The following is a 72,089-nucleotide window of genomic DNA, read 5'->3' on the forward strand; positions in this document are numbered from 1 at the left end:
TTCTCCGTTTCATATGTGCAATAAATTGTGCGTAAGATGACAGCCATGCTTAATTCTAACATAAAGGCACTTTCTACCGTGTTCATGAAATGAGTTATAGGTCTCTCCATGCGTGAAGCTGTAAAGTGCTAATAAGGCAAGCAGTTTCTCAGTTTATTAAGGGTGGGTTGGTAAATGCCTTGTCAGGAACATGAGCACCTTCTTCTCCTGCAGTTTTGCAATTTAAAATAAAATTGCTTTGATTTAGTCTTCAGGGAAAGAATATTCTGACATAATATAGATGGATTAACCCAAAACTCCTGGCTTGCTTCTTGGTGTTTTATCTGTCTTTGTCAGTTTCCATATGTTTGATAAAGCCATCAAAGTCACTTTGAATAAAATGCAGAAATGTACTACAAAAAATAAATAAGTGTTGTTGTGCAGTAAAAGGGGTTGGGAAAATGCTCTTCGTACAAAATATTTATTCACATTTTTAAGAAATTAGTTGATGGATGGTTCAGTGATGAGCAAAAAGTATTGTTATCAAAACATCCTTGATTAAAGTCCCCCTTTACATTGATGGTCGACAGGGTGTCAAAATCAAAATCATTTTGCAAGTTATTCTACAGTAACAGTGTTTGATACAGTTGACACACCACCAACTGTAAGTTGCTGTGGATAAAGTTAAATAATTTATGCATGCATACTATACAGTAAAGCAAAACACGTTTCTGTGAATGGAAATAACATACAGTACATATAATAACATACAGTACATATTGTACTGTATGTACTGTAAATACCGCAAAATGACACACAGTATTGTCCTGTAAACTCAATGAGTGAGAAATAAAATAAATAAAACAATTAACAAGTTCAAGTTCCAAAGACATTACAGAAAATCTTAAATTAACTAAGGTATTGTTGATGTGTCACACAAATGACACTCCTCCCTCCCTTGCCTTAACAAGGTATACATCATTATGAGTGAGAAACGCATTCTTCATCCATCTGTAGCTTCAGCTTTGCATTCTTGAGCTATGGGTCTTGTAATATTAAGAGAGAGATGATCTGACTCATCATTTTTGGAGAAAGGATGCTGGATGTCTTCATCTTCTATGGTAAAATAGAGAGGTAATGAGGATGATCTTCTTAACTTGAGACTCTAAATTGGGGAGCATAGGATCAATTAGCTGATAGAAACTGAAAGAGCAGAACAAAATGGCTTGCGGTCATTTGTGATCTTACATTCATAAAATAACTACAATAATAGTATCTTAATCAGAGGTTGGAAGTCTCAAAATTGTTAAGTCTTTTAACTGTTGAGTGTCTCAGCATTGTTTGTGAGTTTATGTACATGTGTGTATGTGCGATGGAGAGAGAGTGCCCATATCTGTCAACACCTAGGTATCTAGGTGCCCTTATCAATATCACTATGAATACCTAGCAATGTCTCACAATTACATTCACCCATCCACAGTCCAACATACTGTAGACACCTGATGTTTTTGGTCTTGTTTATGCAGCTGCTGAGCTTTGTTATAAATGGTAGTGACAAAGCAGAAACTAGTTGCAACTTCACATCTGTGAAAATTTACTCACAGAGCAAAACTAACCTTGAATTTTTCAATACCTATTGTTAGCTTACTTTATGCAAGATCTATAATGCTTTTAAAAACCTGAAATGGATCAAATGCACAGAGTAATTGCAAACTAAAACACAGAAATAGCAATGCACTGACAACCTGATATTTTCCCTGCAGAAACAGTTAGTGTGCCTATTGCTGAATATTGACCTTTGGTATTTTCAAGCCATTCTTTCATGTGTGCATGTTTCTGCCTGCAGTTGCCCATGGTTTTTGCTTATTGGTTTTCTTGGTACTAGCTGCTGTGAATATGTTTGAATTTTCATGTCCCCAGTAGGCTACCTCAGTCTCCCTGGGACTTTGTTCTTGGAATCTAGGCTGCAGAGGGGCGGAATTGTTTTTTTGATTGTTGTTCTCCAGGGTTTAGAAAGATCTTAAACTCTCTGTAGATTAGAACCCCATTTCTATATTTTGATTTTTACAAACTACCTGTTCGTTTCTCTCTCTCTCTCTGTATTTTGCTTTTACTCTTTTGCCTCTCTTGTCCCCCTGAAGAAGTTTCTGCAATTAAATTTTCACCCTGCAGGTGTCTCATTAAGACATAAGATGATTGCACATGTGGTTCATATCACCATTCACATGTTGCAAATAATGAAAAATAGAGACATTGGCAGAAATGTCAGCAAAGTCACTAAATTAATCTAAGAATGAGGGAGAAAGACACAGTTTAGCTAAAGAAAAATCTACAAAACAAGAAAAAAAAGGTTGACAGTCTTAAGAATACTCAGTCTCTTATCTTCCCTATGGGCAACCTGTGTGCTAATTGCGCATGTAATTGATTTATCCTGGAAAGGGCATTGGTCTTGGAGAGAAAATAAGGATGAAAGTCTTGTTGAGCCAGTACTATGAAAAGAGTCAATGTTGATAATGATACTTTTATCAACAGTGACATAAGGGGCCACCAAGCTTTATAACTCAGTATACTGGTCTTAATAAGAATTATTAAATTCAATAGACAGTATTATTTCTACTGGATGTACATATTATCTCTTCTTTACCTTCTTTGGTGGAAATAGTAACTTAAAAAATGGAATTTAGTATGAGGAATACAGAAACTTCTGTGAATATTATCACAGTTTAGTTTGCATTTTAGGATTGATTTGATGGTTTGACACATTCCTACTTGCTTATATAATGACATAGACTGTAGATTCTCTGGGAGGTGATTCTGTAAAGCAAGTGGATGATGCTCAGTGTTCAGAACACCCATCCTGAGAGCTCACGAGCCAATGGGAGAGAATGGAATGGAAAATGAAGAATGTTCTCTGTGCTTAAAGGAATGCATTGAGGAGGCTGTTTCATTTTTTTAAGCACCAGTGTCTTGCTTACAGTGTTGTTATTTAAAATTAATATTTCAGATTTTTAAATACTGTTTTGGTTAATTATTCGTCACAATACTGCACCTTGAGTGAACTTCCTCCCACATAGCAGACACTGTGAATACATGACATGACAAATTAAAAGAGCTTAATGAACTTTCAAACCAAGCCAGTGCTGGTCGGGTCATAGCCCTGAAGATGAGTACCTATAAATTCCACAACAGACTAGATGAATGCAGTAATTATTATAACGATCCTTACACTTATATAGAGCTTTTCTAGACACTCCCCTCCACCACCACCAATGTGCAGCATCCACCTGGATGATGACAGCCAGAGTGTGTCAGTACGCTCACCACACACCAGCTACCAGTGGGGAGGAGAACAGAATGATGAAGCCAATTCATAGATGCGGATTATTAAGAGGCAATGATGGGTAAAGACCAAAGGGAAATTTGGCCAGGATGACATCCTTTCCCCTTTTATAAAACTCCCTGGGATTTGTAATGACAACAGAGAGTCAGGACCTCAGTTTTACCTCTCAGTGTCCCAGTGTCGCTGTCACTATACTGGGGATTAGGACCCACACAGTTTGCAGGGTGAGTTCCTCCTACTGGCCCCACTATCACCTCCTCCAGAAGCCACCTAAGCTTTCCCAGGAGGGTCTCCCACCCAAGTACTGACCAGACTCACACTTGCTTAACTTCAGTGGGTTGCCAGTTGTGAGTTGCAGGGTAATATAGCTGCAGGCTGTGAATACAATCATTCTTTTGAAATTGTATTGAAGGCTTCACTGATTTTGAAGGCAAGAAACACACAAATTATACTAAGCTATAGTGCTTAGTAGTTGAGCTCAGTGGGTACCTGTTCTTGTGTTTAAGTAGGTCACTATAACCTAGATAATATCACCCTCAAGACCTGTTTCTTAATTAAAGCTCATACATTTCGGAACAACAGGATGAACTGCTCTCTAGACAGCAATAAAACCGAATGAATAGCAGCACTTTACATGTGAGAGCAAGGAGCGTGGAGTTACAGCTGCTCACCCTCTGATTAAATAGGCCACAGGTCTGTAGATGTGTCCATTCGGAACTCAGAGTAAAGCAATAGAAAGTGCTATTTTTTATAATTGCAGAACAGATAAAAGGAGAGAGAGAACCAGAGCAGAGGAAAGGTTAGTCGAAAAGGTGTGACATGGAGAGGAAAAGAGAAAGGGAGCCACACCTTTTCTTTGTTGGAGAACATAATTAAAGGAGACTCGATCATCATTGATCGTCATCTCACTAATTAAATACTTTAAACTTTAAAAACGAAAAAGGCAACACTCAGAGCTCCTCATCATTAGGGGTGGCAGCGAGGGTTCAAAATGTCAGGAACAGCCAGAGAGAGAAGTCAATGGTAGTCGATATCTCAGCCCACACAAACAAATCAACTCCTACACCAATTTCCAGCTAAGGCTTATTTACTGTATTCAGAGCAAGACTCTTAAAAGTAGTCTTAAAGGAGAGACTTATGTAGCTCTTTTCTCTCTTTTAAGTCTCCCCTTGATATTCCAGTTATGAAAATATTAAATGTTATTCTCCACTGTCATTCTGTCCTTTCAGTACATTTTTAAATCTCAATTGAATCCCAGTCCAACCGAAACCGAAAAATTGTGCATAAAGAAGTGTAGCAATTTGGAACTACAGTACACACATCGTAAAATTGGCTGGACACACAAGAAGGGGGTAATCTAACCTGTTGAATATCAAGCCTAATAAAGTAAGAAACACACAAAAGGCAACAAATATACCCTACTTATAAAGATAACAATGCCTTCTTGCAATCAGTACTGTATATTAGTGGCTGGACTAAATCAGTGCATTGTCTCTCATCATTGAACCACTTTTGGAATAATGAATGCTTTATGTAGAGCAATCTGATTGACATTAGTGAATGTGGTGCACATGTTGGGAATAATAAACTAATTTTGGTTATAAAAGGAAAATCTTGTAGAGGTGAAGGTCTGGGCAGGAGTGTCTATTCATTGCAGAACTCCACTTGTGATGAATGATCACAACTTGACTGCACATCGCTACATTGATCAAGTCCTACAGTAAGTTCATGCTCTTGTAATGCAGTTATGAAGTGTATGCCCTGCTTACAAGATTTGAGCCCCTTTGAGATTGGAATGTGCTTGAATGCTGTGTAGCATTTAAGAGACCAAGTGATGTTTTATAATGCTCAGTAAACATCTTGAGACGCTTCACTGCTGAGGGAGGCCAGCAGGTATTGTTATAGGGCTAACTATTAACTCCACTCTGGCCTGCAATGTTTTTTGTAAGTATCAGAACACAAGTAACATTTAGGGTCAGGCTAGATACTCATCAATAAGGTATCTCAATAATTCACACATTTGCATTAAAAAGTCACATTCCTTTATGGAAATATGCAATTTTGCTGTAAAGAAAAATATATTAAATTAACAAGGAAACTGGAATGTAGATGTTGAAGAGGAGGTAATATTTCTGAATGCTTTGGTTTATTTTTAATCAAACGTTGTATTCAAAATATATGAGAATTAAATTTAAACCAATAGTATTCACTCTTTTAAAAGTACACATTATAATCAAATCCAAGAGGAAAAAATACAGATACAGTATTTTGCAACACAGAGTTATTTATCAAATCAATAAGGTAAATAAGGGTTATTATTATAGTTATTTGAATTCTTCCATAAGGATAATAACAATCAATTTATTATGATAATACAACAGTCAATATGACAATATGACGATATGAAGAACAAAGTCTTGTCTTATGTGTATGCATTGCAACCACAGCCTGAATGTTATTTCAGTGATTCATCCTAAATGTAAGAAGAAAGAAAGAAAGAAGTCTTGTTTTTTGTTTTCTTTGGTGATTCCTCAATCTGAGTCCAATTTGAAACTTCACTCTGAAATGGCCCTGACAGTTTCACTCCATCTTCTCGACCTCGGGAACTTAACATTTTTTACTCACAGTGGGTGCCACATCATAGAATGTGCAGTGGTGTTAGCTGATGGCTACACCCTTATAGCTTGTAAGGGAGATTTCTCTCAATTAGAGGTAAGCTTTGAATGCATCTTGTGAAGATGTGAATGTGAACTATTTCCTCTGACCACTGGCTGCAAATGAGCTGGGAGAAGGTGAATTGTTTAAGTAGCACTGGACATCAGCAAATTATGCAGTCCTGTGGAGCTGATGCATGAGGATCATGATTTCAAAGGCACTTTTCCCACTTAATGCACAGAATCTTGTAAGAGGCATTATTAGAGGTGTTCCTCCAAACTCTTAAGGTAATGATATTCCCATTGTTTAATTAGAATCTTTGCTTTGATAAAGTTTAGATTGAAAGTTATCTTGGAGTGTACAAGAAGAGAACTGTCATCATGCTGAATGTCTATGATGAGTACTGTACCTTGGAGACTTTGAACCTCAGACAAAGATTACTTTGATTAAAGATCGCTTTATTCATTTTTTTAATTGAATGTCAGTTCTGATGGTCTTTGATGAGCAACAGAATGACTGTTAGAATGACAAAGAAGAGTATAGGAATGGTAATGCATCCTTTTTTTACCCAGGTCAGAACAATGAATATATAGAGATCTGTGACAGTCATCTTATTATGAACATTTGGGCCTTTACGGATTTTGTAGGGCAGCTATATGACAATTCTGTCATACAGCTGTCCTATATACCTATATATTTTATATACCGTAGATGTCAATTCTGCTATCTACTGTATATAAAAGATATGAGGAAGGATTATCTACTGTATGAATCCAAGGATTAGGAAATTTATGCACATTGACTTGTCTCCTTTGATGAAGGTGGTCATGAAATGATTGCGATGTTGGTTTAACTCAGGTGGAATCCTCTTATGTACAGTATAATAATTTCAGAAAATGAGTTCAGGAAGTTATAATACTATTTCCTCACCCCCAACAACATATGAGAATTAGATCTGATAGCATTTGTTGCATTTTTAATGTCTGTCAGTATATATAATAGTACCGTTCAAAGGTTTCATGGCTTTAAAGCTCACTGACTTTAACCAGATTTGAAAGACAATAAGTAATAAACCTGAATAAATCATAACACCATTAATTGACTACTTTGATATGTTTAATGATTGATTTCAGTGATATACACCATTTAAATACTGCATAAGGTAATGTCAAACATCATTTAAGTGCAACATAACACTTTCATGTTTTAAGACATAACAGGTACATAAGTATTAATTATAAACTTAACCATGCACAAAATTCTGATCCTGTCATGTGCTATGACCAATGCTATGATGAAATACTTTGCATGATAATACATACTTATGACTTTGTTTTGAAAAAATGTTTTAGTGAATGTTACTACAGTGCTCTATGTACCCTCTCTTAATGTGCTGCAGAACATAAAAATAATAATTTGCATTATAAAATGTTAAATATGAACAATACTCAATGAATACAAAGCTTACAAAACACTTAACAGTAATTACTAATCGTATATAATTAGCAATCAGGGGGATTGTGTTTGCTGAGTATTTTCAAGAACGATAACTTAAAAGTCACTCATAAATCAGAAGAAATGCTTGTGAAGATAATAATTTCTTTAATTTTGAGAACTATAACATAAAAAAGTATCCACGAAAAATTAATTATTCGCGGAATGTGTTTAGATTATTCAGAAGCTTTATGGAGAAAGTGAACTGACAAGAAACAAAAAAGTTGGAAAACTATCAAATATAAAGACCAATATACAGCATGAAGATGACACATACAGTATAAGAGACAGGAGGAATTTGAGTTTTACAAAGTCAAATAAATCAAATACATGGCACCACAATCCCTACACTTACAGTACAACTCCTTGCAGACTGAACTACAGTGTTTCTAAACAGACATAATATCTTAGACTTGCAAATGGAATATAGTGTTAGGAGTATGCACATCGATACTGTATATCTAGCTGGGTCAAATCCTCCATTCAGATGGCCGGATTAGCACTAGCAGAACGCAATACTTAGTCCACAGAGAAGTAGAGACAAACACCAATGTGTTTACATCCAACAGTGAAACACAGTAAAGGGTCATGATACTGGAAAATTGTATAAATAATAGGTGTCTTCAATAAGGAATAATACAAGCATATTTTCAAGCAATATGATGTACTATCTGGAAAGAGATTAATAGGTCACGGCTTCCTATTTCAGTAGGACAATCATCCCAAACACACTACTGCAATAAAAAAGTATTTATCACACAGAGAAAAAGAGGAAAATATTAAATTAAAGCCACGACCTCCACGGAGTACAGAACCCAATCCAGTTGAAGTAGTCACAACTCAGAGAAGGACAAGAGAAGTCATAGAAACATGAATAAACAAGAAATGTTCTTCAGGATATTTGAAAGTGCAATTAAATGTCAACTGCTAAAATATATAAACATTAAGAAAATATGTCAAAGATGTCAAAATAAGGCACACAAATAAATTATCAATCTAATCTCATTATAATAAAGAATAGCATTTCATTGTTATTAATGTTTTTTGTCTTTCAATTTTTTTTATAATGTATTTTCACTATATAAATAAATAAAACTGTAATCTGTAATTTTAAGCTATTTTGTGCTGGCAGGCTTTTGAACATGCTGTGCACAGTATGGATTACATACACTGTATATACAGTACATGTATAATTCTACTGGGGATCAGACACCATTGCTTTTTGATAATTAAATTGTATATCAAACTATCAAAATAGTTTCTAACCCCCAATGCAGTTATTCCAAGATGACAAAGTTTGCATCTCTATACCATGTATCAATGTTATTTGGTGGAAATGTGAGAGCAGGAAGCAAACATTGAAGGAACAACACTGATAAAAAGGGCTCATTTTGGGTTTTTGTCTTTGAAAGGGGTTCCAATTTACCTTAAAGGAAAAAGCAAACAAAGGAACATTGCAATAATAAGAAGAATAAGCATTCTGAACATATCTCATTGCTTGCAGTCCCTCTGGGTTTTGGGTGTTTATTCAGGTCACTACGGCTGGTAATTTGTTTCTCACAGGATAGCACAGTGAATATAATATGCTTTGTGATCATCTGAAAACTAACAGGCAGTGCTGAAGTCTGGAAATGATTATCTGATGCTCACTAAGGTATGACCATTTTGTAATGAAATGCTTTCTCCTGCCATTGTCCCTTAAATGGAGTTTTTAATGAAAGTTCGGGAGGAATGAAGGCAGCCGCGCTCATTCGACACAGCTGCCGCAATTCTCACTAATCCTGACGTAAGCAACCGGTCTCCATAAATATCAAACGTCACTCTCTCCTCTTCCTTGTTCGTTTTCTGCATGGTTTGTCTTCGCCTAGCTCGAATCCGTGCTCCCTTCTCATGGATCTACAAATCCGCCGCTCCGACGAAGACCTTTTTGCAGCGCAGGAGACTCTCCCACCCTTCTCGTCCAGTCCACCCCCCACAGCTCCCCTCACCTCCGTCTCATCGCCTCCTTCAGCCGCCGTGCCACATCAGCGCCGCTCATCTCCCAGCCAGTCCTCACAAGATCCAACTCCTCGCCGAAGACTGCGTTCCGCCGTCGTAGTCCCTCTCTCATTACAAACCCAGCCTCCCCGTTCCTCCACGGCAAAATCTCCAAATAACCCCCGCTTCTCTCGAGGATGTCCCTGCCGCCGCGCTTCACGCACATCGGTTCCCCCTTCTCCTGGATCATCCCTCGCGACTTCCAACCGGACCGTAGCAAGCCTCCAGAGGATACTTCGAAAACATGGCGTCCATTTTAAAAGAAACGCTTCCAAAAAAAAAAAAGCTTGTTTTCCCTGTACTTAACCGCAGTCTACATAAGGAAACATCAACTCCCCAGCTTCCCCCGGCGCCCTCTGATGACATCACCCGCGCTGCCGCCACTCATCCCAACGTGAGGACCCCGAGGCCGCCCGCGCCTCTGCCTGTCGCATCTTCTGTCTTGTCTTGTCTTGTCCTGATTATGTCCGTGTCTGTCTCTTCCCCCAAGCAATCCATCCCTCTGCTGAACAACTGCACCCAGCCTCCTGCCCTAATCTCCTTGCTGCCGAGTCTAAGGCCCCAGGCTCACGCCCCCCCCTTCTCCGCTTAATCTAATTTCTGCACTCTCCTCTGTCTCTACCTCCGGCGTCCAACATGGCTCAAGCTCCGCCAGCTTGGTGCCTTCGGCCCCGGTTTCTTTTCTTTCGGCCCCTGCTGCTGTCTCCACGGCCCGAAGGCCAGCTAGTAAACGACCCCCAGCTCAGCCAGCAGGCGGCCCTTACCCTCCCCCACCCCCTGGCGTCCAAGACGACTCGGCAGCCTCCTCAGTCCTTAACGCAGCCTTCGCCCCTGCTTCATTTCCTCAACAGTCTTCGGCTTCCATATCCCAAGCCACCGAGCTTCAGGCCCCAGATCCGTCAAACCCCTCCTACCACAATCTGCTTTCCGCTCTTCCTCCCTCCTCATCTTCTCCCTTCCCCGGTGTCCAACACGGCATCCGTCATCCCATGCCTTCGGCCCTGGATTCCAATCTCCCCTTTACTAAGGACTTTCCTCTCCGAACAGCCGTTCCTCTCCCAGCTCCTCCTAACGCACTAAAGTTTAGTCCTCCTCCCATTCCCTTTTCACTCCGGCAGCAAATTCTGAGGCGGACGTCAATCTAGCTCACCTTCTCTCTTCCTCCACTTGCAACTCCGATTCTAGAACAGTCGACCGCGGCTCGATTTCCGTTACTCTCAAATCTTCTGACCCTCACTCTGCTTCAGTCCTTCGAATTTTCGACTTCTGCTTGGCTTTCAGCATTTTCCACGACATCACGTGCTCCGCCTTTCCCCAACGTCGTCAGGAACTCGACGATTACACGCACAGCATCCCCGATCTATCTGTCCTCTTCAAGGGCTCCCTGTTCTACGATTACCATAAGCAGTTCTTGGCCGAGGCCGCTGCCCGCCTACTCCAATGGAACCAGCACACCTACTGGGGAGCCCTCGGCTTTACTGCCGCAGTTTCACCGGTGTCCAAGCTCTTTCCTGCGACCAAGACTTCCTCTTGGACACATTCATCAAATCTTTGCCCAGATACCGTCCGCAAGCCCAACCCTGACTCCGCCCCTTCTCCCCCACAGCATCTATTCTCCCGCCAGGTCTTCTTCAAACCTTCCCGGTCCAAAGATGTTCGCGGTCGCCCCATCGTGATGATCAGAGGCCAACAAATCTCCAACATCTTCAATTCCTCTACACGTACCTCCCCCCTTCGTCGCTTCCTTCACATTTCCAGCTTCTGCGGCGAAGCTAATGCTCGCTCTGCCTGCCCCCGCCGGCCCTTCCATGCTCGCTCCACCTTCAGCGTTCCCAAAAGACTACTGGCTTTTCCGTCTACCCCAATCGATATCCCCGCTCTTGCTTTCGGCCTGCTCCGTCACCCCGACCCCTCTTCCACCCACATCTTACTCGACGGCCTTTCCTTCGGATTCTCACCAGGCCCGTGCACACTTCCTTCTTCCTTCGTCTTTGCAAAAATTTGCAATCTGCCACCGCCGATCCCCCACTCCGTTGATTCCTTGCTAGCATCCAAAGTCGAGAACGGTTTCACGATTGGCCCACTTGACTCTTCCCCATTCCCTGCATACCACATCGATCCCAGTGGTATAGCGGTCCGTCCGGGCTCGCCAAGGCCAACATCTCCAGTGCCGTTAAAGTTATGCCTCCCGACCCAGACCTCTGGCACCTCTTCGGAGTTCATTGGCGGTTCATTCTTCGCAGTCCGCCTTACCTTCGGACGTAGGAGTAGCCCAAAACATTTTCGGTACCTTAGCTGAAGCTCTCGGCTGGATCCCCTCGAATAACTATGAGCTTCCTTTTCTCGTCCACCTTCTCAACAATTTCCTTACCATAGACTTTCCTCACACCCCACCTGCAAGAGCCTCCACCACACTTCTTTCCGGTTTTAGGAAACTAGGGGTACCCCTTGCCATGGACAAAACAACTGGCCCCTCTCATAATCCAATTCCTCGGGATCACCCTCAATTCCATCAATTTCTCCGCTTCCCTGCCTCGCGACAAAATCGACAAGATCCAGATGTATATCTCTATCTATTCTTCCGCCAAATTTCGCACAAAGAGGGAACTTCTCTCTCCGCTCGGCCACCTCAATTACGCCATGCGTATCATTTCTCAAGGACGGTCTACCTTCTCGACCTCGCCTCTTCCGTGCCCTCTCTTTACCACCACGTAAGCCCTTCAGCCAACTGCAAATCCGAGCTCAGGCTTTGGCAGCTTCTCTTGGCCAACTTGAATGGCATCTCTTTCCTTCGATGACCTCCTCTCTGACACTGAGGATATCCAGCTTTTCACAGACGCAGCCCCCTCAGTCGGTTTCGGAGGCTATTACAAAGGCCAATGGTTTGCGGCCCCTTGGCCTCCTGATTTCTCTCCAATCCCTCTCGCCAACCAGTCATCGGCCTTGTTAGAAATATTTCCAATTGTCGTTGCTGCTTCTCTTTGGGGCCACAATTGGAAACAAAAACCGTCCTCATCCATTCGGCCATCCATGCAGTAGTTCATATAATCAACAAAGGAAGGTCTTCATCCCAATTCATCATGAAATTCCTCTGCCGCCTTAAATGGATTTCTCTCACACATCAATTCATCCGCGTAGCTGCTCACATTCCAGGCCACCTTAATGAGATAGCTGACTCTCTCTCTCTCGCTTTCAATTCAGGAACTTGGCACCAGATGCAAGACTGAACCCGTGCACAGTACCTCCCTATTCGGAACTCACGTTCCTCTGAATCATCCTTTCCATCGCTATCTCCAGCTGGCCCAGCAAACTATCCTCTTAGGGATCGCCTCTCGAACTCTCAATTCTTACTGCAATGCCTGGAAGGGCTTCCAATCCTTCCACCTCTCCGCGAACAAGATTCCGTTCTTTTGACATTCTCACCGTATCATCCTTCGTTTGCTATCGTAGAAACTCACTCAAGGTACGAGCATCCACCGCCAAAGTATAGCTGTGCGGCATCCACTCCTTCTCGGCACGATCTGTCCATCCCTTATCCACCCTCAAATTACTCTCCTTAAAGGCTTTCAGTGGCTTGAAAAAACCACTTCCGAACCTACGCGCACCACTTACCTCAGACATCCTTGAATCCCGCATCTACGTCGTCAGGTCAGGTTACCACTCGCCCCGGGTCGACCGCCCTCTTGAATCTTTATTCTCGTTAGCCTTCTTTATCTTCCTAAGGTGCTCCGAAATTACCGCTAATTCCACATCCTTCGATCCTTCTTCTCAACCCTGCTTATCCAACATCTCCATCTTATCTTCCGAGACACTGACCTATCTCAAGAAAAGCAAAACCAACCAACTCGGATCCGCCACTCTCATCTATTATTTCAAACTCTGTTCCTACGTAAGCCCTTTCGAGCCTCTATCCCGTTACGCACATTTTCGCATCGCCGCCGGAGCTTCGCCTACTGTCCCTCTGTTCGCAAACGAGACGGGCCGTATCATGATACCCTCCTAAACAATTCTCTGGATCAGGGGCCGCATCCTCCGCCGCTCGCTAAGGCATACCCGAGTATCTCATCAAGCAACTCGGCCGTCGATCCTCTGAGGCTTACCATGCATACATTAAAACTAACCCCGGTATCCTCAAGCAGGCACTTTCTCTCCTCAGCTGAATTGGCCCAATAATCTTTTGTTTTGTTTTTCTGCACTGGTGACTGGGGGTCCCGCTTGGTTCTTTTGGGGGGTCCTATCCTCCCCGTCCGACGGCCGGGAGGTTGGCCCTCAGCCAAGCGGGTTACGCCAAATCTCCACATCACAATAAACGATTCTAATTTCTCCCAAGCTTTCGGCTGCTGTCATTCCTCGTGAAATGGAGTTTTTAATGAAAGTTCGGGAGGAATGAAGGCAGCCGCGCTCATTCGACACAGCTGCCGCAATTCTCACTAATCCTGACGTAAGCAACCGGTCTCCATAAATATCAAACGTCACTCTCTCCTCTTCCTTGTTCGTTTTCTGCATCCCTCCTCCACCCCCTCTCCACCTTTGCAGCTACCCCATTGGTCGCATGGGGGTCCTATCCTCCCCGTCCGACGGCCGGGAGGTTGGCCCTCAGCCAAGCGGGTTACGCCAAATCTCCACATCACAATAAACGATTCTAATTTCTCCCAAGCTTTCGGCTGCTGTCATTCCTCGTGAATTAGTACTGTTACTGCATTGCTGTTGAATTCAAATTATTTTGTTTTAACGCTCCATTACCAACCCACACTAGCTGTTTGCTTTTTAGCTGTCACTTTTCTTTAAATGTGACTGGGGTGTGATCTTTGGGGTGATCCCAAAGACCTAACTCCTTCAAAAAAGTCATAGATACCAGAGAAATTCAACAAAAGTAGTAATTCCCTCTCGCGATGTAGTCAAAAATGATTGCAGGTACAACTTCACAGCACAGGCCCTAATATGAAAAATGAGGGCCTCACAGTGAAAAGTGCTCACCAACTTTCAGAATGCCAAGCCCTTATTTTTCATATTGGACATCTAATGATAAAACAAATTAGGTTCTGACAGGAAGCTTGTGCTTGCCAAACAAAATCCTCTTCACACCTTGGCCCTTCATTCCAAAAAGGTTCGTGATTCGATATACCTTATCCATGGGCTTGTCATTGCATAAGCAGCACCTTATCAAACATTAATCTCCAGTGAATGAAACCCCTGAGTCTTCTGCTGCTGGCAAAGTACATTCATACTCCTTAGACTGCAGTGGCCATTCTCATTCAGTCATAGCTTGCCATCTATTGGCTGGCTTTAAAAATCTCCTTTTGAAAGACAGGATTTATTTTTGGGATGTTGATACATTTCAGTTGGTTGAGGGTGTCATAACACACCTAAGGTGTTTGCAATGTTTCTCAACAACCTGCACCCTGTAGGACCAGACTGTGTCATTTAAAAACCTTTTTTTTTTGTATGCAGTGCAAAATGACGAACACAGCCTATAATGGTCTGAACAGCTGTGGGACTAAACATCTATACCACTAAATCGTCTCTCTGCAGGGGCTCTTATGCATTTCATTAGACAGCGAAGGCACATACAGGGGCTGTTTTCTGTTGTTGTCTCCTAACCTTTTGATGGGGCCTTGATTTAAACAGACACTGGCTATATTTAGGCCCCTGCAGCTGTTGATATCATTAATATACCTCCAGATGCTACCTATTAATTAAAATAATCATTTACATTACCCAGTGTTATTCAACACTTGCATTCCTTTTTTTCTCTCCAAGGTGAAGCAAAACTAAGCAGCTGGCACAGGGTAGAAAGTTTTATTAAGTCCTATTAAAGACACGCTTGCAATGTGCTCTGTGACAGGTACTTTGCAGTACTTGTTCAGGTTCTATTCCTTTTTCAGCAAATTTACATTGTGTAACCATACATAGTACTGACAGTTAAAGCTGGAGCAAATTCATTTATCTAAAATATATTCTTTTATGAAACTTACAACCAGAGTTCTGGTTATATTATAATACAGTATAATAATATAATCTAGTTGAATCCTTTATATTTTTCCAAATATATTCATGCACAAACACAATATCTAATTTGTAGATTCATAGCCTATTGAAAACATACTTAATGTCATTTCATTTTAAAAAACAAGAACACAGGCTTATTGAATGTTTGAGTAGCAATGTTCCTTGCATGTTCCTTGAGATGTTGAAGGTGTATGAGTCAATACATATGTGAAATGTGCATTAATTGATATTTTAGTTGTTAAATTTGAATAGATTATTTCTAAAAAGTCTTTATAGACAGTCAAAAATAAATAACAACATTGTTAATAAATAGATAGTGATATGACCATACTCCACCTGAGTAATGAAAACCTCCAGGTTGCTATCAGCATGTTTGAAGGTGTCATGTCTTTAAAAATATTGACCAGAGAATAGAAAGCTTCACTTCAGCAACCAGCACACTAGGTCAGAAAAACCAAGAAACCAGCTCTGTGAGCCAAAAGACAGCCTTAGAAGACAATCATCACAGTAGCCTCGGACCATCACTATAATATATACTAATGTATCAGTATAGTGATCCATCAAAGTAACCTTATTGTCGACCAGGACCACATAATGATATAATACCACAACTTCAAAAATCTTTGACCAACTCACCAGTGCCACAACAGGTGACAACCATGTTGATTGCAGGAGAAACATTCAGGGAACTCATACCAGCTCTACCCCTTTTACATATTAAGCATCAAAAGAATCTTACTGTTAAAAGCTGCAACACATTCACAAAGTTATTATCAATAAAGTGTCAAAATATTTTCTTAAGAAGACATGATATAGACAAATGTCTTATGGTGACTAACAATCGTTAACAGGATTGTTAGGAGAGTCTGTGAAAGTCATCGACTAGTAGTATGGCTAATGATGGAAGCAGTACATGTTGTCCATCTACAATGCATGCTTTGCACTTGGTTGCATAAGCTGTCTTGTGGGATTCTCTCCTGTTCCTCTCAACCAGCATGTGCCTATTCTCTGATTTTTGAGCTCCAGATGCCACACATCATCCTATCATATCACATAGATTTTCACAAGGACTCAAGATTTCCCACCATAACTGTTATAATGTCATTTTACAACAAAGCCATTGTTACAGCATGAGGACATGAATTATGATGGACATGAAGGACTGATGTTATTTATTTAAGAATAAGCCCATATAAATAGAAACAGGTAAGGTCCCAGAACTTATTCAATGTAGTGTTTTGCTGTCAGGTGAACATCTATCTCTACATGTGGAGCTCTGTAGCAACTATCCTCTCCTCCCAGGTTCATCACTCTTAGACCTCCACTTTGATTGGTCTTTTTCATACCACATTTAGTAATGATTCTGTACCACAATCTGTGCCACACTTGATTATGTCCATCAGTGTGTTCCCCACAAAACCTTGATTCATCTCTGAAGAGGACTGGGCTCCACCGTTGGCAGGTTCACCAACATACTGATTGTACAAAGACATTATTCTCCTGATAAAAGTGGCACCTTTGTTCCTTTCTATGTTTTTCTTCATTGATTTTCACCAGGCTTGACATTCATCACATTAAATCACCATATCCCTTGAGCCTAATCAACTCCATCACTAAATATGAAGATTAGTGTTTATACGACAACATCAGTCGAGTGTTTCAGGGTTGGTAATGAATGACCAATTTATCTAAATGGTGACAAAAATATTTAATCAATATCCAAAATCTGTATATGATATTTTTCTAAAAGGATACGTGCTTTAGTTAAAGATTTTTTATGTTCATTATAATTGAAATCACCTTTCCAGTTTTTATACTTGAAACCTATCACGATGCTTTGATCTTTATTCTTCATCTTTAATGTTGTTCACATTTCCTGTGATTCTGTTGTAAAATCCACAAGATAACAGTATAGAAATCAAGGATTCAGCTAATTGATGTAACATTACTCTTATCAACAGATTGCAGCCAAAGTTCACATTTCACCCAGTGCTGTGTATAAGATGTTGAATGGGGTTGGCAAAACTGGTACTGTGGACAGTAGAAGTGGTCAAGAAAGAAAACCCGAAATATCTGAAAGTAATGTTAAGATCCTTAATTAAATTCTGTGAGTAGTTGCCGATGTAGTAGAGATCTTGTGCATGACCTTGATGCAAGTACAAGTGTTAATGTTTGCTCAGTAACATCACACAAAATGTTCTTAATTTGTGTGTGCTTAATCAAATCAGATTACTCCCCATTAATCTGACTGCTTTTTACAGCACAGATCAGAAAACACTAATAATTATATCTGAGTCAGATAGTACATTGACTTATACAAACAAATATGCAGTACAATTATTCAATATTAAATAATGTTAATTTTTCTCTCTATGCACATAATTGTGTGTACATTGGTCTTTTTTTAAAGAAAACTTTATGATCACTTTCTCAGTCTCTGCACTAATTATCCTGATGAAACAGGTATTACCATTCTAGGGCTTTTATAATTCTCCAAGGAATTTGTTCCTATGAGTCTTACCAAATTCAATGAATATTGTTTTCTAGCACTCTACGTTATAAATGGAGTATATTTTGGGCCAAGACTAAACCTTTACCCATTATCACTCTGTCTGCTTAAGTTTGTCTGCTCTGGTCCCAGAAGAAAACTACATTTTCACGTAGCCAAAAGGAAAGACATTTTGCTTATTTCCTGAGTCACAGTTGTTAGTGATTAACCTACCATTCTGAATATAAAAGGGTGTGGTAAACACATATTTTGTTTGAAGGATGGGGGTGGTACTGAAGTCTTGCTTGCTGTATAATTGAAACCAGAGAACAGCAAGTTTGGGAGTAAAAGGAAAAAACAGTGTGCTCCTGAGCATCAGTATAAGGTTAGAAAATGAGAGCTTAGCTTTCAGATAGCTTGAAAATCTGTGGGTGGAGCCGAGTTTTATTATTGTTTGATATTGGTAGTAACTCTAAAACTTCGAATGTGCTGAAAGTGTTTATCAAAATGAAAACCTTCTGGTTTCCTGTTTTATTCATAGAGGACAGAAATGGTAGGACCTGGCCAGTGGTGACATACTTTCCCCCCATTTTCCTGCAATATAGCATTAGTGTCAATGGCAGAATGTAACTTATAAGTGACCTTATCATTTGCTACAAATAAGAATGCTTTGAAAAAAAGATAATTGAAATTCCGCATTTCAAGGTGATATTTCATAAAGTTTTGCCTACTGGATTAATAGGATTGGCCATAAAAAGTAGTAAACCTCCCCAGAGCAAAAATAATCAGGAGTGGATTTCTATTGTGCTGAAAAGGCAGAAGGCAAACAGGGTGTTCCCAGATTTCATTTGATATAGGTTAACAGCATTTGGTGTCTAAAGATGCCGTTTGTGTTGTTAAATAATATAGTGTTTGTTGTGGATATTGAAATACTGATAAAATAATACATTGGCGTTTCAGATAGCTAAATTTTTGACAACTGGATTTAAACTCATATATAGTATATGGATATAAGTTATAAAAAATTAGATCTGGATATACAATTATGTCCCCAGTTCTACTCCATCATTAAACTTATGAAATTAATTACATTAAAGGTATACATTTACCTAATAACCTGATTTTAATGTAACACTCACTCATTTCAATGCCTTTCAAGCAGAATTATTTTCTGTCACTTTTTTGAAAGAGGGCTATTCTTTCTTTTAAAAGAGGGTACATGTTCTGTCAGCTTTAGTGCTATTTCCAGTGCATAAAGCATCATTTGTGCTCAGCTGCTTTGTTGAACTTTTCTGCAATCCCCTTAAAGCTATCCTCCTGGTATCCTAATGAAAAGGTATTTATGGACAAAGTAGTAACATTATCTGAAGCAAGATAATCGGATCTCCCCAGAATTTAATCCGCTGAGACAATTCAATCAGTGTCTGACCTTTATTATCAGAAATGTTGTAGGAAAGATATGGTTTTGAACACGAAATCCCATCAAACTATTGAAAATGCCAATTAATACCTTACTGGTACTAATACACTAGTCTAAACCCGTTGCATTTAAATTAAATACATTTTTGTCAATATTATTTGGAGACCTAAAGCCTCCTGGGATTAACTACACATTACATGTAATCATCGTGAACAGCTCTCCCAAACCCATTATACAGGTATACGAGTTTAATTTGACTGATAGGTTCTTAATTCAGCTTTTTCTTGAGAATGCATTGACTCTATAAGGCTGTGAATGCAAAAGACATAAATATAAAATGCTGTGCTGTTATTGTTTTAAGATTATAAGGATTGTCAGTAGGATAAACTCATAAAAAATAAAAAATGTCCTCAAAGATTCCAACTGAAAGAGGACAGATCACATTTTCTGGTGTGTTTCTGTAACTTATTTATGTAACTTAACTATATTGAACAAAAACACTACCCTTAATTAGAAAATTAATTATAGTTAGTAATTACAAATTTGCATTTTGACCCTTTATTTTCTTTAACTGTTCTCTATGTTACACAGAACTAAAACTGCAGTCAGAGGGACATTGGAGTGCTGCCTCTTGTTGCCATGACAATCAGTTATTTGGAAAAGGTGACATTCTGAGCTGACTGAGCTAAAGCCACAGAGACAGAAAAACATGTACTGCTCAATTCATGCTGCCTTGTTTCTGACATCCCTCATGTTCTTTTAGAGAAGGTATGTGGAAGATTATTTCTTGCTAGGGTGTTAAGAAGGGCCTGCCATACTAAGTTCTAGGTAAAGCATGAACCCTGGTCTCCAGAGACTACATACTACTGCTGTGCTACTGTACATGTACCAGCCCCCTTAGCAGAACTGTGGAAACATACATTAAGAAAACTTTTTTTCACCTCCATTCTTGTGATATACAAGACAACTTGAAAAGTGAAGTTTGCAGTGTCTTTGTTCTGGTTCCAGAAACTGCCTGGCAATGACCTCGTTTTAGTCAGATATTCACAGAAAGTACTGATGAGCTAATTGTCTTTCTTATGGTCTTATATTGTTCAAGGTCTTTCTAAAACATTTGATTATTATAACTGATGGATAACATCATCAAAACTTCTCATTTGTTCTAATATTCTGTGTAGTTTAGCATTTTCCAAAGCTCAGTGTAAGATGCTCTGGGGACCTTTGTAATAGCAACTGGACAGTCACTTGCTAAAGTTATTACTGGAGGTGAATGTCAGCCATGTAATTAGGACTGTGTTGGAAGGGAACCTGAAGTGCTCTTCAGTTCTGTTTCACAGTGAAGAACTGTGAAAAAAGCTGATGAAATATATAAAATCTTGAATCATAGAATGTCATTGATATGTTTTTTGGACAAATGAGCAAAGACCATTTACTGAAAAATAAAATTAAGACTAGATCAAATCGACTAATTATACCAGTTCTGTATAAAAATTTGTGAAACCTGATGGGTAAAACGATTTATATAACATTACCCAAAGGACAACTACTCATTTAAAAACTTGTAAGAGAAATTTAAATTATATTTTGACTTCAATAAGCTGTAGATCTTCCAAAATAAATAAAATTCAGTCAAGCTTTTAGTGCAATAACCAGAACAAACAAGTTTTTTCTCTGCAGCTGAAATAATTAAAATGTTTATTTTTAATTAAAATAATTTCTTAATATTTTTCAGATGATAAAACATGATGAAATATCTTTGCAGTTTTATTTAATTAAAATTCCTAAATTTAATAAATATTAGACTTCAATTGAATATTTACAGCATGTATAAAACCTATATAGGCATTAAGAAAAAGGCCCATTTAATTCATCATCTTCCTCAACATAACATCTAAATTGCCCTAATAAAACACAATAACAGGAAGCTTAATCCAAGAAATTGAATGATCATGTTACGATTGACTCATTCATTACTAAAACACTCTCACAGAGCTTCCAGAAAAATGAGTAATATACCAGCTTGTCTAGTTCATTTCATATCAGAGATCTGGGTATTATAGGGTCACAGAACTTTCTTGATACCACCACTTGAAAAATAAAAGGATTGTCCACAGAGCATGGATCAATGGAAGATCAAGGGTTAGCCACAACCATAAATCCCACTGTAATCCCATTCCTATCACCTAACTGTAACCCTGTAGCTAATCCAATATGCTGTCCTTGCACAAAATATCATCGGTATATGCAGACCACAGCAACAACTTTGGATTTAAAAGAACAGATTGGTAACCTGTGTCACAGGCAACATAACCTCCTTGGACTTGGCCTGTTCTAGGCACATTGCTTGTAGACCTACTGTAGCACCCAGGCCACATATTTGGTCGAGCAACACAAATCTTCAGACTTTCCTAGTAAAGAGTTGTAATTACATGATTGTATTTCTTCATAGCCTATGCATTGTAGGCTGTAAAATGCTTGCTGTGAGGTTGGAAAAGTAATTCTTTCTGTAAATGACATGGTAACAAGAGGTTTGACTTATGTCTTTGTAGACAGTAGAATGTGTGATGGAGCAAGAGAGGACAGATTGTCATACTAATTGCTTTCTTTTTGCTGAATTGTGGACAAGCCATGTGCTACAGTGAATCGTTGAAGAGTTAAAACTTCTTCAAAAACTATTCAACTCTAAGAATACAAATTATTAGATTTGTGTAGTGCACTAACTGTATTACTGTAAATCTGTAATCTCTGGCCCGCTTTTATTGGTTTTGCTTAGAAAGGGATCACTTTAGGGTGTCTTTTATTTGAGATGTATGAAGTACTTTGTAATACTTGTAAGCTTGTGGCAGAAACAAAAAGCTATAAAGAAGGAAAGTGGGTGAAAGCTCCACACTGCTATTAATCATGCCGTTTCTGTTGTGTGCAAGACAGTTGTGTGGACTGAGCAGGCTTATGCCTTCTGTAGGCAGGGATGAGAGGGTATGTAATTGTGCTCCTGAAACTATTCTCCCCTGAGTGTCTGTCAGACTCTGCTCTTTTAAAAGTAGTTAAAACTGCCCTCAATGGAGATGGAGAACATGCAAGGGTCTTGAATTAACAAAGGGGCATTTTTCTTACCTCCACTGGAGGCCTGAATTATTGGCAGGTGGTTACTGGGAGTACTGTTAGAGAGTCTACTGCATAAAAAATAAGTCAGTGAGAGCACACGCGCGCACACAGGCTCCCACAGGTGCATACTCTGACAGTGACACACTCTCCAGTTTTCACCCACACACATAGATTCCGACACACACACACACACATAAAGACTCCCACATATTTAAGAATGCATGCTCAGCAATGCACAGATATTCTGCTGCTGACACAAACTGTATACAGGCACACACAGGGATAAAAAAAAACACATGTTCACATATATACACATAATGGCATTTGCGAGCCATGGCTGAAGCCTAGTTCTCCACCCATCCTCAACTTTTAAACTAGACTTTTGCACATATATAATTTTGTGTTAATTGTGTAAATTAAAAACTTGAGATGCATGGAAAGCTGCAAATGCAATTACTTTGTATTCTAATGTATTTTTTATTATGTAAAATGTGGATGTCAGTTTTTGTCTTGTAACAGTCCCAATCTAAATTGTAAAAAGCAAGTCTGAGTAATAATTAATAATTGATAGAAAGCAAACTGCAATCAAAAACTGTCTTAATCACACAAATACAGACACAAAAATGTATTCAGAATGTATAGTTGACAACAGCCCCCAAAAAAATGTTTTTGCATATACTGTATATTTAAAAACATCATCAAAAGGAAGACCCAGTGAATAAACTACAGTTCTTGTAGAAAGGAAGATTTAAAGTTAAAGACTACATTTTAAGACAACTTACACGCATCTCATTGCAGGTGTTCTGTAAAAGGTTATGGGTTATCCTGATATCCTGCCAAAAGTCCCACTGGTGACCACATTTGAGAAATGCTGCTTTAACCTAAACCCTTTCCCCCACTGTAAAACTAAACCTGACTCCTAATAACAAAAACTCCAAATATAACTGTCACGCCTTCATCCCACTACATTCTCACACGTAAGTGCACTCGCACTAATCACACTCCAGCCCTGAGCACTTCTGCTTAACGATGCTGCCAACCACAACACTCCATCAATCAGCGCACCTCCTCCTTCGCACAATACTTAAACCCTCCAGAAGCCCCTGTTCTTTGCCTTGTATTGGTTGTTTGTTTGTTCGTTCGTTCGTTTGTTTGTTCGTTTGTTCGTTCACCTACCTTGCCTTAGATTCTGTTTTCCTTCTTGCTCTTTGTTACTAACCACGGAACTCACCTTCAACTAAGTCTACTGTCTTGCCCCTTCGGATTTGGGAGCCTACTCATTGACCTTAACCTTTTGACTCACGGAACTGCCTTTTCGACTACGACTTCAGCCTTGCCCTTTTCTGGATTGGAAACCTTCTCTCCTGCCTTTTTCTACAATCCTCGGAACTTGACTCGGACTTCCTCTCGTCTAGCCCCCTAAGGTACCACATAGGGTCCATCTTCCCGTTTCCTAAGCGGGTCAATCCTGACTAACTCTTGACCAAAGCCAATTTTAACTGTTTACCTTAACCATGGACCAAAACTAATCCTAAACACTAGTTCTACCACATTAACTAGCATAGAATGCATCTCTTATACTTTCATCAAAAAATAACTGAACATTGAAGTATGATCTTTGCCTTAGGCCTAACTAAAAATTAATTCTATTCCAGCATTTTCTAAAAATTATCTAGTACAGGATTGGAGTGGGACATGTATATATCTCACTTATCCAGCATCACAGTATTGCCACTTAAGCACATTGTGAGAGGTGTTGATGGAGTCTGTTAATTTAGCCTCAAACAAAAGTTACACTAAGATGCCATAAAGCTGACTTGCTTTAGCAGCCCCAGTGGCTTAACCCTACATAATAAAAGACAGGAACAATACCCACAAACAGGATAAACCAGACCAATGTCTGCTGCATATCAAAGGACAGAACCTAGAGCAAGACAGAGTAGGACTAGAAGTAATTACATATCAAAGAACTTGACAAGCACTCAGATTGTGAAACAAACTTTCTGACTGTATATAAGAGCTGGGAAACCCTTGCAGCTGCTGTTCTGTGGGGCAGACCCAGTGTGCATTGTTGGACTTGTTGAGCTCAAAACTGAATCTGCACAAGACTGTGTCCTGCTCCTCTGATGAAGAATTTCCCACAACAGGATCAAGGAAGAACCAGAACCTGACCCTGCAAGCAACAGGCACAAGGCAGTGCACATCTTGGAAAAGACACAGACACACACTCTCACCTAGGACCAGTTTTCCCAGAAGCTGATTAATCCAGCACTATGGCTTGGAACTGTGGGAGGAAACAGAATCATGAGGAGAAAACCCACACAAACATGGGGAAAAACACAAAGTCTATACAGATAGCACCCCAGGAATTGGGTCCAGGGCCCTAGTACTGCAAGACAGCAATACTAATTACTGTGCCACTAAGTTGTCCAGGTTTATTCTAACTCTAGGCAAACCTTAGATTTATTTTCACTGCAGTTAAACCACAAACAACCACTAATGCTGTCCCACTTCTACTCTGAATTAGCCTTATTCATAATTCTATTACATAAATCCTAAATATGGAGTCACACTAAAAGTTAACACTTTCTAAATATATCACAATCTTAATCCAATCCAAGTGTAAATCTTACTTTCTACCCACTACCCTAATTATAATCTGAACTCAGATCCCTGAATGATATTTATTACAGTAGCATTAATTAGAAAGAATTAATAGCTGGGAGTTTCTTTAGTAGCTTTCCATTTTTAGGATTTACTTTTGAATAATGTGGTCTCATTATCTCTTTCAATAAAATTAACCTCCTTGGTGAAGTGTCTCTTCTCTCACTTCCTCATTTTCAGCCTGATCAGGAACTACATGCTGAGAAGGAAAGGGCTGCCTCATTGTTTGGGGATGCACTATTAAATCATGTTTTTTTTAGTTATTTAAAACTAATGAACAGCTATTACAATGGCAACAGTAAAAAGCCGTTTGTTCTCATGCCCTCAGTTCACCCCCTATGTGAGTACTGAGAAGATCCGCAGGCAGACCACTGAGGAAATATCAGTTACTCTAGATCCCTACTTGTATTCTGGGCTCCCTTCCAAAAGCCTCTAATGTCTCACCTCTGTATTTAATCTTAGGGTAGATTTGTCGGTTGTGTTTTTTATTTGGTTCTTCTTTGTATTATTTTTCTTCCCCGTTTCTTCCAAAGGGACATTTTAGCATTCGTTTTTATCTATCATGGCCTTTCACAGAGTACGCTCTGTCCAATTCCAGTAAAGATTTCTGATAGCAATGACACCATCAGTGATCACAGCTTTCGTCATAACAAAGCTCTGCAGGTATCTCTTAGTACTTGTCAGAAGAGCACTGCTGGCACTGTCCTTCACTATTGAAAATGTGGTGCTGCTTTGTTTGTGAACATGGTCTAGTGAGACAATCATAAATTAAGCTTAATAAGAACAATTAATCATTTTGCAGATGCTTGTATCCAGTCAAGGACCAAATGATGACATGCATTACAAATGACTGCTATAGACAGAGCACTTGCATAAAAACTCATATCTGAGCTGCTGTCACAACCTGGGCATGCTCCAAAGCTGCAACAGCAGAAGACCATTCAAGCACATTCATTTTAAAATAAGAGATCTGTAACACAGGGTCATTTACAAGAAGGTAAGTGGACAATGAGAATAACTCAATTAAGTTTGGTTCCTAACTAGGATGATGGGGTGAGTCAGTGATAGATCTAAGATTTAAACTTGGAATCACTTTATCAATAATCCTTTACCTTAACCCCTGGTTCACCTATCCTTTGTAACCTTTTTGAGTATATGAAAATGTAGTTGTAGATACAGTACATTTTGTATCTGTGTTTAAAGGAGAGCATGTACTTGAGAGGGATAAAGAGCAAGGAGACAGCAGGAAACTGCAGCATTTTTCATTTTACTGTTGCCCTGAATTTTACTTTGGTCCTCTGGGTTCCCAAGGGCACTGAGAGACTGCAAAGTCTTAAAACATTCATGAAATGAATGTTGTAACCTCCCTGTTTGTTGCATGCAAGGAAGCTTTTCTGCTAGAATTGCTGTGCTGGGATAATTAATAGCCTCCGTGCAAGGTAATTGTCTTCTAAATATCAAGAGAGCTGTGTTCTTTTTTTGTTATTGTACATCATTTTGTATGGAAATTTAAATATATTATATTAATTCCTCCACAGCTCTCAGTGGCTGGTAATTTAGAAAGGTAGAGGTGAATCTGATACAGTACCTCTTGGGGAGAAACAGAAGAGTTTGGGGTTGCTGTCTCACAGCAAGACTGCTTTAAAGGATATTTTTAGATATATGTCAACACATTGCTTTTGTTATAGTACTTATTGCATGTTACATAATGTGCAATTGATATACAGTACTCACCCCCTCAAGAGTCGGAGAAACCAGGAAAAGATAAAGATGATAATGATGATACTGTGGTAATTAAGGTATTAGTTATTTTTAAACAAAGTAAAAGTAGCTTGAATTGACATTCAAAAGGTATTTTGCATTTTTTCCTGTAGCTGTACAATGCTGATACTGTACATTTACTTTTCTTGGTCAAACTTTCCCATGTTTTGACACTCTTTACTGTACTCTTTACGCTTTTCTGTGTATTTACTATAAATTAATTCTACTTCTACCAAAATCAAAACAATCTACATTTACTCATGATCTAGTACTCCTTTTAATTAAACCATCGCCAATGTGACGTACTGTATCTTCATAACTGTTGCATATAATTCTCAGCTTTTGCTGTCATAAAATACTGTCTAAAATACACATTGACAAAAGGACATTAGAAACACCTGCATTCATTCACTATGATGATCTTGGTCTATCAACCCTTATCTTAATCTCTTATCATAAATAACATTTTTTAAACTGTAGGTTGTTTTTGCATTTAATTTGTGGGTTTATCTTTTCATTAAAAGAAAAATAAAGAGAAGACAAGTGTATGAAAGCAGGATAATACATTTTCTGAGCACTGAAGAGACAAATCTAGGGAAAAGGGGCTGTTTTTTATACTTGAGGGAATATAATTTTTAACATTTTTAACTTTTAACATCCTCCAGGCAGAGATTGTACCTCTTGGAAGCATTATGTCTTTACTGCTACTTTTAGAAAGCAGACTGTCCCTGTGGAGAGTCTTTTGTTGAGTAAAAAACAACATTGCCTCCATTGCCCCTCAAAACAACTGTATATTGATTAGTTTGCATTAAGGTAGGTCAGTCTTTGAGGGGACAAGTGAGTAGCTTTAGGACTGCAGAAGGTATAAACTCATGTATTTGCAACATTGTTAGTGTGATTTGAAGCTTGTGTTTAGTTTGTCATTATTGTAAAATAAACATTGGTCTTTTAGGTTTGTCTTCTGTCTCACCCGCTGCTAATCAGAATCCTCCAGACAAACGGTCTCACCCCAAGCACCAGCTGGAGACAATCCCCGCAAACACAGCCGATCTATCCCTTCATCCAATCAGATCGCCTCACTTGTTAACACACCCTCCACTTCCATACATACTTAAGCCTTCTCTGTTTCACTGAACATTGCTTGGTATTGTTAGCTTCCTTGGAACTCCTTGCCTCTCATTGATAACTACTTGTTCTTGTTTTTGGATACTTGAATGCAGAACTCACCTTTGACCTCGATCTCATCTAGCATTTTGGATTTGTCTGCCTTCTCCTCCTGGATTGTCTTTGGTATCGAACCTGGAACTCCTCCTTGACTGCATCTCCACCTTATGTTTTGGATTTACCTAAAATCTCTCCTGACTTGGCTCCATAACTCCGCATAGGGTTCATCATTCAATCTACAACGGGCAGCGTTACATCTTTAGTTTCTTATGCTGCCCTTAAACTGTGTCAGAGACAAATATATCGCTCATTCCTGACTATAGGGTGCATTTTATTAACTTCAATTATGTTTCTATTTGCATTTCTGTTATTATATTATCTGGAATATAATATTATATATATATATTATGTTATCTTAGTGCTAAGATTTCTATTTTTAAAAATACTATTTATACTGTTTGGCGTCAGAGCTCAACTTAATCCCAGACATCATCACCCTAGATTTATAACCGTATGATTTACGCAAGTAGCACGCAAGTCTGCATGCACAGTAACTGTTTAAGAGTGCTGCTGCTGTGTCAAACAGAATGCTATGTGCAGATGGGGAGTAGATGGCAGTAACTGAAATGGGAGTGATGTGTCGGTTCTGTCCTGCCTTAATTTTGAAAGTGGTTTTTGTGGTTTGGCAACTTTGTTCTTGGAAACCTGTGTTTATAGTGCAGCTGATACAGTACTACCCTGATTGTCAGTGCTTGTAGCATAGTAATTGACTAAAGAATGAATTTTAAGATGTAAGCTTTTCTATATGTAATTGCACAAAGAAAAGTTCAGGTTTAATTTGGATCAAATGCCTTGGCATGAGGAGGGCCCAGAATAGTTCCAAGAAACACTAGCTGGGGAGATTTGTTTTAATCATCTCTCTTCTCCTCAAAACTACTGTACAGTATGTAATCCAACTATTGATTTCAGCAGTAATACCTTCAAAGAATAGGGCACAGATAGAAAATGAAATCAACTGAATAATAAATGTAACCAACAATTATGTCAAATTAAGTAGTTTCAGGTGCATAAAGAGTTAAAATACAAGGTGGACAGAACATGAGAACAGAGGGGGGTCTATGCTTGAATAGGATGTGCAGACATTGCAGATATAACTTTGACTCTGTTCCAAACTAGAATTTGTACTGCTGTCATTTTGTCAAATGAAATAATCTGTTCTGTGTTCACACACATACATAAAAATAAAAACATACTGTATTGTATTTTTTTTATTTTTCTGATATGACTCACAATCAGTTACTTGCTAGCAGGCAAATAATTTATTCATGTAAGCAGCACACCCACACACACAAACACCACACTGAGACACAAACATACACCCCTACAAGCAGTCACAAAAAGTCTATACTTTACAGTGTTCATAAGGCTTTAAATAGGTGTTTCAGTTTCCGCCCACATTCCCAAAGACATACTGGTACAGTAGGTTAATTGCCTTCTGGGAAAATTAGCCTTAGAGTGAGTGTGTGCCCTGTGATGGGCTGGCATCCCTGGCATACTGTATGTCCCAGCTCCCCTGTAATCCAAAATTGGATGAATGGATAGGTGGACAGTGGTCATAGGTACTCACACAGACCTGTACATATTATGTACAAACTCAACAAGCAAAGTGCTAAAGAACAGCATGATGGACTGTGTGCCACACCAGGTGTGGCTCCATTGAATTTGCTTTAGTCCCATTTGAGAGAAGTCTCTTGCTCCAAGTTAAATTCTTACAAGCTAATGACTGACAACCATATCTGCCTAGCACAACAATAATGCCATTTTATTTTTTATTTTTAAGTAGTGACAGAAATGGATTTAGAAAATTGTTTATCCACCCTGTAATTTCACTTTTGAATAATTTAAAATATCTCCATTACTTTGTGAAATATGTTCATGACCTCTATTTGATGGTGGTTGTTATGCTGTATTGTAGTTAGACTCTGACCCACTAGGGGATAATAAAGTTTGAACTGAATTCTAATTGAATAAAAAATTATACTAAGAGACTAAGGCTTGGTTTTCAACTTTTGTTGTTTGGACTTGAATTTACAGTACATACTCCTCCACTGCACCATGACGTGTGGTAAGGAAAGGCATTCATTACAATACAACACAATCAAGGTTATACTCAATATACTGTACATGTAGAGTTACACAAACACATGTGCACATGGACACAGTCAAATATGCTCAGACATGCAGGAAAGTATTTTAAGTTACACAATTGTGTATGCTGACTCTGTTTTGAGGTGGAGTGATACACACATATTACTATCAGATTGGTATCCAGATAAGATACACACACATCAAACAAACAAAGACATCTCTCACAGGTAAGTCCAAAATATTGCTGTCTGGGTCTGGCTGCATTTTCTTTCTAATCAGAATTGTCTTGGGCATCTTTGAAAAAGACACCTGCCTTTCTTTGTTTGAAGTTCTATCATTATAATTAAAGAGTTATGATGCAGCTTTTGTTGCTAACAGCCATATATCATAGACAGGCAGGAAATCATGATCCCATAGCTGGAGCTCAGTGTTTTTCGGAGGTACAGTAAGGCAGAGTCAGTTGAGGAGAAGCAGGGAAAGGGACTAATAGCTGAAAGGAAGAAAACAGATGAGAAGTGGGGACAGAATAAGGCAGGCTGGACTGGACAGGTCCTGGTTGGTCGGAATGCAGGCATGTTTCAGGCCTGTGGTCTTAGGATTCAGGTTTGTTTCAGGATTCAAAGATTTTAGGGGTTTAGGTTCACAGAATTGCATGTCCTTTGGACCAGAGTGTTGTGCAACACTGGCTTAAGAACAGTAGGTCAAAGACAGAGTATCTTTTTGGTGGTGTTTAGGGGATTTTATATGGAGTGCCAGGTTTGATTAATTACCAACCTTATTTTTGATTTAGGAATTATCATGAAAGTGTAATGTACAGGTCATACAACAAACTGAACAATCTAAAAGGAGTCGATGTTGTCTTGGGATAAGTAAGACAAAGAAATTGGGAAAGCTGCTATGTCATTAGCTATTCCATATCTTTGTGTGTAAGTATTAAGAGCAAAAAAAACACATTGTAATCCAGGTTGTCCAAAATAAAACTAAGAAAAGTGTATTTCTTTCATCTTTTTCCAAACTAGCTACTAGAATATTATCTTACCTTTTTAGGAAGATCTGTGGATTTTGTGACTATATGTTCCAGTCAATGCACATTGTAATAAAACGTGTCATACTCTATGTCTGTTTTAGCTCTGACCCATCTTCTTCGAAACCTTAATAATACGGTTGTGGTTTATTGCACATTAAGCCGCAAGATTTGATGAATTTTGCACTCCATAAATTCTTCCAAGCTAATGACTGACAAACGTATCTGCCTAGCACAACAATAATGCAATTTTATTTTTGTGTGTTTCTCAAGAAACTCAAAAGCACTGAAGAACAGAACACACAACATACAACAGAAGTAAAAAAGGCTGAATACAAAGCATAAACAAAGAATATATTGTGGAATATAATCAGGTTTCAAATCAGCCAAAATGTATACATTGGCTCCTGCCATTCAAGGAGGACCTGAACCAGTGAAAGACAGTCCCAATGATCCCTAGATAGTTTTCCACATTATCCAGTAGGATGACAGTATCAAAATCTGTACTTAAAGGAAATAGATATTATGTGATACGAGGTGAACCAGAGCCAGAAGCCTTCAGCAAATCATTAACTACCTTATAAATAACCTTTAGTGCTGCACATCTGTCTGAAACCTGACTGAAATGTCTGAAGAGTCTGAAGAGCTTGTTAGATGCAAGATACAATTGTATTTGATGTGCCACCATTCATTCCAGAATTTTGGAAAGACAAGGCAAACTGGAAATAGCTGTAGCTGTTAAGTATTTGGCAGTCATGTCTAGTTTTTTTTTTCCAACAAAGGAGCGATAGCAGCAGACTTTAAACAGACACAAGACCAGATTCCAGATACTCATTAATGAGGTTAGTAACAAATGGACAGAGATCTAGTTAGATGTGAGAAGTGGCACAGGAATTTGATCCAGGACACAGATAGCAGTATTTCCAATCTCCATTCCATAGGCAGCATCAACAACTTTTAAATCATAGAAACATGAAACTATGCAAGCAAGAGAAGCTGTTGGTATCATGACTGAAGGAAGTGAGGAAACTACTTTACGTGTTTGGTCATTTAGTAAAGTGAGAAAAGGTATGTCTGTTGTATAGCTCAAGCATTTTATTGGTGGTAGTGAAACATTATCGCAACGCTCCTCAATAAGAGTGATATAGAGGAGGTTCCACCTTAATAGGATTCCAAGAGACCTGCTGTTGTTGTTCACAAAAGCTGTAGATAAGCAATCACCCCTGTTGTTCTTTACATGTACTGTACAAGACATCATCAAATGCCCTTCACACATATTCAAGATATCATCCTAATGCAGTTCACTTGTGTATCAAGAATGGGTGAAAGAAATTAGGCACATTTCAAGGCAGTTAGAATATTCATCCTCAGTCCTAGTCCTGACAGACCCATACAGTATCTCTTCTGGTTTTCATTCTAGCAGGGCTCTAGAAAAAAATAATTTAAATTTAGTGTTAACGGGTACCTGTAAGATATTTGTTTTCTTGTTTAGATCTATTCCACACTCAGACTCAGACCTGCTTTAAAGGTTCTTTATAGGTGACCATTTATGATTAACAGACAAGTGGCAATGCTAAAATATCAACTAGTCCCACAGAAAGTAAATGTTTTGCCTTTTTAAGTCCAATTGGTCACAACTAGCTACTGCAACAGACCTGAATGAAGACAGCTCTTACACTCACTAATGAGCACAGGGTTGATACCATTTCCAGATCTGATTCAGCTTTTTAAGAGATCAAAGCAAAATTGAAAATAGGCTTTAAATAGAAAGTTTAAGTGAATTAGCTTGTGGTTAAGAACCTGACCAGAACAAAAAACAAAAAGGTGTTAGGAGCCTTTTTATCTTCAAGAACAGCCAGTACACCCACAGACCAGACAAGGCAGCTTGTATTGCTGAAGAGAAGAGGCTCAATACCGGGCCCCCTAATTTTCAGCATATACTGTACATGTTTCACTTGGTCAGCTTTTAAGATCGCGTGGCTTCAATTATCATGTATATGCTGATGATACTCAAATCTACATCCATACCAAACTTGACACTGATGTGGCTGTCTCTATTCTCTCTAATTGCATCTCTGACATAAAAACATGAATTACTCAAAATTTCCTTAATCTAAACTGTGACAAGTCTTAAGTCATGCTTATTGGCACCCCCCCCATAAATTTTGTAAAGCCAATGCTGTAAACCTATTTGGGGATGGTACTTCAGACTAGCTTTAGTCTAAATTGAAAAACTCGGGGGTGATTTTTGACTCAGGCTTGAGGCTTTGACCCACATGTGCAGCATGTTGTCAAAACATCTTTGTTTCACATCAGAAATATCACTAGACTATGTCCTATGCTATCGCTAACTGTGGCTGAAAAGCTTATCAACACATTTGTGTTCTCTCGAATTGACTACCGTAACGCTCTACTCGCTGGGGTTTCTAAATTAACATTGAAGAAACTCCAGTACGTCCAAAATTCAGCAGCCAGAATACTGACCAAGTCTAGTGCAAGTGATCACATTACTCCTGTCCTGGAGTCCTTGCACTGGCTTCCTGTCAAGTTTCGTGTCGACTTCCAAATCCTATCACCTATCAGGCTCTGTATGGCTTGGCACCTCAGTACCTGTCTGAGCTACTAACATCCTACTCTCCAGCTTGCAACCTTTGCTCTTCTAATTCTGGTCTCCTATCTGTCTCCCAAGCCTGTCTACACTCCATGGGTGACAGAGCCTTCTCCTGTTATGACCCAAAGTGCTGGAAGTTTAGAGTCACCTTCTCTAAACTCCTTCAAATCTAGACTCAAAACCTTCTTCTTTAGAAGAGCCTTTACTTAACTGGTCCTGTTCTTTACCCCTGTATTAATTACCCCCTTCTGCTCTCTCCTCTAATTGTGTATTCTCATTTTGCATATCTTGTGTATTTTTTATTGTTGTTGCCTAAAGTTTTTTTTTTATTATTATTATTATTCCTTGTAAGGTCCAGAGTGAAATATTCATTTACGAACCATTTTGCTTTCATCGTCCAAAAGTTTTCCTCAGAGACATTTTACTTCCTCCTTTGTCTTTCTTTTGCTTTTGTAATACTTAAAAAATGTTATTTATTTAATTCATCACAACATTTCTTTCTCTATTACTTAGCCCTTCTAATAGATTTTTTTTCACATGTGCTTGCAGTTCAGTGTATTCCATTTCTTTAACTGGTCCTATTCCTTTTTGATCATTTTGTACAGTGCTTTTTTCCTCTTTATTGTGTATAGTGCTCTTTTTTATTAATTTATTAACCTATTTGGGCGCCTGCTTTCTAGTTTTTGATTTACCCACTCTTGGTATAAATCTGTGTTTAGCTTCAGGCAAAATATGTTTAAACTCCATTCTCTACCGACTCCATATCTATCTCATATAATTCTCATTCCTTCAGACTTTAAGGTCTTTGTAAAATTGTAAACCTTTGATTTAGACTACTTGTGCAGATTCAAAGTATATTTCAAAGTATTCCATATTATGGTAAGAGTCCCCTAATGGTTACCTCACCTTAGTTACATGTTCCTTTTAAGTATGATTTCAAAATTATCGCCTCATAGAAAGGTTGAACCATTTTACCAGATCCATTTATTCAACACTGTATCAGCCCCTGTAGGGCTCCCTCACTGGCTTACACATGGTGATAGAAAACATTCCCTTCACCCAAAAGCAGACTTATATTTTAATAAAGCAGTTTATTTTATTTCACTTCTAATATTATTTATTGTTACTAGACATGACATGAAAAAATGCCATTTCAATAGACACGCTGTCTTCATCAGAATTTATTGCTTGTCTGTTGAAGAGTAAGGCATTTTTTCAGACCAATTTATTGAAAGCAAAAGAGACCCTAAAGGGCTGTTTTCTGGGCTGTTTTATGTCACCAACCAGAAGCACTCTGCATTGACACACTGTTATTTAACATCATCACAGATGAAAGTCCATCAGAGCAACACGATTTACCAGTCTGAACCATAAATGCCACAGAGGGAGGGAAAGTTGGAGTGTAATGATAGAGGAAATTGAAATAAATACCAGCCAGGCTAAAACACACACTAAACAGTGGTATTTATGCTTAAAAGCACAAAAGGTAATAAATACTTTATTTCTATGAATGGTCTAAGCAGCAGAAATGTTAGTATTGGAAGCTTCTTTAAAAGAAAACCCATTGTCATTATTTAGGGAAAAAAAAATGTCTTGGATCCAGATGATTCTTTTTCAAAATGCTGCTGTTAAATGATTATGTACTGTATGGGTTGATGGCTATTTCAGAATGTAATGTCATATTTATATTTAATGTAACTTTAATTTGTGTTGTTTGTATATTTTGTAGGTTTCTGTGTCTATAAAACATAGTTGCTTTGATGGAAAACACATTTCTGGGAAATCAGACAGAGGCACACTTCAGTGAAAAAAGTAACGATCGAGATACTTGGTTAAATAAAAGTTTATTTAACAATGACAATACAAACACTACACTACACACAATGTAAACCTACAACACACAATTTACTCCATGTTTACAGTATGTATAAGGAGATCCAGAGGCCTAACATCCAAATCACTCAGAAAAGCCCAGACTGCTACTAGGTATTTGACTCTTAAATAATGGGTACACAGGCCAAAATAAGAGATAAACAGCCTTCTAAACTAAATGCAATACAACCTGCAGTTAAATTTCTCTGCAAACCCACTTGCCACAAAATAAATGGGAGCCTATCTCCCTATTCTAGAATTTCCCTCCCAAGCAGGAAAGCCAATTTTAATTGAGGTTCAAAAGCAAGCAAGGTTAAAAAATACTTTGCTCAATTTGGATGTTCATGAAGTAAGGTCTATCGCCTGCCACAAGATTCAAGTTTCTTCTCCTCTATCTTGTGGTCTCAGCTTCTTTTCTCCCCTTTTCTCTCCTCCTGATCTGGTCATATGTGGTGTGTTTCTGTACTTGTTACAAATAGGGTTACAGAGCAGATGGAGCAGGATCCTGTGCCGATTCAGGAGGCGAGACGGCAACCAAAACAAAGTCGTAATTCAAAGAGTTGTCGAAAACGAGAGCCAAAAAGTCCTTTACCTTGAGAGAAAGTCCAAACGTCAGGCCAGATCTGTAATGGCACACAGTGCTGATGCAGTTAATGGACGCTAGGCAGAGTTCTGGACTCTGGTCAGAAAACATGAGAACTGGGAAAGTTATCGGTACTACCAAAGCCAAATCACTAGATGAGAAACGAGGTCAAGAACAGATTCCGAATTCAAGGCCACTAGTAATATTAAAGAGCAAGAGCAAGAGCAAGAGCAAGAGCAAGAGCAAGAGCAAGAGCAAGAGCAAGAGCAAGAGCAAGAGCAAGAGCAAGAGCAAGAGCAAGAGCAAGAGCAAGAGCAAGAGCAAGAGCAAGAGCAAGAGCAAGAGCAAGAGCAAGAGCAAGAGCAAGAGCAAGAGCAAGAGCAAGGCATTCCTAAGGAGCTACCAATACCAAGCAATGAGATGAGAATGGGAGAGGGTTTAAATATGTCTGGATGTGGAGGTTGCGGTAACCAGTGAGCTGTCCTGATTGGTTAACAGATCTGATCTGCGGTGTTTGCGGGGACTGCCTCCAGCTGGTGCTTGATTGGGGTGAGACTGTTTGTGTGGAGGATTCCGCTTAGCAGTGGGTGTGACAAGATCATGATCGTGAGAGTAGTCAGAAACGTGAAAGGTCAGGAGCCGTGTAGACTGAGAGAGAACGCCAAAGCAGATAGAAAGCTCAAAAGAGAGCACAATACTGAGCGGAGTGGAACAGATGGGTTGTGCTGAAATACTTTAACAGGGAGAGGGTGTGTTGGTGATTGAGTTAGGCGGTAGGTTAAGTAATTATCGCCTCTGTCTTCGTCTTGTTCTAGATGTCCAGGTTGCAACAGTACTGTTGATTGACACTTCATCATTTGCCCAGAACTTAATTAACCAAGGTAAATTTTGATTGCTTTGATCATAGACTCTGGGCCCCCTACATCTCAGTAAACATCCCCTCTGCTTTGAAGCTGGAAAGGTTTACACTCCCAGGTGTTACACACTTTATCTAGAGTCCCAGACACCTCCGTTGTCATCTACCTCAACCTGTGACCGAATTATTAGATCATATTGTTTTAAACACAATCAAATCTGCACTTAATGACATTCTGTTTTTCTTCAACAGGTATATATGCAGACCCCAGATGAGACTTTATCTGTTTGGTTTGGCACAAGTGTCTTTTGAGCATTAATAGGTATTGTACAACTGAGCCCTGCGAGTGTCTCCTACCAATCATCTTGTACACCTGATCCTATGGAATTAGGAGGTTCTTTTGGAAGTTAGTGATAGCAATGGCACAAGTATCCTTGGGGAATTAGTGCCTTTAGCAGGTAACAAGCATGGCTGAGCGTGTCTGGCTCACAGAAAATCGTTTTAGACGGTCCTGTATCAATTAATACCAACACCTGCTGCAGTTTACTTCCTACAGGAGCATTTTCTTGTGAAGTAATTTTGTCAAGAAGCCAAAGCTGTAAAACTGTTCTAAGACTTATTCTGTATAAATATGTCGAGAAACCTAATAAAATCATTTTAAAAACAAAAAAACACAAAATCTTGTGATGTTTTGTTTCTGTGCTGTGTCTAAGTTAGTTCTAAGCAAACACGCTCTATTACCCATTGTCTGATCTAGTTATGGAGTGATGCATATAGCAAAAATATCACACGTTCCTCCAAAAATGGACTTTTCAAGGACATGTTTAAGCATTGCATTTATAATCTTACAGTTCCTGAAAGGGGAGCCAAAAGGTGAATCAGCCATGTTTGCTGTGGTTTACACATCAGGTTCTCCAGAAACATACTGCTAAAGACAGGCATTTTACACCTTCATGTTCACAAGATACATGCATGTTCTTTCAATGAATTTAATTTTAAAACCAATTGTTTTAAGGTGTTGTTCTCACACCTGAAGAAGGTTTCACAGCTGAAACATTATGTTTTCTCTCTTCTCTTTTCAGCATGGAATAAATCTATTACTTGTTCCTTTGCAGACTATGCATGCTGATGCAGCTACCCAACTATTTGTTTTATATGATTTATATATTTTTTTAATTTTAAATCTTCTTGCTCTTAGCTCTGTCTTGCTCCCATTCGACACTTGCCTATCAAAGCTGTGATGGAGCTTGTTTAATCCTCTGCCTATAATGTTGCTTTTGAGATTTAATTTGAATTCTCTTGCTGTTAAGAGCAACACTTTGGATACTGATAACATGAGTGAATTACAAAACAAAACACCTCTCCATGAGCTTCTTTCAGCTATAACATGGTCTGATTTTACTGCTCTGTAGCATGTTTATTCACAAATTAAACCCTGAACTCTATATAAAAATGCCTCAATTACCAGTGAACTTTATAACAGTGTGAAAGGTCTGACAGTGCCTAACTATTTTACTAGAAAACAATATATAGCAGTAATGGGTAGCATGAATAAGCTTGGTTCATGTTAATCATCAATATTTTGTGAGAACTTGCGAGGAAAGATGTCAATGTACTGCAGCATTTCTAACAAAAAGAAATGGGGATTTTGGATTGCTGAATGTGTAGAAATTATAACAGCAGCATTGGATATTATTCCATATATGTCATTACCAAGAACAATGAGGAATTTTAATTAAAATCTAAAAAAAGACAAAAAGACTTGTTTAGACTATTTCACCACTGTGGTCAAATGAATTCCTATTAACAGCTGCAATTGATTGATTTGATTAATTAAATTAATTAGATTAAGAACAGCAAACAAATCTATCATAAAGCACTGTGAAGAAACCTTTCTTCTGACAGACGTTTTAATAAAATCAAGCAAAGATCTGTGTGTGTTTTCAGTTTGAATGGCTCAATCACACCAATTAATACATCTCTAAACCCCTTCTGGACAAATTCAAATAAGATCATGTATCTTTAATATAAGTGTGAAAAAAACAAATAAGCACTGCAGAATATAAAACGGAACTGGAGAAACGTCTGTTTTTTTTAATTAAATTAGTCCACTTCAGAATGCAGAACTGTTCGATGAAATATTAACACTGTGCTATCACTGCACATTTGATGAGAGGGTGTTGTCAACAAATCCTTCCACAATGCAAGATAACTGTAATTTCTGGCCTTTATACTTAAAATTCAGTATTTTATTTTTCCTGAATATTTTTTATCTTTTATGTTACCCACCACATTTAAAATTGTCAGTTGTTGTGTTACATCTCAGCACATAGCAATGACTCCTGCACCTGCACAGAGATAGGCAGACATGCTTCTCTGACTCACTCATCCTGAGAGCCATTTATCTTTTGAAACTCTGCAAGCTACAGTGCCTTGCAGGAGAAATAGTACCAACTGAAAGAATAGTGCATGACACTGAAAACCTGCAGGCACCTGGGAAGTCATAAAAGTTTCAATTTTGTTGACCCCACACCTACAGCTGGCAGTGCTTAGCAAACATTACACCCTTGCATGGGGGATTTCAGTCACAGGTGGCTATTAGAAATCTTGTGTATTTGATGATTTAAACATATTTTAATTACATAATGTGGGAGTTTAATCTCAAATTGAGTGGTGCGTGAATTTATTTTTGTAAGTATAAGAATGTCAAGGGATGGAATCATGATTAGTGTTTGGGTCCTGGGTTCAATTCTGACCCAAGTGTTATTTTTGTATGGTATTTGCATGTTCTCCCTATGATCATGTGACTTATCTCTTGGTGCTACAGGTTTCCTTCCACAATTCAAAAGAGACGCTGTCTGGTTTAATTGGTATTTAAATTTGGTATTTAAATTGTTTCCCATATGTATGTGAGAGTTACATGTACTGGACTTGTGTACACTGCACAGGACTGGAGCACGATCCAGGGTACATCCTGCCTTAAATCCAATGTCTGCTGGGTTATTCTCCAGCTCAACATGACCTGGTCTGGTTTCCGACAATTACACATCACAGAAACTGCACTTGTTAAAGTTATTTATGATGTTCTTATGGCAGCAGATTCCAGTTCTCTATTTATCCTAATTTTCCGAGACGTACAGTAAGTGCTGCTTTTGACACTGTTAGTCATAACATTTTACTTTCCTGTCTTGAGACTGTGTTTAGAGATTCTGATGTCGCTCTTAAATGGTAGAACTCTAATCCTACTGATCTCCAACACTTTGTTTTTCTTGGGGTTTTATTTCTAAAGTTAGGTTTGTTAAGTCTGGTCTTCCCCAAGGCTCAATACTGGGCTCCCTGCTATACAGAATACAGAATCCCACTTGGTCAGATATTAAAATCACTGGGTCCGAATTATCGTTTCTATGCTAATGATACTCATATGTATGTCCACACTGACTTAACTAATTCTCAAAATATTCTTGACTTACACTGAAATAAAACTGAGGTCATGCTACTCAGCACCTCCCACCCCCGATTTACTGTGATATCACTGTGCTTGAAATTTAATAAATTGAAGAATTTAGGGGTAATATTTGATCCTGGCTTGATTTTTGATCCTCATGTTTTATTTAATCATTGTCTCTGTTTGCTCCATTTTCTAACAATCATGTACTGTATATTCTGCTGCACCTCTTTCCACTTTCTTAAATATTTATTTTATCATTTGCTGCTGTTCTTAGAACTGTTTTTTACATCTACTGTAAAGTGTTTTGACATGCTACTTTATAGTACTATATTATTTCACATCATCCCACTGCTTTTTCCATTGTTTTTATCTAGGAAATCCTCTGTTTTGCCATGCTTTCACCAAGATGTTGCTGTGCTCTACTAAACTTTTCTTTGCTATTTTTTTCCATTATTAGTCACAATATAATGTACATCTAAAAGACCAGATCCTGGCATGCAAAACGTATATTGCTATGTGATGGTTTGAAAGTGTTTAGGCTTTTTGATGCAGCCTGGCAATTTCTCTGGGAAGAAAAATTGATAGTCCCATCCCATATGGAAGGCATGTATAGCACTGTAAGCAGAAAGGTTGTAGCACAATCACATGATCTAGGATAAACCCCCATATTTGGCATCTTCTAATAGGCACTGTTTATGACTGTGGGCATGTCTGTGTGTGCCTCTGTCTCAACCATGTTAATGAATGGGTGGCAAAAATCTCAGTGTCAATGAGAGTGGAGTACTGTGATGGGGCTGTCAGCAGGAAGACAGCGAGATCGGATGATGCATGGCTATTGTAGTAATCACCCACTCACTGGCATCAATTATGCTCAGTTGTGGCAAGCGTTACTTGAGTTGCTTCTAATGGGTTTTTAAATGAGTGAAGTTGTGTTAAACTGCAATTCTGGCAGAACAAACTTTGAGAAAATGACCACTTTGAAAAAATGGTGGCAGGTGGTTCTTTCTTTGTTCTAATGTGTTGGCTTGAATAAATCTTAATCAATTCTCTTGGCTGGCATCATCAGGGGGTTTAATTAATTGCATCCAGCCATTTAAATTAATTAATGCAAAAAATAACAGAGAAGTATTCTTTTGAAGTTTCTCTCTTAAAATATCTTTTATTAGATGAGATCAAATGGTTTCAACTGGTTTTGAAGGAAATGTGTTCATTCTGTGTGTCTAGAAATACAATGTTTTATTACATCAAGAAATCGCAAGAGACCCATTAGAAATGTTCTTCAGTTGACTCTCAGGAGTAACAATATGAGATCTGTAAATATCTTCAATTGACCCCAAACCCTTTCTTTGAATCTTTTAATATCCAGGCAAATTTAGATGAAAACCAATGAATCAAAGACTTTATTAGTACAACATTGCAAATACAATTACAGCAACTATGCTATAGTCAAATTGAATTGTAACAGCCTAATTGTTTGTCACGCCCTCTGCAGCCAGAGGGCGCTCGTACTCTGTCCTGTCCCTAGTTTCCTGCTTTGCTGTTCTTCTGGTCTCCCTCTTTCCCTGGGCTATATATTTCTGGGTCCTGCACTTTGCCTTCGCTCAGCATTGACGTTCGGATGTCATGAAACCCGCCTAGCACCAGGTCACCCCACGTCCGCTACCTGAGGGCATAGGTTTCTATAGGGCATTTCCTAAACAGCTGAACTCGGGCTAACCCCCGTCTCACCGCTACACATAGGGTCTTTTCGCTCTCCTGCCTCTCCACGGTTCATCCCTTCCGACATCCGTGACATTGTTAGGGTGACCATCTTTGGAAACCACACTATTTGAGACAAGACAGGTCTTTAAAACTGCATTTAAATTAAAGTCATTGTATATTATTTTCATTACATTAAGTAAATGTGTCCATTCAGCATTATGCCTTTGCTAATATGACAATCATTTATCCATAGTAAATATGTGATGATAATCAACTGTTCACTATTCCTGCTAATTATCAGACCTTGTGAACGTGTTTTTGACATAAACAGCACTATGAGTATAAATACAATATCACCCAAATTTTATTTTAGCTTTTGTTTGATTCTTATCTGTAACTACATACAATATAAAGAACTTAATTAATTCTAAGATGAGCTATTGAGCAACTATTGTACTAATAGTATATTTACTGTACTTATGTTTTGGAATGCACCCTGCTATTATCCTGTGTGATAGCCTAATTGTGTATTTGTGCCGGTAATTCCTACTTCTGTCATATCTCTAAATCAAAATTCTTAAATTTATGTAAGTAGCAGCATTGACTCCTTCATCATTTTTTTAATAAAATTGTTCGTATACAGGTTTATCAAGTTAAAATAATTGTGAATGATATCGCTCAATCAAATTACTCTACAATGTGAGTCTTCAGTGTTTCCCTGATTTTATTAAGCAATCTAAAACAATGAGACACAGAAAAAGACCTTTCTTAAATTTTGCAAAGAATCTTTCCATGTACCATAGTGTATTGTTCAAGATATTTTGTATTGTTTACTATGATGCAGAAAAGTAGTATCAGATCACTTCACTTTTATAAGTATACAATACAAGGTTATTCTCTTGTTCAACAATTTTTGTTTGTTTCAGTGTTTGCAAACTAATTCAAACTCAGACAACAGTAAATCAGTTAACAGTAACTTACTCTTTCAAAACTTTGAGGTTAATCATTTGGATTCATTTTTTGATGCTGAAAATGATTTGCTTTCAAACCTCCTGGCTTTATGAGGCCAGATCTACAGAAGTAATTACTATCAAAATGTTGTTTGCAGTTCTTTTCAAGTTTTATTTTGGTATTTGTCAGCAATATTAATAAAGCAACAGAAAACTAATCATAAGATCCAGGTTTTAGGACATTAGGTCACGTGTATATGTGAAATAGTGATGTTCCCAGCATCTAGCACTGTAACATTCATTATTCATTCAGAAAAGACTATTCTTAATTTGGATCAAAAGGGTATTTTTCCATCCCTATCTTGTGCTAGTAACTACAAAGAAAACCATCTATGCTGGCTAATACCACCTATCAGTAATCCATAGAAGGTGGCTGCTGGGTGTTTAGCATATTTTTGACACAAGGATTGAGAACAGGCTGTTGTTTGACAGACCAAGGGGACAGAGGACGAAGAGTTCAGGTTTTAATGACTGTCAAATGGCAGCACATTCAAAAGGGATGAAAGGGTTGCGCCTTTCAATCTGGAAGTTACAAAGAAAAAGAAATAACAAAACACAGGACATGACGAGTTATCAGGCGAATTTGTCGGCAACTGTTGAGGCTGCTAGAATCCACCATCACCGCCATCACTGCTTTAACAGACAAATTTGTCAACATTTGTTTAAAGGCAAACCGAAGCCAACTTCAGACAAATGCTCTAAGGGGAGGTGTAAAAAATAAAAATGTTCTTGTCTGCAGACTCAGGCTGTGTGAATTAACACTGCCTTGACATGTCAAATGCCCTGCTTGAGCAACGCACAAGAGCTTTGAGACATCACTCTAAATCACAACACACTGAATCAGCACATGTCAGGTATTCAGCAAAAGCAACATACATTGTACAAAATGGAGATCAAGGTTTCATATTAGGGTGTGATTCATTACAGCATGGAGCATGCAAGAATCACAGCTCACCAGATAGATGGTAAAATGCAGCCTTCAACTCCATTGCGCGCTTAGAATTTGCGGGTATTGTTTTTGTTCTGCATCACTTTTCGATAACACTAAATGCCAAGCAGAAATGTCTTCAAAACAGGAAAGTGTTCTCTCAGTAGGGCTTGTAGCAGCTCATGGAATAATAAATATCTTCAAATCTTGTTTCAGAGAGAGTTTTAGAAAAATAATTCAAAAACACTTTTGAAATGTTTCTCCAATATTGTTTAATATTAATTACATTTTTTCCTGCTCTTCCAAAACCAGACATTTTTAGGGAAGCCCTTAACAGTATTAGTTTATTAATCCTCAAGAACTTTAATTTGTTTTTTACTTTTTGCAAACATTGTTTTAGGAACTAGCAAGATCCAATGTGTTAGAAAATAATACAATCTTGTTGAGGAATCTGTGTTCAAAGAGCTACAAACACTATTGATGTGTTGAAGATTTTTGGTACAAAATATAAATTTGCATAGAAAGCACTACCAAGTCAGATATCTGTTGGATAGTCGAAATTCATCCAATGAGGACATACAAAAAGAGGCATGTTAAGACATTGGAATCATGTTATCACCAAAAGGAAGTTCCTTCTATATTTATCATTATGATACAGTGCACCTGCTAACATTACATGGAACATGTCTGGGTGGAGGGGGTGTAGCTTGATTTTAAAAATGCAATCATTAATCCTGTAGGACTAGACATGAAGAGCATTTTAATCACCAGCATCGTTTTATAACACTTACCCAAAGCCTGAACCCAATATGTTCATTTTTTAAAGAAAAAACAACAAAAATCTTCTTGCTTTCAAAAGGCAGTTGTGACAATGACATGCAGTAGGTGTTTGCAGTTCTGATTGCGTTCTATATAAAAAAATGTGAAAATCAGTACAGAGTACTTCCAATTTTAGTGATAAGAATTCTTTGTAGTTTGTTGTGAACCTACTGTATGTGCAGAAGGGCTTAAATGTAATTTTCTATGCTCAGCAAGTTATATTTAATGTTACCTATAGAACCCTGCTGTTCAGTGAGAACTAATTTATTTGGAACAATGAGGTTCTTCATCAAATGCATATGACTGATTACTGTAAGGTAGTCCTCTTAATTATTTTTTTTTTGGTCCAGGGACTGCCCCCCTCCCACCCTCCTTTCTAGAAACCACCAGGGGGAAGAATCTCCATGTTTGCCTGAAGGAATAACTATATCAGAGCCGGTGGTGATTAATTTCCATAAAGACTCATTGTTTCCTAATTAATCTCGCGGCTCAGCTCCCAACTTCGTCCTGTCACTGACTAAAAATGAAACATTGCCGGTAATTTGTTAAAATCAATTATTCTGAAGAAGAAGCCTGCTCTGTGAGCAGTGGCAAACCTGCAGCATAGAGGCACTGGAAGTGAGAGACTCAGAGATCCTTGGGGCATTTTAAAATGAAGAACAGTAAAAAAAAGAGGAAAGAGCAAGGAAACATAAGTTTTATTTTTCTTTCTGTTTTCCTTTTGTTGTCCCCCTTCTGTACTATCTGTTTCCCCAGGAGATAAGAATTACTTGTAAATTCAGAAATACCAGTTCAATTGTGGCTTTTTTAAACTTTTAAAATAAAACTTATAAAACTGTTCTAATGTCTGCATTTCACATTATTGTATTTTCAAATTCAAGTTGATTCATGCTGATGTGCAGTTTGCTAGGAAACATGAATAGAGAAAGGAAACGTTTGAATTCATTTGCATTCAGCTTGCAAGAAACTGGCCCTGTTTACTTAAGTCTTTTGTTGGATTGATGCTCAGTGACAGCATGCTGGGCTTTTGGGTGGCTGAGCTATTACAATATCTGTTGGAAGCTCCCGTTCCTTCGTGAGCTAAAAACGTTATTTAAATCGATATCTTGAAAGGTAGAATGTGCCAGTCAGTTACTACTTCCAAAATGAAAATAAAAAATTGGGATCACAACATACTGTAGTTGTCACATTTTTAAGATCTTTTCCACATGCCCCTGTGTTTGTTGTCGTGTTAGGTTACATTTACAGTATACCACTCAATCTACCATGCCCTGCTTTTTTCTGAATGTGATGGAGAGTGAACAAATAGCATGAGTGTGAATTACCTCCCCCCCATACACACAAAAAAAGACAGAAAGTTTGAACTACATCAATAAAGTTTTCTTCAAATACAGTACACAGACTTTGTCAGAATTAAATTTATTCTTCCAATGTGCTGTAGCAGTCCTTTTTACAATGTTAATGAAAGTAGTGAAAGTAAGCCTCTTGTGTCATTACTGTTGGGTAATGTGTTCAAGTCCCCACTGAGGACCTACTGTTGTACTTTAAATGAGGTACCTTTCTCCTTTTCAATCCAGTCTACCCAGCCATAGAAATGGGTATCAGCATTTCTGGGTAATCCCAATGATGAACTCAGTCCTCCCAGGGGGAGCATCCCTGCCAGGGGGAGCAGTCATCTGCTCTCATGACCACTTGATGCCATGGAAACCAGGATAAGATCTGGCCCATTGAGTCACTGTGGCTGTGGAAAAAAGGAAAGTTACTCAAATGTAAAGAGATCCTTTATTAAATGCTAGATATACTGCAACTAAAACGGTGCTATCAATTTGCTCACTGACCTTTTTATAGTAATTGTTAACTTAAATAATGTGTTAAGGCTCAGACACAAATCCATAACACCTCCTATACCTCAGTGTCACATTATAGGAAGGGAAGGCTGGAATCATCAGTGAAGAACCTGTATTTGTTGAACTGATAATTTTCTGTGGATGCTACAAGAAATAATCAGCTTGGACAAAAAAGCAAAAGGCTGGTTCACTTTGCTTTAATTAGGCTACACAAACCTCTAAACGTGTTTGAGGATCACATAGTACTATCAAAAGGAGTCGTACTATAATTATATTGCTAGGATATCTCCACAGAGAATGGGCCTAACAGAGAATGTTTTTATTCATCCAGACACGTCTTACTTCCACATTAAAAAACACGTTTCCTCATCCATTGAGACTGGCCTCCTGCTGAGACATTTCTCTTTCGCAGTTATAGGGACAGCAATGTAACCCTAACCCAGCTAATTAGAAAACTACATTGCAAAGTATGTATTCTCAAAACTACCACCTGCTTAAGTGAGCCTCTATTCTAAAAATAAATGCTTCAATTTCAATGTTTAATTGTTTTATAAGGTCAATTCCAAAGGTTTACATCTCACTGCTTAACCTATTTGTAAAACAGCACCCATTTCAGTGGTCTGCAGTTCTTAAAATAACCTGTATTTTAACCATGGAAAGCAAATGTGTTGGATGGGAAATTAAACCCAAACCATCATGATGGAACTATGGCAGATACTTAGAACCTCTGTTGCTTCTTAAAAGTATCAATTGTGAAAAGACCCAAAAAGCATATGTGAAAGTCTTTAAAATCAGGTATATTCTGAATAACTGGTTTGAAACCTGTTAAAAACGGTTCAAAATGTTCTCAGCTTCTTTTCTGGTTAGTTACAGTAGTTGTGTGACAGTCGACCATGAGCAAATAAGATTGTGCTTTGCTCAAAAGAGTGCATGTGTCACAAAGCGTTTTTCAGGACCCTATGCAGACAGCAGAATCCAAAAGGGAGTGAACAGACACGGGGAGGAAACAAGGAACTGGGCTGGTAGACGAACAGGGGGCCATGACGAAGGTGTGCAGGTGCTCGGGGGGGCATGGTCCAGGCAAACAGTCCAAAGGGAGTCCAAAGGGAAATCCAGAGCAGGCAAAAGTCCAGAGCCAGGTGATCCAGCGAAGGGTCGGGGAGATAAACGGGGTAACAGGATCAGGCGCTCCAAGTCCCGGACTTGGCTGGTTCGGGACACCGATAGGAAGCCAATGCTCTCGAGCCACGGACGTAGGGCGACTCGGTGGTAGGCGCACCTCCGGGCATCTGTGTTCCAATGCAGAGCCCAGAACAGAGTTAACGTCTGGCTTTTGTAGGGAAGGGCAGGAACCAGGAGAAGGTGCAGAAAATCAACTAAAATGTGAAAGAGCCGGAGCGCCCTTAAGGGGGAGGGATTACAATCGTGACAGCATGAATAACAACAATGACATGTTTTGTTTGATTCAGTACATTTATCAATGTTTTTTAGATGTAGAAAGTAAGACCTAAACACACATTAAATCCTACTTTGATATTCTGCAACAGAGAAGGAGAACTTTGGCCCTTCCATGCCAGCACAAGTCCTTATTCCATCTCATTTTAATTATGAAGGGACATTCATTAATTGGGTTATCTAAATAATTAAGTTTCAGAGAAGTAATTCAACTACTGAATAAATAAAATCTAAAAGGTATTCATAGTGAAAGGTTCCTATCTAATTTTACACATTTTTCAAATGTGTAATCTTGGGGAGGTTGTGGAAAATTTATTTGTGTTACTATCTGTGTTTATACAGCATGTTACAGATTAACATTTTATGATGAGTTTGAATTTCTAATAAACCTGTACTGGCAATCAAAATAGATTGCCAGCATTATTAGCATTTTCATGATATAGTTCAGTCCTCATACAGTACATACAGTAAATTCATTGGCAAAGATATGGGAACCTCCTCTGAATAAAGCATTGGGCCTCTATGAGAAGCAGGAGGAGTTTGAACAGGAAATGGCAGTTATTCCACAAGGTTTTGAATATTTGGCACCTACATCTATTTCATTCTTCTAGCAAGATCACTTCTCTTTGAGGTTAAGAGAAGGGTAAATGTTTAAGGTATTGTACTATTTTGGATTGACAGCTACAGTAGGTGTTGATGTGGACCACAAAATCCATCTCCTGTTCCTCCTGTTCCAACCATCATTTGCCTGGTTCTAAAAGAGTATTCAATGGCTTTAAAGATCCTAAAACACCCTGTTTACAAGTCAATTAATGATGCTGTAAGATACTGGAGGTCTCAGCAAAGGGGATTGGACCCTATGCGATGCTTAGTAAAAGATGTAAGAAAGAGAGGTCAAGGTCATCCTCTTTGTGGTCAAGAGGAAGCGTGGGTCTAGCAGCCGGGATTTCACAAGATGAGGCGTTTGTCAGGCAAAGAAGGTTAGCAAAGGGAGCTCTGTGAGGATTAACTCAATACTGAGCAAGGAGGAGCAGATGAGGAGCCCTTAAGTAGTGGGTTGCTTGGAGGTGTGGTGCAGGGGCTTGTATCTGATGAGTGGAGGCCGTGAAGGGTACCTGAAGAAGGCTGCACAGCTGAAACGTTGTGTTTCTGTTCTTCTCTTTTCAGCATGAAATAAACCTTTACTTGTTCTTTTGCAGCCTATTAATGCTGACACAGCTACCTATTTGAACTGTTTATGAATGGCCAACTTAAAGATCCTCCTTAGCTCAATTGGTGAAATATTGGTGTCTGATGGCTTGCAAAGTAATTCCAGAGTATTTGTGATGAAAATCACAATCTAAATGCAATATTTTTTTTTGTACTGGGAATTCCTAATATTTTGGCCAATGAGTATATCAAGAGTAAAATGATGATCAGCCTGCAATTTTTTCAGAGCCTAACAGCTGATTTTTCCCTCATTTCCTTCATGCTAGACTGTGTGCGTTCTGAAGTAATGCTCTTTAAACGGTTCAATGCAGCACAGCCAGTCTGAGTGACATTCTGAAATCAAAGCCCCAACAAAATTGACATGGACATGATCCTTGTTATGAGACAAAAGAAAAAGAAGATGATCATATATCCCCCTGTTCTTTTTTTTCCTAGGCAGGTTAATGACATGCATGGAAGGTAAGTGCTAGCTCTATTTAAATCTGCCAGTGCGATCTTGTAGTGAAGCATATTTCTCATTAAGTATACCAGCTGGAGTAGTGGCTTTGTACAACCTCTCATTCATCACATGCAGATATCAGGGGTCTCTCTCTCTCCTAACGAACAGAGCAAGGTAATTCAGACTGCAATTTAAACACCTTCCTCCCAAATTTATTAATGGCTTGCCCCCCTCTGATAAACCTTGTCTTTTATTCCCTCTTAGTCCCTTTTATCTTTCATTATTTTGGATTTTCTTTTTTTCAGTAAAAAAAGTAACCTGCTGTGGTGTCGTTACTTAATGGCCTCATAATTGATATTAAAATGCAGGCCAGAATGTAGAAGCTCAATTTGAATTCCAGTCTCCAATCGGAACCACGGGTGGGTTTATAGGGATGAATAATAAGCACAAATGTCCAGGATGATATTTCTCCAATTGAGAACAAATCCTATACTGTATATTGCTAATGAAGGACTCTAGTTATTCACTCACCAACCACCCTACAGCTCACAATGTCAAGTGCAGCCCTAGGAGCACAGGATGCTTTCCAGTACATTGCACCACTGCAGAGCTTAATCATACCATAAAATAACTATGCAGGGAACTCTGAATAACTCATTCCATAAATATCACCACCTGGAGAACATACACATATCCTACACCCGTGTGCTTAAAACTCTCTTGAAGCACCCACCCATCTTTTTGTGTCTGTTGCTTATAAGTCTTTTAAGGAGGCTGTCAGCATAACGTCCACAGACTCCCATTCAAGAATCATCTCGTGTATTCCTAGAGCGCATTTAATCTTTCTGTGGATGATTTTGGGAGCAGAAACCAACAAGTCAAAGATTTTTAAAGAAGAGATGTACAGTAGGAATGAAAGGGAATTTGCTGTGAAAATGATACTACTGGGGAGTTTCCAAGTGGATAGATCCACAAGTGTTCCCATAAGAATCAGATTAAGACTAACCAAAAAAATACCTATAGAAGGCAGTCATACAAGAACATTTTCAGTTTTATATTTCTTTACAATGTAAGCCTTTCCAAATGATCTTTAGATTAATTTACTGTATTTGTATTATGAGCAATGTCAACAATTGCACAAAAATGTTAATTGAATATAATAACAAGTCAAGAAGTTTTATAAATCAGAAAAGGTAATTGAAGCACAAAGTGTATTATACCACAGCCTTGTATATAAGTATATGTCATTTCTAATGGGATTCTTTGTTGCATGCTACTTTGGAACCAGTATGAAGCACACAATAATAGGTTTGGTAGATCTGGCAGTTCAAAAGATACAAGTCTGTTGTTTTGAGTTCATTTAGGGTGGCAGGGGATTGCAGTGGCTGAATCAGTTTTAGAGACATTTCCTAAATTCCCAATTGGCATAAAAGGGAGGAGAATAATTGGGATTAATATCTAATCGCAAAAAGAAAAGCTTTTATTCCAAAACAGTAATTTCATTTTTTAATAAAAATATAAAAAAGGGCAGTCACAGAGACTGGGAGAATTCTATTTAAAAAAAGGAGAAACAGAGGGAATTTTATTAAACAAAATGAGTCACAGTGTAAGAGAGAATTCTATTAAAAATGAGAGTGGAAGAGAGAAAGGCAGGAGTGAAATGAAATTGAAGTAAATCCCTAGTCTATCCATCTTGCCTGGTGTCTAGCTGTGGTCAGCCACAGAATTGATATTAAAAGTCAGAGATGTTGTATTGGCCATCTGAACACAACACTAATCCGATTAAAGCTGCTAAAGTGAGGATCTCTGGTTCTCTGCATGTGAAGCTTTCCACAGTGCTGCGGTGAAGGCATCCTCAGATAGAGCCATCAACATTGCCTTTTAATTAGTCTTCTGCAGTCACGAGTATAGCCATTTTATGAGATTTTTGAGCCTGAGGTTTTTGTGCAGCACCATCCAAACACTGGGCATTAAGATTGTCAATATGATGACCTAGGGATTAGAGCTTCCTCTTGACATTTAGGAGATTTCAATTTGAATATCAACAAAGTATGACCAAAGTCTGTTCCAAGCACAGGGATAATGGTACAGTATGCCTAGGATGGATGGCAGGTTATCTGGTCTTTGCAGATTTCTTGAACACCAGGTTGCAGAGTATGCTGTCTAAGAATGTTGTAACTGGTGAGATCAGGTCTGTGCATCTTAGAATAGGAGCTCATAGCTATGTTTCTACAGTAACAATCTAGCAGGTGTGCTAAGTCCTTATTTACATTTACATTTGTCCAATTTAATGCTTATCATATGGTAGATTACAACCCATCTAGGTCTAGGAAAGGGGAGCACTTCCTTAGGCACACAAACATTATACCTCAGATAAGAAAACAATATAGAAGTCATAGAGCAGCAGGACTTTTATCTATATATAGCAAGACATTGGTAACACAGTTCAAGTGCTCTTCTATTAAAATCCTCAGCTTTCTTATCCTTTCAGTTTTTCTGATCTTTCATTGTAGTTCTTTTAACAAAAGAAACAGCAATATAATGGTGGGAAAATGTTCTGTGGTTTCCTCCTCTTAAAAACACAGCAGTTTCATTTATGAACTATGCCTAAATCCTTGTAAGTTGGCCCTGTGTATCAGTGTGGCATTTCATCCAAATGCTTTATCTTGATGATCTGAATACCACCGCTCTTTAATGCAACATTAATCCTCCTGCTGTGATCTTGTTTCTTTGCCTTTGTCAGTCACTTTTCAAGAATTAAGCTGAAGAGAACAATTCAGACATTTCACAACTACCTGCTTAATCCCACTCTTAGAAAAAGTCTGTGATCATAGCTCAACAGTATTTCTTCCTAAAAAGAGGAATTTTTCAAATGCTGTTTTCAAATCTTTAACTGTTACATCTTCCTTATTTCAATATTCATGTTAAATGAAAAATACAGATGTAAAAACAATTTAATTCAACAACTTAGATTGTAAAAATAAAATCATGAAAATTATTAGATACAAAAACAGACATTTCTGCATTATACCACCAGTGAATGCTGAAACAGATAATGCATAATCCAAATATATTCTTTTAAAAGTATATCATACCATGTTATTTGCCCTGTTCATTTTTCAATTGTACATTCCATGACAATTCTACATGGTGATTCTCTTTTTTTGTACTAGATTTGATCATTATTCTATCAGTAATATTTGCACTAACCTAGGGAAGCGCATTGCTGCCACCAAGGGAAAACAAATTCCAGTGTTGTCTCGTAATTGCAAGACACCAAATTATCTCATAATTACGAGATAACAGATTAACAACGATCATATCGGTATATGAACAACCTGCTACATTTGCAATCTACATTTACCTACAAGGTTTCGATAGGGTTGCTCACACTGTGGATTTAGTGTTCCCGACAATGTGCACTGCAAAATGAGCACAATGTTTTCTCTGTTTTATGCCTGTGTTTACTATATGAGATATAGTATTTTAGCTATCATGTATGCTAAGAATAGTATGTATTTAGTGTATATTTGAACTATCTTAAAGACACTACAAACCATGGCACCAAGATGTCAATAATTCAGAGGACATACAGGCTACCTAATCCAGTATAACCATTCTATCTTTAAACTTTCTAACAAATCCTAAGAAATCTGTATACAAGAAAATGAGATGGCAGAAATATTTCAGTGTTACAGAGGCTTTGTCAATGAGCTTCAGAACCTTGATCAGTACTGATTTGCTTCTCTGCCACATTAATTCAATCTTCACAACACTTCCTTGAAGGAAATGTTGCTAGGACTGAATCTCAATGTATGCAGCACACAGAAAACACAAAATATAAATATACTGCACAGTGCCTTGCACAAGTACCAGACCCTTGACGTTTTGTTGACTTAAGGCTTGCAGTCCTCATAATACTTCAAATTAGCAATTAATATTTGTTACATAGACAACATAATGTGATGCCACTGAGGGTGCGGTCATCATATGTAACCATTAGTAGGTTGGTCTTGAGATAAAAGTTTGTCAAGACAGGAACGTGTTCAATGGGAGATATCCTTGGTATTCTTGTCCTCTAATTCATTTTCACCCTCACAGTCATCCTTTTTAATATAGTGCTCAGTTTATTTTTGTCTTCTAAGTCCTTCTCTCCCTCTCATTACACAACCTCCAAACAGCAAGTAAACAGCTGGCATATCCTTTATTTATTTTACAGGTAGCTTTTCTCAGCACCTGTTTTCAGTATATAAACATATTTAAACATATTTTAGTATTTAACATAGTATATTAATTATTTTCACAAAAATACACTCATACCATGGTTTAAGAATGTTCAGAATACATATTTCCGCTAATCTAATATAAAGAATTTGTACCTTGTAATTTTGGCCGAGAACCTTCCATGAACAATTGAATTAAGCACCACTGAACACTTGCTTATTTCCGCACATGGGCAAGACATTGTGGTTAAGGACCAGGGGATATCAATGTTGACAAGCTTATTAAAATTATGAAATAGAAGCAGAAAATCAAAATGAAGTTCTCAAATCATGCATTCAGGATCTGAAAGCAAATTTCCTAAAAATAAATAGTGATGCTAACAAAAGTGTAGGATTGACACTGTTGTTTTGTTTCTGGAAGAGTGCAAAAGCCCTATAACTATATCTAGGGTGCTGGTAGCCTGTTTAGTACCATAGTTTATTAGAATGGGAGATAGCAAGCTTTTCTGATGAATGACTAATGATACAAATCCCTATGATGTGGCTGTGTGGGTCAGCATGTGCCTGTGCTCAAGGGGTTTTATTTCAGTGATCGAAATACCGTGACACTTTAATACCACGATAATCCCTCTGCCATTTCCCAAAGGGGATGGACTTTTCCTCACAGTCTGTGAACACAAAAAGAGGAAAATAAAAATGTAAAAGTTCCAAAGGGGTTTTATCCTAATTTAAACTTTTAATGGGCTTCTGCTGAACAAATGCGTTTGAAGTGGAGAGATTTGAAATCTGATGCCAAAATCTGAAAGAAAACCCATGCATAATGGTTAAAAGCATACTGTATCTTTGGAGAGAGTTAAAAAAAGAGCTACTGAAATAATGTTCTGCTCTCATACTCATGCCATATACAGATAGGGTAAAGGAACTGAATCTCTTTGGTGTTAACGGAGGAGATTACAAGAGTCTAAGTTATGGATTATAATACCTAACCCTAAAACTGAAAGACAAATAATAGGTACTGTAAATAATGTACTTTATGCACATTAATAAAATAAAAAGCTGAAGATAGAATTGGAAATGGAATTTAAGATCAAAAGGAGTTAACACATCTCCTTTAAACAAAACATCATGGAAGTCTGTAGCAAAATACCAAGCTATACTGTTGTTGTTGTTGACTCTATTTGATATTTTAAGATAGGGCTACAGTGCTTTGGTTTAGTACCAGATGAATCACACATCTTCTCTTGCTTGTAGTTTTCTTTTTGTTCTCAAGCTTTTTTCTATCACGGGTGAAAATACCAAGGTCAGGACTAACATGTTACTCACCTTTACTTTGAGTTGTCCAAGGCAGCAACATTCTTACAGTCAGGACCTCAATACCCCCCCTCCCCTTCTGTATAATTGCATCCTCCATCACCAGACAGGTGGTTCCTAGTTCAATTAAAGAGAATGGTTAAAATCCTAAAAACATAACATAAAGTTGTAAATGAGAGGACTTGAACTAAGTTCAAGGCACTGCAAAGAGAATGTCTTTCAACAGCCTGTCTTTTAAATGCTTTCTAACACTTCAAGTTTTACAGTCAGTAGGAATGCTATCCTTTTTCTCTTTGCCTTTGTAACATCTGAAGCATCTGCAATCCGTTTTGCCAACATGGTGTAAAACATTAGAAAGATGCTCAATGAAAAAAAACACTAAGTAGGAGTGATCAAAAGGGAAGGATCTACAAAGATCCTTCCATACAGAGAAAAGTCCCTCAGAGTCTATGAGTACATACAGTATTGCTAAATTGATCATTTAGTGAAGATACGTTGACTGCTTATTGCATTTTAGAGTTACTGTAGGTATGCTGTTGTAACTTAAACACAAAACACTATAAATTAAATTATACTATGTAGTGTTTGTGCCTAGTATGTCGATTTGTTATTCATGGGCCACTAGAAGAACATTAAAATGAAATCCGGCAATGAGAAAATTAGTTTGATGTAAATGAAATATCAATATAAACATCAAAGTGTTCTTCAAAGGTAATTCTTCAATTCTTCTCATTTCCTATTTTATATTTATTGTTAATTTCTATTGGTATTTGTGTATAATACTCTGCACTACATTAAACATTATCTGTCAGGTATTTGCAAAGGCTTGAATTTTGTCCTTTCCATATTCCACAGTGTTTGCTAATTGGGTGTCATCTGAGACCAGGACTGGTAACAGAATGTAAATTATTGTAAAAAATTAGAAAAAAACAGTTTTCCTTTTACAGAGCACACGACACTCCACTATTTATAGTATTTATACTGTTTATCAGCCCAATCTAAGCATCCACCACCTTTATGTACTCTTTACTCTCCTTGGATGCATGCCACCTGCAATTTAAATATTTTCATTTTTTTATGATAAAAACTTCAACTTATCAAAAGTCTTTTATAGTACTAAATGGTCCGTATCATATTTTCTGTCTCCATCTGCAGCGTTGCTTTTTTCAAAGAACTTTAACAGGCTATTTAAGTTCACTTTGTTTTTTAAATCATGTTGACTTTCTCCTAGAATCCTTATAGAGTTTTCCACACATTTACAGTACATACATTAGATATTGTTATTATTGGTCTGTAATTACTTGATTCATTTTTAACCCGCTTTTTATTGATGAATGCTAAATTAGCTATTTTCATGCCAGTGGTTACTACCACTGACTTAAATGAATACTTGTCGAGTTTTGTAAATGGCCTATGGATAATATATCCTGTTTCCTTCAATATGATAGGTAGAATACTGTCAGACCCTGTGACATGTTTATTGTAAGTACTTCTGGTTTTTGTATCACTTCTGTTCCAGTCTGGTTTAATGTCTGATATCCTCTCTTCCCACTTTTGTGGTGCACCAAAAGTGCCAGCTTTTGCACAAAGTTCCCTGTAACCATAAAATGTGCTAAATTTATATCAATTCACTTATGCAGTTAGAACCTTTTTTGTGTTCATCTTTGACCTCTAGATTGAGGTCAAAGACTGTAATGATCCACACATAAGTATGCAGTCATTAACAGAAAGCAACTTAGTGGTGTGAAGTTTTGAAAAACTGAGACTACAACAAAAAAGGCAGTTAAGAGAGTGTATTTAGCTAGGTAGTAAGTAATCCTTTTTAACAACAGAAAAGGGGGTTGCTGTGGGAGTCATTGTGAAGCAGCTCCCACTGACTCTTGACAAAAACCTATCAAACAGTAAGAAAGGTGACTTTGTTCCAGCTAGTTAGCACCCCCAGCCTGCTTGAAGAGGACATCACTCAACAGCTATTGAAAGCTCTGGCATTGCAGATTGAGCAATTTCTTCCAACTAGTACCAGCGCATTCCTTTGGAAAGAGAGATTTGGCATTGTTTTCCTTTCATCTGATGAAACTCAAAGTGAAGTTTGAAATAGGCTACTTGAAAAACTGCTGTTAAGAAACATTTTTCCTTCTTTCTTTACAATAGAGTTCTGAAAGCTTAGCACAATTTCACCTTCTCATGCAATTATGGGAATCTGCTTTTTATTTGAAATTTGAGTTCTTTTTATCGTTATTGCTGTTTTGCTTGTTTTGTTTCCTTACACTTCTCTATAAAGTCTACACATCCTGAGAAAATAATGCATTTTCTATCATTCAAATTCAACAGCATTTGCTTCATTCTTTGCAGTGGGGAGGAAATCATAGAAGCCATCTATTGTAGCTGTAGACATTTACTGTATAATACTTTTAGGTCCTTTATTTGAGTCTGTTTAAATATTTCATTATCAATTAAAATGCATGATAATTTTAATTAAAACAACACTGTCTGGGGCATTCACATTCGTCGATGTGAGGAATGGAAATGAGGTTTATTTCTCATTACATTACATTTAGTCTAGGTGCCATAAATAGGCTTCACCAGCGCTGCCTTAGTACATAAATAGTGCTTCTAACAGTAGTGAAGACCAAAATATTTAGTGCCATTAATTCTAATACCATAACCATCAAATAGTTGACGTGCCACAATTCAGTTTCACCAATATCAACTAAATAAAGTTTGCACAGCACTGAAGCTATGCAAGGATCTGACGTCACTTCCAGATGTGAATGAGAAGCCTTTCTTTCTACAAAAAAGATATGAATATAGCCCTCTATGCAATTAAAGTTAACTCCCTGTGAAACTCCCAGTGAAAATAGCTTGTTCTTGTTTGAAGCAACAGTATGAAGAGAATTTTCAATGACCATCAAGCATAAGTATGAGAATCCTGAAATTTGAACAGAAGACAATTTAAGTCTTGATTATAATTTTTCCTTAATACTTGTTTGTTGTTCTACTCCTTCTCTTTTTATTTCTTCTTGTTTTTGCAGTCTTTTTTTCTTGCCTTCAGCATTATTACTATTATGCAATGAGTTGAGCCATTTGTGGGACCCTCAATTCCTATGAGGAAAACAAATCAAATCACAGCTGCATTCTCAACTTTCATCATTCCATTAATTTAAAATCTCTCAATTATCACCTGTGTACAATCATAAGTGTCAGCCTTCTGTAGATCTTCATTTTCTTCAAACTCAATTGTTTTCATTAAATTATTATTATGAAGTGGAACAATATGCATAAAAACCTAAAGGCTTTCGTATCAGTGCTCCCAGGAGAGCCATTTCATTGTAATTGGAGTCATTTTGAAAGTATTAGTTATTGAGTGTCATTTCTCTTTTTTCCTCTATGTATTTTGCAAATGCAAGTGATAGTACAAGAGCCATAAGAGAGTTTGCCCCAATGTTTTATGATGTCATATTGTTAGAAGATCATATTTTGTGACATTAGTGCTGGAAAAATGTAAGGCTTGAATTATCCTGTCAAGTGAGAATTTCCATAACCTTTTAACTTTCTCAAGTTTCTGTGAAGTTTTATAAAGCTTTACTCTCCTTTAAACCTTTTGTAAATTAGCATTCTTTCGTTACTTAACATTGTGAAGGATTTCATTTTTGTACAATGAACATCAAAATATTTACTGTAACAAATTGCACCCTATCCAATACTAACCTCTCGTTCATCAGTTCCATACTAGTTTTGCAGAGAAGAAATGAAAATTACAAGCAGAAAGAAAAGTACATTTGATCTTGTTAACATTCTGACCTAATGTACAGTATCTGTTGGGTTTTTCAGAACTGGGGCAGTCTGAAAACGAGTCCTCATGGAAGTGTCATTACTTGGGTTCCTCAACACTGTTGAGCATTTAAATAAGCATTTAAACATACGTCACATGTGGGCTTCTGAGAAAACCACTGAATTTTTGTACAAAATTTACAAACATTGCACTGGCAGGAGAATATTAATAAATTGTGATTACATCATCAAAGTACACTTCAGATACTTCTTAACTTTGTATTTAACAGCTTGTATATAAGCCATTGTAGCAAGGACAGCTTTCAGTTTCAAACAGATTCACTATTTAGTTCTTGTAAAACTAGCAGCATGTGGAACATACTGATCTTAGGCAACAGTTGGTTCATCAGCAACTACAGACAGCCAGACTGCTTTATCAATTCCTACTTGTTCCACTTGACAGCTTCAGGTAAATATTTGCATCTCAGCTGGTTTTGAGGACAGAATTGCATCACCATTTTTTTAATTCTGTCTGAAAAACAATCACACAACGTACAGTATGATTGTTTAGTTTTCAAAGGAAAATTTCCACAAAGGCCTCTGACAGATCACAATTTAGGGAGTTCCATTTTTCTCAGTCTTCAGTGGACTTTTGAAACAAGAGAAGTATTGTAGTTTGTTTCTTAGTATTGTAATCAATTTCTTCCTTTCTTTTAGTGAAGATCCACAGAATTCCCATGTCAGTCAATAGTCTCTTTTCTGTAGTAATGTTGCAAGAGGCACAGGAGATCTTATCTCCATTGTTATGAAACACTCCTGATGCACATTGTTGTGCATGATCATTTTTTTTTCTTATGGGAAACCATGCCTCGTTTGTTGTTTTACGTATACAGCATGTCCTACCTTTATTCGTATACCCAAATAACAATAATTTTTTTTGATGCACGTAGAATAGAATGACATGTACCTGGAGAGCTTCTATTTTAAAAATATATTTATTGAGAAAATCCGTAGACATTTTTTATAACAGATAAAATGGAAAATGTCATCATATTGGATTAATTGCTTGGAGTTTGGCTAACTTTCCCACTTCCTTTTAGAGATTTTATACAGCAGAACCGGACAGTTAAGGGTCCACAATTTCTGGGTGGGCCAGTGTTGTTTTACCCATGAGCAAGGTGCTTCACTGGGTTTGCACTTGTAACGTCCACCTGTGTAAATGCATAAAAATGTCATTTACTTTGGATACAAGCTCCAATGGTCTGGCGCCCCATCCAGGGTGTACCCTGCCTTGCGCTCGTTGCTTGCTGGGTAGGCTCTGGCTTCCTGCGACACCATATGGTATAATAAAGCTGTTTGGTAAATGACATGACATGACTTTGGATAAAAGTGGCAGCCAAATAAATAACAAATAAACGTTAAGTGTCAAAACTGAACAATTTATGGAGCACAAACCATTACCCTCTCATTTACAAGTTTAAAGTACTCACAAAACTACTGTTGTGACAGATAAAAAGCTAATGATTAATTAACCCAATGAGCATTTCATTAATGCTGGTTCTGTGTTTGATAGGTCGATACTTAACAATAATGCTGATTCAGTTGAGGTTGATACAGTCAAGCTCTTGGGTCCCTTCAGTTTTATTATACAGCCAGTTACTGAATCACAAGTACTAGCTGAGCTTTGTAAATTGACAGTAATAAGTCTGCTGGTCACAATGGTATTGAACCATTTTTCAGAAAACTTGCTGCTCATCTAGTATCTGTTCCGCTGACCCACTCATTCAATTTCTCTTTTAAAACAGTTTAAATCCCAGCAGACTGGAAGTCTGCCCTTGAGCTGATTCATTTGAAAGGGGTGATACAGTATGTCAGACCCTAACTGCTATAGGCCTATTGTATATCTGTTTTGTAAGTTCATGAGCAGTCAAACTGGACAACAATTATATTTTACCTGATGCATTCTGGGTTTTTTTTTCTGGGCATGGATGTGTGATAATGGCCTTACATGCGCTCCATTATTTAATAATGACTTGAAACACACATCTATATTCATAGATTTATCTAAAGCTTTCAATATTATGGATTACTCATTGTTCTGAAAACATTGTGCTGTGTTGGTCTTGATCATTTTCTTTCATGATTGTAGAATACCTTACAAAACTGTACACAATGTGTTGAATAGGTTATTTTACTTAGAGGTTCCAGTACCTAAAGGAGTCCCACATGGTTCTGTCCTGGGTGCTAATCCTTTCCCCATCTATATTAACACTTTTGCTCAGCCCATATCCACCTCTATGCCAGAGATACAATTCAAAATTCAATTAGACCTACTTTATAACCTGTAATGAATGATTTGCATCTTCATAACCATGGAATTCAGCAGGATTTCTGTAAACTGCACCTCCCGCCAAGCTCTGATAAACAATAATTTATGCTATTTAATTCAGCAAGAAGCCTTAGTAATGACTAAAATACTTTACTTCAAGTAAGTACAAAAGTACTGTAGGTTTGGATTTATCTAGGTATCCAAACGGATGGTGCTTTAATTTTCTAAATTCATATTACTAAATTACAAGCTAAAATCAAGCTAAGGTTTGGTTTCTTTATTTGCAACAAATCTTTCTGTACACATTCTTCTTTGTTCAAATAGATGAAATCTATCTTGGACAATGGCGATATTGATTACAGAATGTCCTTTAAAGCTGTTCTTGAAAAACCTGATGTCTTAAACCATTCTGTCAAAAGATTTATCACAGATGCCTCCTATTGCACACATTATTGTGGTTTCAATCTTTGATTCATTAGACTTCTCTGTATACTAGATAGATGGCTCACAGGTTTAAATTAATTCACAGATCCTTAATTGATTAAACACCTTTCTGTATTTTATAGTGATTTTCTATGTATAATATTCCTATTATATATTGCAATTCTGTGTACCATATTGAAGTTTAAGTGTAGTAACTTTATTAACCTGAACTCCCAAAGAGGCAAATACCGATTGAATGTAAGTAATTTAAATTTGCTGATGCCAGTGAGTGGAACAATCTGTAGAGTGAGCTGAAGCTACTCACCTTTGTAACTGAAGACAGTTTCAGCTGTATGATTAAATCTTTTCTGCCTGACACTTGCACTTGTTAACTCTGCCACGTCCTGTTGTGTTGTTTACATTTCATTGATTGTTCCTTTCTTTCTTTCCCAGCTTTGTTTCCTGTAACAATGGTGTAAGCCTCTTGGCCAGGCTGTCATTCTAAATGAAAATGTGTTTTCGAATGGCTTATCTGGTTAAATACAGGATTATTATTAAAAAGATATTGTCAGGTAAGAGCTGGGTTTCCAATTCCTGATCTGCAGAATTGTGTTCTGTGTTCTCTGGTTTTCATTTCAGCTGAACTCTCCGTTATGCAGTTAAACCCTTAATTAAATATGATTTCCTTTATTAGATTATGATATTTAGGTGATGCTTATAAATGTTTTATTAACATTGTAAATACATTATAACAGCTGCAAGGCCAAGTAAGCATGGGTCACCTAGACTGTAAGTCTGGGGAAATTGTATTGTTTGTGGTCTGTACAGCCTCTATGGTAGCTTTTATTGGGATAAGAGTCTTGAGAGTGTGCTCTGTCGTTTTGTTTGTCTGTTAGTGTTCAGTTTTCTCTCTAATTCCACATTCTAGGTTCCTAACCTGCTATGTACGACAGCTTCTTTAGCAATAAATACACAATATTTCAGCACACAGTTTAATGGATTATTGTTAAAGCAAGTATAAAGAGCCAACACAATGTTATTGCAACCAATTAAAATAACCTGTAATGTTTCATTGCTCTTAAGGGGACCTTTTAATGCAGATGTTGATCTTTGTGGCTTTAAGAAATTGAATCAAAAATATAATTGCTTTCTTTAAAAAATCTGCAAAGCTTTATTAACACCACATAATGTTTTATTACCAAATTCTTAAATATATGTAAAATAGTACCAAAACAACTCCTTGAGCATGAAGAGCCAGCTTTTTATTCTGTTTTATTTATTTTATTCAACAGGAGAGGACAAATAGGGTTGATAAGTAATGTTATATACATTTTTAATGTTATAGAAGCCGGACACTATACAAAAGTTAAGTAAGCCAAACAAGCTAATGAGAAATGTAATTAAAGGGTCACTTTAATAAGTAAGATTTTTGAGAACCTGAAGCCCAGAGAGAGTGAGGAATAGAAAGACTGGGTTGAATGTTAAAAGGTTGCATGGAAGTATTGGTCCAGCTGTTTTTTCTTACAAACCATGAATAACACAAGAACACGAGGAGGGTCAAATGAAACAAGAGGGGTTTAATAAAACAATGCACTGTGATTTGTTTGTGTTGGGCTATTTATAATCTTCATCACATGTTTAATTTATGCCGCCTGCTCTTCCCACACAGTGCAATTTTACACAGTGGTGTGCCCTGACTCCCACTGAAATCTATCTTTGTGGATTTTTCTTAATGCTTTAATAAAGGAAATTATACTGATCGTAATATACAAATAATATTTATTTGTAGAAAACTAAAGGTTTTCGCAAAAGTTAACAAAAGCAAGGTTTTAGCAAGGGATTTCGAACATCTTTGCAAACAGAGATGTTTGCAGCAAAAGTATCTCACATAACTACTTATCCCTTGTCGCAATATGTCTATGTCCTGTTTTAATACATCTAAGAATTTTTATCTTTTAGTAACTGTTGCATTAGACCCTTGCCTCGGTGTTTCCCTCACTCTCTCTCCCTTTTTCTATCTCAATGATACGCAGTTCAGAATTACAAAAAAATAAATAAATGTATTCCTTAACTGGATGGATTAGAAGCACAACATTTGAAAGAAGGTATTGGGTGGGTATTTAAACTGTCATATATTAATGGCAGGTTAAAATAATTCTTAGAATTTGACACTCTTTAAACACAATTTATATATACCACCAAAGCTAAACTGCAAAAGAATGAGGCAGTTTTCCAGGCTTGGGTATCGCAGAAAGTACAGTACAGTATATACAGTATAGACCGTACATATGTTATATACAGTACAATATAAACAATAGAGCCATATTTAGATTACCAGATCTATAAAACAGCATCCATCTATTGTTTTATAGGGTTGCCTTAGTTCATAGATAGGAACATACAGGTAATCCAAGGTTCTTTTAATATCAAGCATGTAATAGCCTTTGCATTAGCCTTTGAATACAGGTAGTTTGTACACTCAGTTGTTCTAATCAATCCCTGCCTCACTTCTATCTTTCTACTGCAACATGACATTAAACAGACATTAAACTCCAGTTCTAAGCCTGGAGGGCCAGTGTGTCTGCAGGTTTTCAGTCAGTATGGGCTTGTAAAAGCCTGACTCAATTCATTACTGGCTTAATGGACCAATTTAAAATGTTTTACTTTGCCCTGAATTAGACAGCTCAAAGTAGTAGTAGTAGCAGTCGTAGTAGTAGTCATAGTAGTAGTAATAATAATAATTAACAACTTTATTTTATATAGCAATTTTTGAAGAGTCTTCCCAAAGTGCTTTACATGATGGATAACAAACAGTGATATAAATATCCACCACATAGACCATGAAATGCAAAAAGTTATATTCCTAAATGCTGTGTGACAGTGAGCTAATATGCTTTGGAGGGAATAAAAGCATTATGGCTAATTTTTGTGAGATATTTTTTAAAGCACAATCCATCACAGCAAATTACAGTGCTGTGATTTAGAGTTTTAGATCTGATTTCCCAGAGTGGAGCTGCAGCCAACTCTTAATGAACACTTCCCCAAATGAAAGGATGATTTGGGTCATGTATAATCTCTCCAGCAAGTCAAGTTTCAGATGATAAAAAAATAAATTACTGTATGTATCAAACCCATGTACACATTCAGAAAACATAATTATGTGTTGGGTATCACATAAGATTTAGCGTCACTTCCAAATTTTGAAATATTTCAAATCTTAGTCATAATTTTTAAGACATTTTAAAGAATTCGGTTTTCACAGCTGCTTTTACCAGCCATGCTCAGTCCCACGCAACTTAACTAATATGCATTAATAAGTATGAGATATTGTCCTTTCTTTGCTTTGCCTTAAGTAAGTGATCAAACTACTGTATACAGCTTTCCACAAACTATCAAACGACTAAGATAATTTTGTTATTGCTGAGTGCTTTATAACTGAAATTCTCAGTCAACTTTAATTAAATGCCAGCTGTACTGGAACAGCACTGCTATTTCTGAATAATGCCAGGATTATCCTGAGGGATACAGTCAGTGTTTTGCCAAATTGTATAATGCATTCCTTTCATTAGGTTTTTTAGCAATGTGTAATAGTAAGTAATTAATAGTCAGATGATTGATCTGTTTCTTTGTCTGTTTGCCTGAAAATCTATGTTTCTACCTGCCTACCTACTTTTTCTATCTATCACTGTACCTTTAATATGTTACTGTCTATCTCCGCCTATTTATCAAGCATGATGAAATTGTATTAGGGTGTAGTGCATACTTTATAATTTATTCTTTAATCAAGTGAATGCACACTGAATTTATATATGACATATGGATATGGACTGGCAGATATCCATGCTGGCACGGTCTCTGCATTTATTCAAAAAAGGCAAAAAAAATATGTTCTCTGTACCGATACTACCCTTTGCTGCCCAATACATGGTTAATGGCTGCCTCAATGCTGTGGATCTGGCGCCATCTTCTGGTCACTAACAAGAATCAGCTCTTTTCTCCAGCGCATCATCATGAATTAAATCAGGATTGCTCGTGACAGGACTCCTCAGCTTCAATCCAGGCCGTTCAAGAGTGTTGTTCCTTTCTGTACCCTATTCATTAAATATATATTGTTTATTAAATAATTCCAGGGCTGATTAGAGTCAATGTACAATGAACAGGATTGGAAGAGCCATAAACTGTGTAGCCATTGTATTCTTATTTACAATACAGAAATATGAGACCCTGAGGTGAATCGTAGGTTAGCCAAATACATAAAACCGTAGTTTTATTGAGTTTCTGATACGGGAAAGTAAGTGTAACACTTAACTGCAAGCAGATTAAAAGCAATCTAATGGCAAACCTGTCTCTTTCTTAAATGCTTAGTTTAAATAATTCATTGCTTAATAGATCTAATTTCACATTTGTACTAGGTTTTAAGTGGATAAAATTACACTTATACATACTGTACAACAGTGCACCACTTGTGTTCCTGACATTTACAGTTTTATAGGCCTTTTTAAAACCAGTCAACTCTTAAAAGTAGTCTTACATGCATAAGGATTGATTCAATTTGGCAGCTAAAAGCTCAGGAAAATATAAATCCTGAAGAATCCGGATCTGGCCCTTAACAACCAGAGCTCTGCACAGCTGATACAGAACAATTGCATTTTTAGTTTTAAACTGTGTTTCAGTTTAATCGTCTCCCTTTTTCCTCAACTCTAACCCTACTGATAAGCACAATCATGTTCAAACCAGCTGAGCTACTCTACTCATTCTTCTGAAAAAGCAATTCAAGAATCAGACACGCCTGGTCTGTAGTGCCATCATTTGGTCCAAAGCAAAGACCGACACACATACCTGATGAAGAGGTTTGCAAAACAAATGTTTCCGAATTGCCACCCCAGAAAATTCCAATAAAAGACACCTCTTTTTTTATTAACTTGTGCAGTTTAAGAAATTTACACATTCAGTTTATAAAAAAGAAATGTCCGAAATTTTAAAAGGTTTTAAAAACATAAAGTTACACAAAATAAATATTGTAGCGCCCTCACCTGGTGGTGAGGAGGAAGCATACCTAGGCACTCGGGGTACCACGAAGCAGGCTGGGAGTTGTAGCCAGGGGGAGTCTCAGGGTCAGCACGATGACCATCAGCTGACCCTGCTTATGTAAATAGAGTTATTTTATATATGTTAGTTTAAGTGTCCTGTGTAGCTTTGTAATTGTGTAGTCTTCTGTTAACAAGTTACCACCCTAAACCTGTGAACGTGTTCCATCTGTCCTCTTATGTGTGTGTAAATCCTGTGTTTGTTTTGGCGTTGAAGGGAGAAGGAGTTGGAAGGTGCAGCCTGCCAGGTGCTCCTGGATGTCCCGGCGGAGGACCGAGGTGACTAAGCGGTGCTGGCAGCAGCTCTCTGGCTGCGTTTCGGCGTGGAGGAGGCGCCGGACCTGATGTGGGAGAGGCTGGCCCTGTGGCGGTGCTGACCAGGAGAGCAACTGGGCCCAGTTGCCGCTGATGTCATGTTCCTCGCCCGCCAAGGATACCTAGCTTTCCCCTGGGAGGCTGCTTGACACAGGTAACATCGGTAACCCTACCCTGACCTGGCATCCTCCCTGACACCGAGGGCACCAACCCCCCAGGATGGGAGGCCTCCAGTCTGAGGCTGAGAACCGTGACGGGACAGCTTGCTGCAGTCCGAGGGAAACAGATGCTTGCCATCCGCCTGGAGGGCAGGCCCAGCGAAGGCCGAGGGACGTGGGAAAAAGAGGCAGTGGCGGCGGCGGCGGCGGCACCTGAGTCAACCTGGGGCCCAAACAAGGCAGCGGTGGCGGGGGCCGAGCATTGCGTGGAAGCAAGGCGTGCCACTGAGGACCTGTACCAGCGAAGCTGCGAGGGCCTCGATCGGGACCAGCGGCAGCGGCTGCAGGCACTACTCGCCTAGAACGAGGACTGCACCAGTGCTGCCCTGGTCCAACACGACATCGACAACAGCGACGCTTGGCCCATCCGCATCGCACCGGGACACATGGCTCATGCCAAGTGGACCGCCGCCGAGGAAAAGATCCAGAAGATGGCCGCAGCAGGGGTGATTGAGCCCTCCGAGAGCCTGTGGTCGGCGCCAGCTGTCCGAAAAAAATACGGTTCATGGAGGCTCTGCGTAAACTACCGCAAGATGAATGAGGTTACCTGGAAAGACTCCTACCCCCTGCCGAGGATAGATGACGCCTTGGACTACATCACCAAGTCGACCTGGTTCAGCTCCCTTGACCTCTGCTGCAGCTACTGGCAGGTACTGCTCGCTCCCGATGCTCACCTGAAGATGCCCTTTTCAATCGGCCAGGGCCTCTGGCAGTTTACTCTCATGCCCTTTGGCTTGTGCAATGCCCCGGCGACTTTCGAGAGGCTGATGGAGAGGGTGCTGGCATCAGTCCCACGGAACCAGTGTGTGCTGTACCTGGACGACCTGCTGGTCCATGCCCAGGGCTTCGACCAGGTCTTGACAAGCCTCCTGGCCATGCTGGCCTGAGGCTCAACCCACGCAAGTGCGAGTCCTGCGGCGGGAGGTGACCTTCCTGGGATATGTTGTTGGACCGCGCGGGGTGGCTACAAACCTCACCGACAAGGGCCGCCATTTCGACTGGGACTCAGGCTGTGAGATTGCTTTCAGCCGGTTACGCGAAGCTCTGGTGGGGGCCCCCGTGCTGGCTTACCCCAACCCGCGGTTACCTTATATCCTGGATACCGAAGCGAGTGACTCAGGGGTGGGCGCAATGTTGACGCAGGAGGGGCCAGATGGGGAGCGGGTGGTCACCTACTACAGTCAGGCTTTGAGTAAGGCTAAACAGAACTACTGCATGACCCGTTGCAAGCTGCTGGCGGTGATGGCAGCTGTCCGCCACTTCAGGCCATATCTGTTCGGGACCCAGTTCCGGTTGCGGACCAAACATGCGTCCCTCACCTGGCTGCTCCTCTTTAAGGGGCTAAAGGGGCAGATGGCGCGATGGATAGAGGTCCTGCAGGAGTACGACTTCACTGTTGTGCACCATGTGGGATCTCGCCATCGTAAGGCAGCAGGAGCGCGGCCTGCTTGCCCCGCACCCAAAGTCCGTAAGGCATGGGGTGCTGCGCCAGGGGTGGCGGGTACCCTCCAGTGACGAGATCCGGTGGCAACTGGTGGTGCCACAGTCGCTCCGCGGGGGTGTGCTCCGAGCAGTGCACAGCCAGCCGGGCATGGGGCATTTCGGCTGTAAGAAAACCCTGCAGCGTCTCTGAGGCCACTTTTATTGGGGTCTCTGCCACCGGGACATGGAGCATTACTGCCAAATATGTGTGGTGTGTGTGGCGCAGAAGGGTCCCCCCTAGCGCTCTTCGGCCCCCCTCCAAGAACACCAGGTGGAGGCTCCCATGGGGCGGGTGGGGGTGGATGTTTTGGGCCCATTTCTGTGCACTGAGGCAGGGAACCGCTACGTCCTGGTGGCAATGGACTATTTCACAAAGTGGTCAGAGGCCTATGCCCTCCCGGACCAGAGTGCCCCCACGTTGGCCGATGCCCTACTGGAGGGGATGTTTGCCAGGCTAGGGGTGCCAGAGGAGTTACACAGTGACCAGCGTAACTTCGAGTCCCAGGTCTTCGCCAGAGTGTGCCAGCGCCTGGGGATCTCTAAGATGCGGACCACCCCACTGCATCCCCAGAGCAACTGGTTGGTGGAGCAGTTTAATTGGACGCTCGCCACCCAGCTGGCCACCCTGGTGTCCCAGCACCAGCGGGACTGGAACCGCCACCTCCCGCTTGAGCTCTGGGCGTATCAGACTGCAGTCCAGGAATCTACAGGGTGCACCCCGGCCTCGTTCATGCTGGCCCGGGAAATGCGAACCCCAGTGGACCTGGTTTTCAGCCTGCCTCCCGGAGACGAGTCAGCACCACCGGCTGGACCGGACTACGAGTGGGACCTGCGGCACCGGATGCGGCAAGTGCACAGCTTTGCCCAGACCCACCTGACTCTGACTCTGCCCAGACCTGACCTGCTGAGGTCCTCGGGGTGGTTAGCGAGGTTTGCTACCGGGTCTGGTTGCAAACACGGGGGAGAGTGGTGGTCCTGCACCGAGACCGCCTGGCACCCTACCAGGTCCGGGAGGAGGAGCCCCGTGGGGAGGCTCCGGAGGAGCAGCCGGGGCCGGAGCCGGCCAATAATGGGGCGTCCGCGGGTCGCCAGCCGCCACCACAGCGCAGCGGCTGCTCACGCAGTGTTCCGCGGCCTTAAGCCAATTATGAGTACAGCCTGAAGGGGGTGTTCGATGTCAGCGGGACACCAGATGCTTCAGGTGGGGGCAGTGTAGCGCCGTCGCCAAGTGGTGAGGAGGAAGCGCACCTAGGCACTCAGGGTACCGCAAAGCAGGCTGGGAGTTGTAGCCGGGGGGAGTCTGAGGGTCAACACAATGACCAGCAGCTGACCCTGCTTATGTAAATAGTGTTATGTTAGTTTAAATGTCCTGTGTAGCTTTGTAATTGTGTAGTCTTCTGTTAACGAGTTACCACCATAAACCTGTGTACGTGTTCCATTGGTCCCCTTATGTGTGTGTAAATCCTGCATTTGTTTTGATGTTGAAGGGAGAATAAAACCGGTAGCTTGTTTCCCTATCACGTCTCCATTTGTCCTTTGTCCTGTGTGAACTCAAAAACACTACAATATGCAACCAATGCAGAAATCATCGCAAAATGGTACTCATGCATAAGGTCATAAAATAAGTACAATATTTAGAACAAAATGGCTCACTCCTTTTTCTTAATTGTTCCATACTATTAAAATTACAAATTTATTCAAATACCCATACAAATTTATCAATTCTATGCCTATGTACCTAAGTAAGATATTATGCTGAGTTTCACAAAAATGTACTGCAACAGGATTCTTAAATCCTTCCTATGAATGAAAGGCCTGAGTTCTGAAATTGCAGTTTTAAGTTCCTGATTAATTTCTCCTACATAACATTTACCACATGGGTATTTTATAAAGTACACGATACTTACCTAATGAACCAACAACTCTTTATTCAAGGGACATTAAAAATGTCATAAATGGTTTATGTGATTTAAAGTACTAATACCAATGTTGATTTTCTGTTTCAGACTCATCTTCACATACAGTAGCTGTTATTTATATACTTTGCAAAAATCATACTAATTGACCTGCTAGCTGTATTACCTATGGCAATTGTTCTTTAGCCAAAATCACTTTGTAGTTTCGTGATTCTAGTTGGTATTCCTTCATACAGTATGTTAAAAATAGTAGGCACATTCTGTCATAATTAGAGGGGAACTTCAGTCCCAATTTCTTAGACCAGTTATTAAATCTCAGTAACAAAATAAATTCATTGACAGTACAGAAAAAAAAACATTTCCCATTAAGCACAAAATCATGAACTTTGTGAAAGTACCTTAAGTTGCCATGTTGTCGCAAACTCCTGATCTGTGGACAAGAACGAGAGTTCCCATGAATTGTGATATGATGTGGCCCTTCCTGCTCACTAGTCACTGTTGACCAATTTGTCATTAATTTAATTTGATGTATGAGCAAATAGGTACAGGCTTGTGCAGCAGAGATAAGTAGTATTTGATGGCAAATGATCTGCATGCAGAGATAAGTAGTATTTGATGGCAAAATCAAGAGCAGTATTTCAATTGGATGAATAAAAGAAATGTATTCACAAGTCTGGTTATTTACAATGTAATAAGGCCACTTCACATCACTGGAAGTTTTTTTGCCCCATTCTGAATCACAGAATATGACAAAATTTGAGGTTTTACAAGTTACTATGTACATTTTGCTTTTATTGTAGTTTGAAATGCACTCATCAATGCTTATTCATTCTAACCCCAAAATATAAAAATAGCATTGCAGTTCCCCTTTAAAGGATTTGCAAGCAATGCTTGACACTGACATTATTATGTGCAACTTAGATGTTTAGTATCTACTAGTATGTCATA

Source organism: Atractosteus spatula, chromosome 2, assembly GCF_055471065.1.
Source record: "Atractosteus spatula isolate fAtrSpa1 chromosome 2, fAtrSpa1.hap1, whole genome shotgun sequence".
Classification (NCBI taxonomy): Eukaryota; Metazoa; Chordata; class Actinopteri; order Semionotiformes; family Lepisosteidae; genus Atractosteus; species Atractosteus spatula.